The sequence below is a fragment of the Panthera leo genome, chromosome B1, assembly GCF_018350215.1.
Source record: "Panthera leo isolate Ple1 chromosome B1, P.leo_Ple1_pat1.1, whole genome shotgun sequence".
In the NCBI taxonomy this organism is placed as follows: Eukaryota; Metazoa; Chordata; class Mammalia; order Carnivora; family Felidae; genus Panthera; species Panthera leo.
Window position 1 is genome coordinate 199,972,099 of NC_056682.1, and position 60,948 is coordinate 200,033,046.

A 60,948-nucleotide genomic window follows, 5' to 3' on the forward strand; every position below is an offset into this window, starting at 1 on the left:
CCTTACACTCTCGTCAGCAGTCTCCCTGGTGGGACTCAGGTCCCTGCAAGAATAGGACTGAGGCTATGTGCCACCTGACAGGTAGAAAGAGGGTCCAGAAGCCGGAGGAAAGAGGCCATCTAAGGGACTGTCAGCTCCACACATTAGAAGAACCAGCCCAGCATATCAATGCTTTGAATTATTTTCAACTTAATAACATGATTATTTATTTCAAATTACCAGGTGCCTAAAGTAAATAACCAATGTGAATATTAATGACCTGACGGGTGTTCTTAGGGCAAACTTTAGCCATGCACACCGCCCACCCTGTCCCCCGGTTGTCCCTGGGTTACACCAGCCTGGGGTCAGCCTCTGTGGCTGGAGATGAGGCCAAGTCCCTGCGTTCAGGAGCACACAGTCAAGGGAGTCGGTGCCCCTGAAGGGACCACATACAATCTAGAGTGAGGGTTGCCTGGGACAAGGGTCTGGCCGACTCCAGGAGGTACCTAAGCGAGTGTGGTAGTGCCTGAGCCAGCCTGAGGGCATCAGAAAAAGATTCTCGAGGAGGTAAATAAATTCCCTGCGAGGGATCTTGTAGGATAAGTAAGATTTGGCCAGAGGAGGAAAAGTGAGGCGGGTGTTATCGACGGAGGGAAAACAGTACCCGATGGGGCAGCCTGGGGCTGGGTCTCACTTCTCTCTTTCTCACCAGTACCCAGCCCAGCACCCTGCACAGGGTAAAGCACTGATTCCGCATGAGTGATCATTGAACAGAAGTGTGGCTGGTAGTGCTACCCTCCTCTGCAGTCATCCGATCCCACGAGGCAGAGTAGTGAAAGCCTCAGGGAGGCAGGTTCCAGTTTATTGACAGAAAAACCTTCTGTAGTGTCAGCATCATTCAAACAGGGAATGAACTTGCTGGTAGGTAGTGAGGTCCCCGTCCCCAGGGGTGTGCAAGCAAAAGCTGGGTAGTAGCTTCTCGGGACCATCCTAGAGAACCCAAGGCAAGTTGGACAAGAGGACCGCCCCCACCCCACCCCCAACACACCCACCCAGATCAGGACAGTCCGAGAGCCACTGTGCTCTTTTCTCCAGAGGTATGTTTATGGGGCAGATGAGGACAAGCAGCGCTACATCCGGGAGCTTCAGGCCTCCCAGCGCTCCCAGGCTTCCCGAGCCTTCCCGGGGAGGCAAACGGCGCACGAGGCACAGGCCCTGTGTGGTGAGTGGGGCCCGGCCGGGGGGGGCTGGAACTCTCCCTGCGGGGCCTGAGACTCTGGGATGTTTAATGGCAGGAGGCGTGTTTGGAAAGCTGGTTGGTATGAGCCTCGGCCTCAGTCAATGTTCACACCAGTCACCTTCACCATAAAGGCCACCTCCTTGTATCGTTGGGATACTGACCCTGTATCCAGTAGATGGACTATGATGGCCGCTACTCAGCAAGACACCCTGTCCTGGCTTTCTTCCCCTACTTGACTCACCTCCCCACTCCCCCACCAATGTTTCCCGGCATCGCCACCCCCAAAAATCCATTCACACTGAAAGCCTTGCCTCGGGGTCCTCCCTGGGGGTCCCAGCCTGAGGAAGAGACGGGAGCTGCGTTTATTGAGTGTCTACTCACCACGCCTTGACCGTGGAGGGCGCTGTCCATTCATCACCTTTTCCTCCTCTTCAGAAGTCCTGTCACTGGCCACCGTGGCACCCGTGTCCTCCTCGGGGCACACGCCCACAGGGCGGTGCTGGGAGTCCTCACCGACAGGGGTCCGGGAGCCAGTCCGTGGCCCCACAGGTGACTGCTCGGGTCCAGGGAGGTGGGCTCCTTGTCAGTGGTTTTGGGGTCCACCCAGTGCCCGTGTCGAGGGCTGTTTCCTGCTCAGGGCTGTCCAGTGTCCCCAGGGCTTGCCAGCAGAGCTCACCAGTCCCCCCCACCCTGCTGCATCTCGCTCCCACCTGGGCCTGGGCTGAGAGCTCTCTGTACAGCGGTCAGGCTGTGAGCTCAGGAGTCCAAAGGCCTGGGTTCAAAACCCCGCTCCGCCCTGTGCTGGCTCTGTGACTTGGCACAAGTCACGCCAGCACTGTGTGCCTTGGTTTCCTCATATGAAAAGGGGGCTGTACTCGGGCCTTCCGTGCAGGGCGTGGTGCAGATCTGGCTGCACCAAATCGCCGGGAGCTTGGTGCTCGGTGCCTGGCACGTGGCAGGAGTTCGGCAAAGCATTCACACTTGCTACCTGTGTCCTTTCACGCCGGAGCTCGGGCAGCCACCCCAGGCTCGTCCAGAGTGGGGACTAGAAACTTCTGTAAAGGGCTAGACGTTCACGCCTGAGGCTTCGGGGCCACTCTGTGGTTGCAGCAGGACGACCGACAAAGGCCATGTGTAAGCAAGTGGGCGTGGCTGTGTGCCAATAAAACTTTATTTGCTAAAAACAAGCAGAGACACCACACGGGTCCACAGGCGTCTCCCCTCCGGCACATTATCCTTGCTAGGTTTCCACCTCACGTTTGCCTTTCACCGAGCACCTGCAGCTCAAAACCAATCAATCTGAAAACCGCCGGTCCCGCGTGCAGGGGACACAGCCACCCCAGGCGAGCAGAGTGGGGTCTCCGGTCCTCACTGCGAACGTCAGAGCTAAGAAAACTGTGCCCTGAGACCCCTGGCCGAGGGTCCACTGAGAGCAGCTGTCATCTTCTGCCCATGCTTTTCTTCCTAAACATGCCTTTTGTCAGACCTAGTGGAGAACACCTCATCCTGCTTAACCCTTCGGTCACGCAGTTGCCCTGTGACCCTTCTAATCGTGGTCCTTGGCGACGGTCATCGCACAGAAAGCTGGTGTGCCACAAAGCCCGCTCCAACAGAGCTTGGATTTGGGTTTGTTTTTTTTTTTAATAAATATTTATTTATTTTGAGAGTGTAGGTGGATGGGGGAGGGGCAGAGAGGGAGAGAATCCCATGCACTGTCAGCGCAGAGCCCGACGTGGGGCTCGAACCCACGAACCGTGAGATCATGACCCGAGCTGAAACCAAGAGTTGGATGCTCAACCGACCGAGCCACCCAGGCGCCCCACTGCCCATTTTTGAATGGGGTTGTTCTGTTTTTTTGTTGTTGGGGTTTTTTTGTGTTTGTTTGTTTGTTTTTGGTGCTGAGCTGTGTAAGTTCTTTACATATTTTGGATCTTAGCTGCTTATCAGATGCATCATTTACAAATATCTTCTCCCATTCAGCAGGTTGTCTCTTTGCTTTCCTGATGGTTTCCTTCCCTGTATGATTTGCCTCTTCACTAAGCTCAGGGCCTGGATTCCGCGTTCTCCCTGCCTGCAGCCCCTGTGGCCACGTCTCTGTGGGCTTGTGCCCTCCCTTCACCCCTTCACCCAGCTCTTGCTCAGATGGTAACTTCTGGAAGACGGGCCCCGGTCGCTCTGTCTACAGCTGCACACCTCCCGCTCCTCCCGGCCTCCCCTGCCTTGTGTCCGTCCATCATTCTGTCTTCTTCTCGAAGCCTCTTTCGTTTGCACGTCTGTGTTTTTTGCCGTCTCCCTCCAGCATAGAAGCCCCTCGTGTTAGGGGATGCTTACCTTTTATTCACTGCACACCTCCCGGGCCTAGAACCAGGCCGGGCATGCGTAATAGGCCCTGCATGTGTATTTGCTGGGGGAACGCAGGCATGCATAGATGAATTTGTTCAACCAATAACACTTGAGCTCCTACCCCTTCCCAGGCACTGAACCAGGTGCTAGGAACGCGGAAAGAATGACGCAGAGCTCTGGCCCAAGAAGACAGAAGTATATGGATCAATGCAACGGTGTTGCACTAAGCCTTGCATTCCAGTGAAATGAGACCCACAGAACAGAGAGGCCCTGGAATGATCTCAGCTATATGGCATTACATGTGTGCTCTGGGGCTGGAAAAGATCCTCTACGAATGAAACAGCTCGGTCAAGCTCTGTCGTGGGGGGTGACAGTTGTTTCTTGTTTTCCACGATTCTTTAATGTCGTTAAGGCAGAACTAGGTCTGACTTAAGCCCCTTCTCTGCTTGCTGAGCGGCCCGGGGCCAGTTGCTTAACCTCTCTGTGCTTCCACTGCCTCATCTGTAAAGGAAGGATGAAACTGCCCACCGCTCAGGGCTCTTCGGGGACCTACATCGGTGCCTTGGGCAGGCCTGGCACGGCCACGTTGCCCCCTCCTTCATGACGTCTGCCCTGATCCCTGACTTGGGTGGGGGCTTCCTTGGGGCTCCTGAGAATCCCATACATGATCATCGCTTTGCTTTGCGATTATCATCCCCTATCGCTGTCACCACCACCCGGCAAGACACATGGGCACACGTGCCTTGGTCTGCCCTCCCGGAGGGAAGGCGGGTGTCGGTCGGCAGGACGCATCTCTGGCCCCGAGTAGACGCTCCGTAAACACTGCATGAAGACACGCACGGATGTACAGCGGCCCCGTGTTAAGGCCGGGGTTTAAAGGCAATAAACTACATTCAGTCCTGTCTTGTTTAAGGTGAGTGATGGCAACGAAGATAAAAATGCATCCCGTTCCCTGCAGTCGAGCGTAACCTGTGCGCGCCGATGCCTGGAGTTGCACTGTGTAAATTACCCGCTGGAGAGGATTAAGGCTCGTTTCGAAACCCGTAACATCGCGTGCCAGGGGACCGTGAAGTCACAGATGCGTGTGGCTGTGACCCGGTGCGACTCTCTGAGGCCTTTGCAGTTTCCAGAAGGGAACCGACACGGGCACACCTTGTGCCTCTTTCCTCTAAACCGCCTGCAGACTTTATGTCAACCGTCGGGCTCGTGAGAGCTCTTCGTTTCTGCTCGTGTGGCTGCAGTTTTGCTGGGAAGCAGGGCTTCGGGCATCGCCGACCGAGGCTTGGTCCCGACTGTGGCGGGAGGGGTGGGGGTGGGGCCCCACTTATCTTCAGGGCCCAGGCCTCACCCGGCTCTTGTGGCTCCGGGGTCCCCCTAGGGGGAGTGAGCCCCCGGGATCGCCTGCCTCTGCCGTCTCCTCCCCGAAAGAACCTCAGCTCTCCTGTCCCCAGTCCCCGCTTCCACTCACAGGGGGCAAGGCCCCAGAGCTCTGTCTTCAGACAGCGTCGTGCAGGTGGAGTTCACACACCGTAAGGTCCACCCACTGAAAGCGGTTCTTCAAATATTCGGATACGTGTAACCATGACTGCAGTTAAGTTTAGCTCGTTTTCATCGCCTCAGAAAGAAGCCCCACGCCCGTTAGAACCACCCCCCACTCCCGAGCCAGCACAGAAGTGCCTTCTGTCCCCAGAGGTGGACCCAGCTTTTTCATACTTGATGTCAGCCTTCCGTGGAATGTCCCCCAGGCTTCTCCATCCCGACGGCTCCTTAGGTGGACAGAACTGTCGCTGTCACCGCCGAGGGCCTGAGCCTGAATCCCTGCTCCGCCCCTTACCTCCTTGAATGCCCTGGGCAAACCTCCACCATGGCCTGTGTTTCCTCCAATGCACTAGGGAACAGTGACCTCGGACCTTATGGGGCTGATGCAGATGCCAGCACACCCTGGATGCTTCTAGTGCCGTGGCGAGCTTGGCTGGAGTGGGTCAGCAGCACCCTGCCTCCCACTGCCCCCGGCACCCAGAGCCCCTGCCCTGCGACGCCTGTGTGTGTCCCCTGGAGCTCCCTTGTCCCAGAAGGTCCTTCCCCAGCCCATGGGCCGGCCTCGCTCCTGGGCACAAGCCCGTATTCGCTGCTGGTGGGAATGTGTAGCTGTGCGGCCACTTTGGAAAACGGCCTCACGGTTCCTTAAAAGTAAAGCTGCCGAGTCACCAAATGACCAAGCAGATTCGCTCCTGGGTGTGTTCACCCAAGGCCACTGAAAGATAACATCCACACGACACTGTGAGAGTATACAACGGCATTATTCACGACAGCCCTAAAGTGGGTACAACCCGAACATCCATCACCAGATGAGTGGGTGCCCGTGAAAGGGGTCCCAGGGCGGGGGCTGCAGGTGCCGTGGGCGGCGGGAGGCAGGGCGCTGCCCACACGCTCCAGCCGAGCTCACCGGTCGCCCTAGTGGCACCCGGGGTGGCTGAACCTTGACGACACGATAAATTGAAAACCCGGTCACAAAGGGCCACCTGTTGTATGGTTCCAGGAATACGAAATGTCCAGAATAGGGAAAACTATGGAGACAGAAAGCTGATCAGTGCTTGCCTGGGGCTGGGGGAGAGGAGAGCAGGTGGGGAGGGGCGTGGCTAAAGGCACCAGGTTTCTTTTCGCAGTGGTGAACGTGTTCTAAAATTGCCCCTGGTGATGGTGACACAACTCTGGGAATAGACCGAAAACCACAGCATTGAACACTTGAAATGGGCAAACTGTGTGGTGTGCAACTTAGACCTGAGCCAAGGACCGCTCCCCAGGAGACGCCCCTGCTGCTGCCCCATCTGGCCTCGGCCCCCGTGCAGCCTGTCTATTTGTCCATCCGCACGGAGACCCCGAGCAGGGACCCGCTTGCTCGCATCTGGACAGGGGGCCAGGCCCAGAGGTGCTGCTCAGGTCCGCTCGTGGGGCTGCCCTCTTTGTTTTCCAGGGAAATTAAAAAAAGATCCCACCCGGTACTTACAGCATCCAGAACCGCCGGAGAAAGAGGAAGGTCAGAATTTGAACAAAGGGGATTCAGAGGAGGAAGCCGAGTACCTTGATCCACTGCCACTCGGGGCCTGATTCCGGAGAAGCGTTGTGCTTCCCTTGACTTGTGTTTCTGGCAAGAGTTTGCCTTTAAACTTCTGAAAAGTAAGTAGTCAAGTTCAGCACTTCCCTGGTAACTTTGGTGGTCGAGGGCTTTGTAACCCTAGTCAGAGTAACCTGCGTAAGAGTGTATAATATTTTTTTAATATTTATTAATTTTGAGAGAGACAGAGTGCAAGCAGGGGAGGGGCAGAGAGAGAGGGAGACACAGAATTGGAAGCAGGCTTCAGGCTCTGAGCTGTCAGCACAGGGCCCGACGCCAGGCTTGAGCCCACGAACCTCGAGATCATGACCTGAGCCGAAGTCAGAGGCTCAACCGACCGAACCACCCAGGTGCCCCATGGTTTATAATAGTAAGTGGAACCAAAAAAAATGCCATCTAGGAGAATAAACAGTAAGTAAAAATAAAAATCGGATGGGAAATAACCCAGAACGTCCACTGAGCTGGGCACACGTCTAAGAACTTGAGGCAGATTACCTCTTTTAATTCTCATAAAAGTACTGAGCGGTTGGCAACAGTATCCCTCTCTTACAAACTAAGGAAAGTGCAGCACAGAGAGGTTAGGTGACTGGCCTGTGGTTGCACAGCTGGGAAATGGCTGAGCTGAAATTTAAACCCAGGCCGTTGGGTTCTAAGACCTGTCTTCTTCCAACTCTGTGAAATTACGCATGTGAAAATCCACGCCAGTGTTGATGGTGGTTATGGCTGACAGACAAGAAGAGGATATTCTGTTTTTCTTTATTCCTTTCTGTGTCTGCACGTTTTCCCCAATGGACAGACGTCCTTCATATTATTGGGGAAAGCAAGCACTCTATCAGAAAGGATTTTGAGGGTGACCTGAGCATACTAGGGTCTCAGCCGTAGCCTGGGTGGGGTACCGTTCAAAGAGAAGGGGAGGTTTTTGATGGAAAAGAACAGAAAGAGACGGTCTTCTCTGACCTTCCCTCCCCGTCAAAGAATTTGAGCTCAGAGAGCTGAGGAAGACTCTAGAAAGAGTCCGAGTGGAGCGGGAGGCCCTGCAGAGGGAGCTGGTAGAGTTTCCCGGTAAGGTGGTGCCCACGGGGGGCAGGGGGAGCACCCCCATCCCGGCTCCGTGGCCCACGGCTCAGCACACGGCCTCCGTGGTGTCGGGAAATAAGGGATGAAGACCGCATGGTCTACTTGAGACAACGCGTCACAAACGTCACAAACCCCAGTGTCTCTCCTCCACACCATCCATGCTGGGGCATCCTTGCTACGTGTCCTTAAAAAATGCAGCGTTCTATCTGTTACTGATGTACAGAAATTGTGCCAGGAGCCTTCCTGTGCCACCCGCTTACTCCACTCAACGTTCCGTGTTCAGCCACATTGCCATGTGGCGTTTGGCCCGTTACTCCTCACCGTGGCAGCTGTATCCATTTCCCTCGTGGTGGCCCCCAGGTTGTCCCCAGCCCCTCATGACTATGGCTTGGGGTGTGACGAGAGCCCCCCCATCTGTTAGGTGACCAGTGGTCTGGACCACACACCCCGAGAAGAGTCGCCTGATGGTAGCCGACAAATACTTTTCCGTCGGCAAGTATCTATACATTTCTGCATCGATGGGTGGCATCTATTTTAAAGACAGCAAGAGAAGAAAATGAGGCGAAACCATGCATAAAGTCACAAGTTTAAATGTGTTAATTTTTTCTGATTATAAAATTAACTTATATTCATGGAAGAAAATTTTGAAATTTCAGAAGCGTGCACGGCGAAGATTTAAATCCCCTCGTGAGGGAAGCATCCTTAGCATTTCAGCGTAGCAAATTCTAGTCTGTTTTCTAGGAGTATCTGAATCTGTTCGTGTAGATAAATCTATCTGTGTATTATCTGTTATCATGGATCTATATATCTAAATAAGAGGGAGGGAGGGAGATAGAAAGAGTGAAACAGACAGGCCAACAGAAAGAAAAGATTGGGGTGAAAAGCCACAGTTTTGACTCCTGTGGTTTCCATTTCATGACGTGGTAAGCATTTGCGTGTCTCCATTGTTGTTATGAATTGTGTCTCCCAACTGTGATGTTCCATCAGGCGGATGGACCGTAACCGAGTCCCCGTTTCCTGATTCTTGGGCACCTGGGTCACACACAGGTGTCATATCATACGTAACACGGCACCAAACATTGTGTCCAGTGTCCAGCTCTGTGCTCATCCTCAGCGGCTCCCTCCAGAAGGATGCCTACAAGCCATATGCTTCCTTTGCAAGCACGGACTTAGAGAGGCAAGTCTGCCGTGGCTCCAGAGCGCAGACTCTAGGGGATCAAATCGGGCTCTGCCCTGAGCAGCCGTGTGCCATGGCTTCCTCCCTGGTCATTGGTCTTTCATGAGTCAGCTGGCGGTGACAGTGGGTCTGCCCCGTGGGGTCGTCGTGAGCCATGAAATGCCCGAATCCACGTGGGGCTCCTAGCATGGTACCAGGAAGGGTGCCTGGCACCCAGCGATGTCACGATCACAGCATCACCCTCTGGGGACTGTCCCCTCCACTCCCTCCAGCCGGCTCTTCTCCCCTGACTTTCGTGCTCCCCAAAGTTCTGTTGCAACTCCTGGCTCCTTGAGTGTAGCATAGCAGTAGCTTGTTAATCCTGAAGAACAGTGAATGTCTAAAAAAAAAATAACAGGGTTGCCTGGCTGGCTCAGTTGGTAGAGCGTGCAACTCTTAATCTCAAGATCATGAGTTCAAGCCCCATGTTGGGCATGGAGCCTATTTAGAAACAATAACAACAACAACAACAACAGGAAAGAAGACAGCCAGCTATCCAACGCCACCACGCCATGACTCAGTTGATGTGGCTCCTTGGAAAACAGCCCAGTCGGGGCCCTCAGTCAGCAGCCTGGGTGGCAAGGAGGGCATGTGCCATGGAGTTGGGGCTTGCCCCTTGCTGGGCGTGACCTTGTGAACAAGGCGGCTCACTGAGATCCCAGTGCATCTTCAGAGGAAGACAGCCGTGCCCCCACGCCAGGGATGTTGGGACATCAGAGGTCCTGGCATACAGACACCCCATCTCCGTGCCCCCCTGCCCACCCCCTGCCCACACAGCCCTTGCCCTGAAGCTGCCGCACATCCTCCCTGACCCGGGCTTGACTTCTGTTGTGTGGCCGTGAGGCTGGGAGCCTGAAAACAGCGGCTTCAGAAGTCAGGCCGCGCTCTGCATCTGGGCCCCCCTCCCTGGCTGTGGGACCAGGCAGGCCCTGACCCCTGGGAACGGTGCTTCCCCAGCCTAGTAAATGAGATACAGAGAGGCGTGATGGGCCCGGGGGTGGGAGTAAAAGGATTTTCATAGGTGGGGGCTGTGTCTGTGGGCGACTGTCCTGCTTCCGGGAGTGGGGAGGAGGGTTCTGGGACATTCGAGGGTTGTGTGTGTGCCTTACAGGAGCAAGACCTCCCTTGGTTAATTGTTTATTCATTTACTTGTTTTGTACTGAAGTATTTTATTTCTTTAATTTATTTTGTTTATTTTGTTTATTTACCTATTTAATTTTTTTATTTATTTACCTATTTACTTTAATTTTTTTGAGAGAGAGAGAGTGCACGTGCAACTGGGGGAGAGCAGTGGGGGTGGGGGGAGAGAGAGGGAGTTGGGGGAGGGAGAGAATCTTAAGCAGACTCCACGCTCAGTGCGGATCCCAACTCGGAGCTCGATCCCACCACCGTGAGATCATGACCTGAGCCGCAATCAAGAGTCAGCGCTTCACCAACTGAACCCCCAGATGCTACAGCCTATTTGCTTGTAAATTTACTTATATGTGTACTTAATTATTCATTTACTGACTCGTTTTCTTATTTACTTTCTTACTTGTTTATACGCGTATTTATTTACTTATTCACTTTTTTGTCTATGTGCTCATGCATGCACTCGCTGGTTCAGGCGCTGGCATATCTCGCTCCCCCCTGAGGGTTAGCGGCCCTGAACCCCTAGGTACCCCTTTCAGAGCCAGCAGCAGAGGCCGGAGGTGGAGGTGGCAGGCATGAAGGCCTTCGGGGTCCTCCCGGAGAAGGAGATTGAGAACCTGAACGTGGTGCTGATGCGGTCCCCCTCCGGCCTACAGGTGACAGACACGGGTGAGCCTCCTACAGGTGACAGACACGAGTGAGCCTCCTGTCTCAGGCAGTCCCTCCCCCCTCCTCGTGCCACAGGCACCCCTCTGGGTCCTCACTGGTCAGTAAAACCAAGGCCGGAGGTGGGGGGGGGGGGCAGATTCTTGGCCACTTGCTTATGCACACCTGCATTCCCTCATTTCTTCATGCAGCGCAATTTCCCACCACGTGGCCAGGGCACCCTGGCTCTGCCGGGTGCTGGGGGTGTGGAAAATGGGCATGGCAGTGATTATCTCAAATCCAGGCCCTGAGCTGGGCACCTCGGGGAGGAAGAGACCAACAGCCCCTGGCCTCAAGTTGTAGTCAGGAAGGCGGACCCTCGGTTCCTCGCTTGTTGGGGTGCAGTGTCCCAGAGGGGGCTGCCCTCCATGGACAGAGGTCATGGGTACTCAGGTGGGTTGCCACTCCTTATCTATGGGGGGAGGGCTTCTCAAAGGGCCTGACGGAGGGAGGGGCCCTTCAGCTGGGCCATTGCAAGCCACTCAGGCAGAGAAAGGGTCATAGGCACACCAGGCAGGGAGGTTTGGAAACACAGGCGAGGGAGGGAACATAGCAAGTAAATGGTTGTGTCCCCATGTGGGAACTTACGCAGCACAGAACCTTTTTCTTCAAAGAAAAAATTCACGAAGACCATTTCACTGCACACAGTTAAACACGACCATTTGTGGGAATATAAGACACGAACACTCCCCTTCACTCTTTCCCCAGGAAGTCCCGCCCCCCCCACTGCCCGGAAGTTACCGGCAGCATCTTTGTGCACTTCCTTCCAGGTGTTTTTCTATACATCCGCAAACGGGGTGATGTTAAAAATTAACAACTGGAACTCTTGGGGACCCTGGCTGGCCGTGACCTTGGTGCAGGTCCCTGACCGCTCCCGGGTCTTGACAGTGGGGGACCCTTTGGAAAGTAGCTGTTTGCCAACCAGTCTGGCAGTTTTCAATATTTTCAGACCTGGTATGGCCTTACTGGTGCACTATGGGCCAGCCACCAACACCGTGCAAAGAGACAGACTCGTCCATCAGTGCCTCGTCTGTCTTCTACTAACGGGACGTGCGTATCACCATCAGGGTATTGTTCTGTATATGTCGTGGAAATCTCTCCTGTCTGTATGTGTAACTCCCTTGTTTTAGCCTCTGCAGGGTGCGGTGTGGCAGACCCCAGCCTGCTGGTCCCCTGCTCGTGCACACCGAGCTGAGGACACCCAGAACTTCACCATCACTATGAAGCCGTGAGTTCAGAACACATCCCTGCCCTCTTAAATAGCAAAGCTTTGGGGCACTTGGAGACCCTCCCCGCCTCCCCTCTGCCCCACCCCTCCCCTCCCCCCTCTTCCCCTTCCTTCCTTCTTAAATAACCCTCTTTTTTTTTTTTTTCAACGTTTTTTATTTTTATTTTTGGGACAGAGAGAGACAGAGCATGAACAGGGGAGGGGCAGAGAGAGAGGGAGACACAGAATCGGAAACAGGCTCCAGGCTCCGAGCCATCAGCCCAGAGCCTGACGCGGGGCTCGAACTCACGGACCGCGAGATCGTGACCTGGCTGAAGTCGGACGCTTAACCGACTGCGCCACCCAGGCGCCCCTTAAATAGCCCTCTTAAATAGCAACACTTTGGGGCACTTGGAGACCCTCCCCACCTCCCCTCTGCTCTACCCCTCCCCTCCCTTCCCCTCCCTTCCTTCCCTTCCCAACCCGTTATCTTGACTGAGACCATTTGCCCTGAGGTGACTTCCATGTGAATTTTCATACTTACACAGTGTAAATCAGATTAGGGAGAGGTGACCAGGCTTAAGGGCTCCTGAAGGGGAAGAAGTTCCCACAGACTTGGGTCTGCACCAGATGAGGGCAGCAGGTGGGAGGCACCTTCTTCAAGGGTCTTAAAGCCACTGGCCCCAGCGCCTTCCCTGCTCTGGCCACTCTCTGCTCCCAGAATCTCCCCCTCCAGACCACACCCTCAGTTCCTCTGCTTGTCCCTAAGCCGTTTTCTGAGGGCATAACACGTGCCAAGTGCTGGGCTCCATGCTGGGAATCCAGAAATTAGAGATGTTTTACGGCCTCACCGGGCTCCGAGGCTCAGAGGGGTGGCATCCAGGAAAGAAATCCATGCTGCGATGAGCCTGATTTGCAGGACCGTCTCCCAGGAATGGGGAGCACGGCCTCCTCCTTCGGGACCCCGTCTGTGTTCTCTGCCCCAGGCCCAGTGCGTGGTAGGCCACCAGGAGTGTTTGAGATGAGGTCGAGTGAATAAAGAGCAGGTGTGGTTTGTGTTTGCATCTGCAACAGCCCTTGGGCTCCATCACTTTTTCATGGCGGGGAAAACCGCTCTGAACTCCCTTCCCAATTCTGCAGCTTGAGGCGGTGCCCCACCCATCCGTGCACCTGCAGCCCAGACATCTCCCAGGAGCTGGGAGGTCGGTGGCTTCCACAGAGGCACCTCTCTCCATGCAGAAAGGACAGAAGATCCTGGGGCTTATGTATGGGACAGTCAGAATGGATCTGCTGACAGAGGAGAAAATAAATCGTGTGTGTATGTTCGTGCAACAGACTCCATCTGTCTTTTGTGTCCCCGGCTGGGCCGTGTCTGCCCTGTAAGTATTCCTCCCGCGGGCTGAGAGTTGAGCAGCTTTGATTTGGGAAGATTTTCTTTTTTAATGTTGATTCTTGAGAGACAGACAGAGCCTAAGCAGGAGAGGGGCAGAGAGAGAGGGAGACACAGAATCCGAAGCAGGCTCCAGGCTCCGAGCTGTCAGCACAGAGCCCGACGCGGGACTCGAACTCACAAACTGCGAGATCATGACCCGAGCCGAAGTCGGACGCTCAACCGACTGAGCCACCCAGGAGTGCCAGATTTGGGGGAAGATTTGGGTGAGAGCGCTTCTGTCTTCCCACACGTGACCTCCGTGGGGAACACAAGTGCCCGCACGGAGCACACACCCCTCCCTCGGGGCAGGCTTCCGTTTCCTCTGCCGAGTTATAAGGACAATAATCAATCACTGCCCATCACCCTTAAAGGATGGGGTAAAGATCGAGTAAGGCTATCGGCTTCTCTGACTTGGGTCCTCCAGAGGGCAGACCCTGAGATCAGGATTTGCATGCAAGTGGGTTATCTGGAAGTGAGTCCAGGTAGGGGAGTTGGGAAGGGGAGACAGCCGCGAAAGGATACACTATCCAACCAAGAAGCCAGCAACTACAGCGAACCCCTCGGGAAGCCCTGGGAGCCACTTCAGGACACCAACCTGACAGCATCCCACCTACTGGCCAGGGAGCTGGGGTGTTTAGCCACCAGTTCCCTTCAATCATTGCTGGAGGGTGGCTTCTGTAGGGTTAATCCCCTGTCCTTCCAGCCTGCTGTGCAGGGAGCATAGGAGGCCAGAGAGCCTTGGGCTGGAAAATAAATGCATGCTACGGGTGGGAGACTGGCCAGGATGCTGGGTGGCAAGAACAAGGGATGTGGGTAGGGCGCCAACAGGATCTGTTGTGGGACTGCTGTTAAGCTTTATAGCCTATTAATGGATATGCAGCCAGAAGGTGGGGTGGGAGATTAGTTATGGTGATTCTGCACACATAGGGTGTAGACATCCGGGACTGGATCCGGCTGCCTGCAGCAAAGACCCGACCACAGTGGCCTCAACACACAACAGAAAGCCCAGTGACGAGCAGCAGGGGCTGGGACAGCAGCGGCCAAGAGGGATGTGGTTCTTATGTGTACATCCGTTGCCCCCAAGGCGACTCCCCAGCCTCCAGCATTGTTTCCTCACTCCAGGCAGGATGGGGCCCAAGAAGGATAAGAGGCAGGTGACAGCTGGTCTGCCTCATTTTTAAAGAGCTTCCAGAAAGCCCTACTTTCTAGAAAGGGTTTCCAGAAAGCAACTTCTTCTTGTTTGCATCTCAGGGACCAATATGGCAGCATTTAACCAAGACAGCTGCAGGGGAGGCTGGGAAATGTAGTTTTAGCTGAAAACCGGCTGCCCAGAGCAAAGCTGGGTCGGGTTAGGACAAAGGGAGTGGAGCAGAACCGGGAGGGCCAAGGGCAACGTCTGCCCCCAGTGCGTACCATTTCTATAGGAGGAAACCAGCCTCTTCTGATCCTGTGAAGGCATGTGTGCCGTTTGGCCCGAGTCCTTGCAAAGGAGCCCAGAGTTATTCTCCGCTCAGCAGACACTGATGGGGTGTCTCCCAGCATGTTTTCTGCTAGACTTGGCATCGGGGTGATAACCATTCACCAGTTTAGTTGGCAGCCTGCTCTGTATTCAGCACTTAGCATTCGCTTCCTGCATACAACACCCTGCAAGGCAAGTCCCCTTGAGCCATTTCAGATGGCGGGAGAGAAGTCCAGGAATCTGCCTGAGATGCCCTCGGCAAGCAGACCAGGTTTGGTTTCTCTTGCAACCATATCCTGTGGGAATCCAGCTCTTTGCTTTGACCTTGGGGCCTGCAGGGCCCTCAGCCCCTTTGCAGAGGGACGTCTTTCTCTTTCCAAACCAGCTCAGCCTCTCCCTCCCTGCAGGTACCCCACCCCTGTCACCCTGGCCCCCCACTTACCAACAGCTCATGGTCGTCGGCCATTCTACGTCTTTCCCTCTGGTCAAGAGCTCCTCCAGACGGAGGCAGGCCCCTGGGGCACGCTCAGCAAAACTTGGTAAGAACCCCCAAATTATCCAAATTAGACCACGAAGAGGATGGGCAGATTTAGCAAATAAAAATACAGGACACGAGTTCAATTTGAATTCAGATAAGCAGCAGATAACTTGCGGTATGAGTATATCCCATGCAATACTTGGGACACACTTCTACTGAGAAGTGGCGATTTACATAAAATGCAAAAAACTGGACGTCCTGAATTATATCTGGCAGCTCTAGGACGCGTGCCTCACTGGCCAGGTGCCTCCCGAAGCCCAGCCCTTCATTCCATCACTGGGAAAACAGGTGGGCTCCTCCCAGGACACGGCGAATCGGTGGCGGTCCCCGCGTTCTCCCCAGCTGCCAGGGTCTGAGACCCCTACTTTCTCACAGAGCAACCAAGAGAAGCAGGGAGAGGCAGATCCCAAGTGAGGAAGGGCGGGCCCAGGGGCCCAGGAGGGGCGGGCAGACCTCTTCAGCCCGCAGGTGGAGGGATGTACCTGGGGATGCTGGGCAGGCTTGGTTCTGGCCTCAGTTCTTCCTCTGAAAGCCTGTGGGACCTGAAGGACATCCCCACCGACTGTGACGGAGCCAGACTAGCCGGCGTGCGGTACTTTGCGTCTCAGTGCCCAAAACACACCCAAACCCGACTCTTCTCTCCACATAGCAGCTGTGGGGCTCTGAGCAAGGCACTTGCTCCCTGAGCCTCAGTGTTCTGATCTGTGACACAGGGATAGCCACACCTCGCAGAGTTCCTACAAGAGTAGAAGGAACAGAACTAAAACCCAAGCCCTGCAAAACAACGGTTGCCCGACTTCAGGGGTGCACTCTGACAATCTGTCTTCTTTTCTCTTTCGTGTTTTCAAACTGCCAGGCACAGTCCACCAAATTGACTTCAGGGCTTCCCGACAGGTCACTGCCCGCAGTTTGGATGGGCTGGGGTGGGACACCACAACGCCCCTGGGAGTCAGAGGTCATGGCTAACACTCTTGCCGCAGAATGAGGACTCAACAGTGCAGCTCCTGCCGCTTGCTTCTGGGCGACTTTGGTCAGTTGCTTCGGCCCCGAGAGGGTCAGTCTCCCCATCCGTAAAGCGGCGATGACGGCGGGACCTCGTTGGGTTGTTGTGAGGATGTCATGGGTCCACAGGCCAGGGCCCGGCATTTGTGAGTTCAGCCAACGTTGGCCGTGATGGTAATCAGGGCTGGCTTCACAGGTTGCACCCTCTGGAGTCACGCAGAGCCCCGCTCTCGGAAGGACCTTGCACTTGGCTTCACGCTCTGCTGTTAACCTCTTGAAAATCGTAGTAATTTCATCTCTGAACGTGTGTTTGGTAAGTGGCAGCTGATGGGACAACGGAGCGTGCCCGTGAATAAAGGACAGGCTCCAGACGGCACAGTGGGCAGCGTGTGACCCAAGCGGTCAGCCTGGCCACTGGGCGACACACACCTGGGGGGCCCCCGGGGGTGGGGGTGATGGTGGCAGCGGTGGGTGAGCCTGGGGGAGGGAAGGGCTCCACGGGGCACCGGTGCCCGGACCACAGTGGGAGACCAGCTGGCCCTTCCCTCCCTAGAACCTGCCCTTGCAGCGCTGCATGAATAGTAACTCTCAGGCTTGAGCACCGGACGGGATCTGCCGGGCAGTAAACTTTGTCAGTAACTCATTCCAGAATAGAAGTGTTCCCGTGGACATTGCCATAAAGCGTGCCAGTTACTGGAATTCTTCAATGAGTTTGGAATCTCTGGTTCTAAAAAAACTATTACAGGGGCGCCTGGGTGGCGCAGTCGGTTAAGCGTCCGACTTCAGCCAGGTCACGATCTCGCGGTCCGTGAGTTCGAGCCCCGCGTCAGGCTCTGGGCTGATGGCTCGGAGCCTGGAGCCTGTTTCCGATTCTGTGTCTCCCTCTCTCTCTGCCCCTCCCCCGTTCATGCTCTGTCTCTCTCTGTCCCAAAAATAAATAAAAAATGTTGAAAAAAAAAAAATTAAAAAAAAAAAAATAAAAAATAAAAAAACTATTACAACGCTGCAGGGGCGCCTGGGTGGTTCAGTCAGTTAAGCGTCCAACTCTTGGTTTCTGCTCAGGTCACGATCTCACGGTTTGTGAGTTCAAGCCCCACATCAGGATCTGTGCTGACAGCACGGAACCTGCTTGGGGTGCTCTCTCTCTCTCCCTCTCTCTGCCCTTCCCCTGCTCGTTCATGCTCTGTCTCCCTCAAAAAAGAGAAAGTACAAAAAAAAAATTATTACAACACTGTAAAGCAAAACTCCAAAGGCTTAGAATTAGAAATAATGTAAAGATTGTTTACATTTGGTAGAAAAGTAGAAGAGAACATTATTTCCACATAAAGCATCGGTGAATCAATTATTAAAGAGGAAGACAATTTTTAAATTAAGTTTGGCCTTGTAATTCAATTCAGAGTGATAGAATGCATAGGTAAGAGACTGAACTACGTGCAAATCATGAAGCCACGGCGGGTTCCTGTAGAACCTCCCTGGGTTACAGGGGATGTCAGACATTAGACATGAAAACATTGACATTTAAAACTAACTTCAGACTTACGTGACACTGATTCACTGAAAAGAGTTAAATCTTTTTAGAAAACATGTGCTGCAAGAATCATCAGCTCTAATATACTCAAATTTGTAGTTCAAATCAATAATTGACCTGAAATGTATCCCAATGTTATCACAGCCTGGAAAATACTCAGCAGCCCCAATAACGGTTGCATTGGCTGAGAGATCCTTCTCAAAATGAAAAACTATCAAAAAATGATTTGCGATCTTGAATTCGCCAAGAGCAACAGATATCACGTTCTATTATACCGATCGAAAACGAGTCGCTGAAACTATACATTTTGATGTCCTTAATAAGTGGTTTTGCAGAAAATCCAATCAGGAAAATCTTATCATCAAGCTCTCCCATTAATAAGGTATTATTTGTTGTAGGATATACATTACGACACCAAAAATAGCGTTTTTACACTTTGTAAGTTTATGCCGTTACCCATGTGTCGCTATCCTTCCTACTGTATATAGCGTATAAATAATAAAATATTTTAAAGGGAAAAGCTTTGTATTGAATACCTTCAACTGCACCTTTCCCCTGCCTTTCAATTAAGTCAAAAGAGGCCCCACGTTTTCATTTTCCAGTGATCCGCACCAATTAGGTCGCCAAGGGATGGTAATGCAGGGGAGAAACTCTGTATAAACTGTTGTGTGCTGTCCACGGGGTCCCCTGACATGCCTCACGGCGCGGGATGCTGGCTTTCCAGGGTCCTCGGTGGAAATCCCATCCTCGCCAGCTGTGTGTCCCACGGGAGCCAGAACTGCGCCCTTCCTCTGACACCAGGATGCCTGGGTAGCAGGTGGAAGTGCCTTCACAGGCACCTGCTCAGAGCTGGGTGAACGGAGACGCTTCATCTCTCTCCTCCCGGCTCAAGTGTGCTGAGCACCGGCAGCATGGACACCACCAGCGAGCACGTCACAGATGCAGAATCTCGAACTCACCCCAGACCTGCGGAGGCAGACTCTGCATTTTCACAGTATTCCAGGACGATGGGTAGGCATGTGAGGGTCTAAGACACACTGCCCTAGGTGAACTGCTTGCGGGGACCTCGTCCAAGTTCCTTGTCCCTCGGAGTCTCCGATGTTGCTAGTAAAAGTCTTTCCACTAGAGGTCACCGGAGCCAAGTGATTGATTATTTGCTCCGCCCACCAGGCGTGGTCGGGGGAGGGGGAATGTCAGGAATGGGGCTTGGAGTTACACCATCTCCCCCAGGACCCCTTGAATTGCGCCAGCCTCCTCGGAGGCATATTTAATCAGAAACCTGCATTTGCAAAGCGCGCACTTCCGAGGCCAGATCGCTGGTTTTCCCGGTGGAAACCCCGCTTAGAGGCCAGCTTGGTGGATTGTGGGAGCCAAGGACCGGCGCTCGCTGGGGGTTTACGCTGCTCTTGCTGCCCCTGGGTGACCTCGAGCAAGTTGCCCCTCCTCCCTCTGTCTACATGCCTCCATCCATAAAGTCCCGGCGGTCGGACCATGAGATTTTCAGGGTCCCTCTGAAAGCCTAAGCCTGGACGTTGCCATCTCTTCCTCCTGTTGCTGCTTTCTGTCCCGTGCCCCCAACTTTGCCAAGGAAATAGAACCCAGCTTCAGGCTCCTGCCCTCCTCTTCCTGGCCTTCGGGGCCCTGGGAGACCAGGGGCTGCAGCTTGGAATTCTGAGTGTCCGGCAGTCTGGACTTTAAGGAACCCGGCATTCTGCAGGCAATGGCGCATTTGTCTCTGTGCCAAGTAGAGTGGGTTCTGAGCACGGGTGGAGAGGTGCAGGATGGCAGAGGAACAGAGCTAGACCGGCCCAGCCATTGCACGGAGGGGGAAACCCAAAGTCCGGGGAAGGATGCGACTGTATCCCAGGTCCCCACAGCCCAGCGTCCTTGGTCAAGCTGGAACTAGAGCCTAGGTATGCAGGGACCCAGAAGGCTCGCTCAAGATGCCTTCCAAGTGAGTTGCATGGATTCTCATCGCCTGGGGCTCTGGGGGCGAAATGGTACCCGCGGGCTGATGTTCTCAGGGGAACGGCTGCCCAGACGGGAGCGCAGAGCCTTGGCCAGCAGAGGCGGATGAGGCCTGTTAGGGGCGGCCCACGATCCCCGATCCCCGCGTCGTCAGGGTTTCTGCCAGCAGGGAGGGGGTCTCTGCTCACAGCTGGGGGTCATCCGGCTCTGCACTCGGCTCCAGAAACGTTAACTGGAGACTCTCTAGGCTGGTGGGCCACATGGTGGGCTGTGTCACCCCAGAGTGCGGCTCTGACCATGCCACCCTTCTGCTCAAAAGCCTCTTGTGGCTGCCTATTGCCTGAGCACCAGAGCAGATGATACCACACTCCTCAGCTTGGCGTCAATGTCCTGCAGAACTGGGATGGCCCCGCCTTGCTAATGCACACCCAGCCACCCTGCCAATCGGGCCCACTCGCTGGGCTTGTACATAGGCCCAAGTCAGCCTACCCACCTGCCTTCTCCCACTCCTATTACAGAGCCCCTACCAAGTGCCAGGCGTTGCTCTAGGCGCTGGAGAGGCAGCCCTAAGCAAACAGACAAGACCCTGTCCTGGCCAGGCTCATGTTCAACAGCAGACAGGCAGGCAAGAACTCAACCGTCAACTGTGGCATCGAGCAGGGAGGGAAGCAAGGACAGGGGGGTGGGGTGGGGTGGAGGGTGGTTGGCAGGACTTCAATGTTCCACGGGGTGCTCAAGGAAAGCTTCAGCCAGGAGGTGCCACACGTGCTGAGACGAGGAAGTGTGAAGCTGGGAACATCATCCGGGCAGAGGGAACAGAAGATTCAGAGGCCCCGAGTCAGGAGGGGGCTAGCGCGTTCTGGGACCAGCGAGGCCAGCACGAGGCCAGGGAACAAAAGGAAAGGAGTGGACGATGGGGCCAAAGGGTAACCTTGTGGGGCCATCAGAAGGACTTCAGCGTCTACTCTGAGACAGGCCGAGGCCCTGGAGGGTTTTGTGCAAGGAGTGATAAGACCCGATGACATCACCCTGGGGGCTTAGATGGGGGACGAGGGTGGGAGTAGGGAGACCATGGCGGCAACCACGCCTGTCCTGCATCCAGTCCTTTGTGAACGCTCCTCCTTCTGCAATCTGTGGTCAAAGAACACTCGATGTTCCTTGAACTAAGTTCAAATGGCATGTCCTCAAAAGGCCACACTAGCTCCTCCTCCCTCTACCCCCAGGCAGAAATAGCTTGTTGTGCCTCTGAACTTGCACAGCATTCTCTCTGTGGAGAGATCTTCCCTAAGGAAGATCTCACTTGTGAAATTCTCTCCTGCTCCTATACTGGGTGCTGGGCCCTTAGGAGAAAGGGCCTTGGCTGTCTGGGCCACTGTAGACTTGAGCATGTGACCTTATGAAGAGGCTGTGGCTCTCACCTGGGCTGCACATCACAGCCCCCGGGCATCCTCACCCAAACCAGCAACATCAAAATCTGTGTGTTGGCAGGGTAGTGGGGGGAGGGGGGGTGGGGGGGGGCGCGTGTTGTTGAGCATCTGTTTTTTAAAGTTCTCCAAGAGATTTTAGTGTGGCTAAGAGTGAGAGCCACTTAACTGGCAGGCACTGCCGGGGATTTGGGTTAATTTCCGTCTCCCAGAACAGTCAAATGTCCCACATTAGGGCACAGCCAAGTGTCCTCAATTCAAACCCTCCTGCAGCCATGCATTGGATGTTAGATGTGGTCACTTCACCTCTCTGAGCCTTAGGTTCCTCTTCTACACCCCCCAGCATCCCGCAGGCCCTCGGTGGTTTCCTCACAACTGGGATGCATTGTTCCAGGGGCCCATGAGCACCCACATGATAGCCTCATCCATCTGCCTCAGTCTGGACAAGTCCTTTTTTCTGTGGGTTCCGTGACATGACAAAGGTTGGAAAGCCCTGTTGAATTTGATGCTGTTCATTTTGCCTTCTGTTCATTGCTTAGTAACATTGCTTCATGCTTCTTTTTCTCCCCCCACTGAAGACAAAGTCTTCCTACCTGCCCCCCCCCTTTTTTTTTTTAGCTAAACGGACTCTTTAAAAAGCCCCCGGACGTTCAGTGGAGAAAATCGGAGCCCCGTTTCCAACCATTTGCCTCTTTAGATGAAACGGTTTCCTGTGCCGACCATGTGCCTTTGTGGACTGCGTGACAGACAAGGAGCCCGGGTGGGGCTCCCCTGGACCAAACCTGAGCTCTGACTTCGCACACCTCAGCTGTGACACCAGGCTGCTCCCTTAACGTCCTGGGGATCCCTTGCTGTGGAGACGGGCTGCACGTTCTGCATCACCCATTGTTCAAAGAGCAATAGCCAGTGAAACTCTTGTGGAGATAAATGCTAACTTCTGAGGCTGGACCGTAAGAGACCGTGGGCCTTCTGTTTTGCACTCCTCAGAACCACCCTGCACATAAGCCAGCCTCCAGGCAAGACGTCAGCCTGCACCAGGCCACCATGCTGGCAGGAAGCCCAAGCAGCCCCGCGGAGGACACCCGATGCCCACTTCCTGCGAGGGGAGCCTTCCTGGACCTTCCAGCCCTGCTCACCACCAGCGGAATGCATCCGAGCAAATGGCCCCCGCTGATGCCATGCGGAGAAAAAGAACCACCCAGCTGACTCCTGCCCAAATTCCCGACCCCGGAATTATGAGCAAGGAAAGTGGTTGTTTCAGGCTCCTCGGTCTAGAAGTGGTTTAGCACGCGGTAAGAGATTACTGATTCTCCTGAAATATGCCTTCACCCTCCTCGGGGACCAACTTTCAGACAAGCAGGTGTGGGGGACAAGGTGCTATTCTTTTCCCTAGCAGACCATTTCCGAACTCCCCCCATCTGGCCCTCTCTGGGCTGGCGGGCAGCTGTCCCCAGCCAGCTCTGGACTCCACAGGCCTTCACGCCCGAGCTTCATTCAGAAAAGAACGGCTTGCTGCCCTTGACTTGGCCTGGCCTGCCCCCCCCACCCCCGCCACCGCGTCTCTCCTGGTGGGTCTCTGCAAGAAGGTGTCAGGCCAGACCCTCCTGCCCTTTGTCCCTGAGGATGGCAGCTCAGGGTTCCCGCCTCAGGCAAGAACAAAAGCAAGCCGAATTGAGAACAGCCAGCGATACCGCGTTTTCTCCAGGAAAAATGTTCAGTGCAGCGAATTCATGCAACATTTCCCGCCCCACGCGGGAACAGTCCCAAAGCGAGCCCCAGGATCCTCCCCGGAAGCCGGGGTCCCTCTCTTTTCTTGTACCAGAAGTGCCTTGGCATGTTCAAAAGGAAGTTGCCCTCAGAGCCTGACAGCTTCCGTCGTGTTGAAATTTTAAGGAAAACAATTATCTGTGATCACAGTAAATCTTGTGGGTAATTTATATTTCTAACGATCTGCAAGTATCTCTTCTCGTTAAAGGTCCAAGTTGCTCCCACAAACATCAAAAGTGCTTTTTCCCCTCAGCTTTCTCTGTCAGTCCCCGCGGCAGCACGCATCTGTGTTATTCTGATCACCGTCTGGAAAGGTCTTGGGGAGGGTTCTGAAGTAGGTAATTTTCACCTCCCCTTGACATTTCCCGAGTGCTGAAATGCCTACGTTTTCTTCTATTGTTTCCTGGTGAAGTGAACAAGAAGTCCCCTCTCCCACCAGCTCTGGGTTTTGTCACGATGACAGCTGGGACTCAGGAGCCAAGGCACGTTTCACTTCAGAAGGGAGGGAGGAGCCCACACCCTGGCGGTGTTTGTTTCACGGAGACCCTCCGTGGCACCAGCTGTGTGTGCTTTACAGCCACATGAGCCGCGCCCCCTCCCCCTTGTGAGCTTGCTGGGTTTCAGACGTGGGGTCTGCAGGGGTCGTGGCATTCCAGCCGGGACTGGGGACAATCGGATCAAAGAGGTGTCTCAGCAAGCCCTTGGGCAGGTCCCTCAACTTCTCAGAGCCCCTGCTTCCCCTGTCTGTAACCTGGGGGTAACACCTGCCTCCCAGCACCACTGTGTGGACTTAATGAGCCACCAAGTATAGGAACCATTCAGTCAGGGGTGGCAATAGTTTCCGGCGTGCTATGGAAGGAACCAGAACCCACCGGTCCGCTGTGTGCTGACGCTGTGCTGGCCGTTTCCCCGTAAGTTAACTCATGACTCTCCTGACAACGTGCAGGGTACAGGGGTATGTGGGGTGACTCTCAGGGAGGGCGATGAGTCACCTAAGCCAGACTCACCTGATGACCCCCTCATGCTCAGTTCTCTGATGTAAAATCAGCACCTCTTGGGTGCTTCAGTAGGTGATGGACGAATACACTGTAGGACATCCACACCGTGGAAGGTCATTCACACTAAAATGAGGTGGGCTATCAAACCAGGAAGAGACAGAAAGGAAACTCGGAAACACATGACTCGGTGAAAGAGGTCAGTCTGAAAAGGCAACACGCTGTGCGATTCCATCTACGTGACGTTCTGGAAAAAGGCGGAACTGTGGAGGCCGTAGGGGGTCGGCGGTCGCCGGGGGGTCGGGAGGAAGATGGAGAGGCGGATCACGGAGGACTTTTAGGGCAGTGAAGCTATTCTGCATGAAACTATTATGGTGGGTACGTGTCATTACACGTGTGTCAGACCCCCGAGAACGTACAGTGCCTAGGGTGACCGTGACCCACGCTCAGGACTCCGGGTGACCGTGATGCGTGGATGCAGGTTCATCGATTGTAACAAATGTACCACCGTGGCGCGGGATGTCATGGATGGTGGAGAAGAATGTGCGTGTTGGGAGGCAGGAAGCACATGGGAATTCTCTCTGCTTTCCACTCAATTTTGCAAGGAACCTAACACTGTTCTAAGGCATAAAGTTTACTGAAAACAACCACCGGGGGCGCCTGGGTGGCTCAGTCGGTTGAGCGTCTGACTTCGGCTCAGGTCGTGATCTCACGGTCCGTGAGTTTGAGCCCCGCGTCCGGCTCTGGGCTGACAGCTCGGAGCCTGGAGCCCGCTTCGGATTCTGCGTTTCCCTCTCTCTAACCCTCCCCCATTCATGCTCTGTCTCTCTCTGTCTCAAAAAAATAAATAAAGGTTAAAAAAAAAAAAAGAGATTAGCGGCGCGTCCTGCCGGGGTGGGGGACAGTATCCCATCCGTTCAGGGACTCAAGAGAGCCAGCAGGTAGAAGAAGGGCAAGGGTGCTCTTTGCCTGAGCTGGGACATCCCTCCTCTCCTGCCCTCGGACACCTTCGGTGGTCCCGGTCCCCGGGCCTTCTGAAGTGGCCTGGAGCTGTACCCCCAGCTCTGGGGCCCCCAGCTCACAGATGGAGGGTCGTAGGACGTCTCAACCCCTGCAAGCGTGTGAGCCGATCCCCTGTGTGGATCCCGGGGGTTCCGTCTCTCTGGACAATGCCGACTGGTGACCAAGGAGAGTGTCGGTGGGGTGAAGGGACGGGGGAGAAAGCCCTTCTTCCCCTGCAGACACCCATCCTCCCTCTGCCTCGCAGTTACCTTCCCCCTCCTCAATGCTCTTTTTCCCCCCCGTATGAAACTTCGCAATGTGCTCGGTGACTCATTGCAAGGCCGTTAAGCGGCATTAACTCTCTGCCTTCAGAGATGACTAAATCACGACTCAGACTCGTGGGGGGACTCAGCTGCCTGGCCACAAGGCAATGTGTGGGTGTGCTGGGGGTCTGTGGAGGTGTAGACAGGCGGGAGGGGTGGGGTGGGGGAGCCTCTGATGTCCTGTCCTAAACGTGGCCAAGGGCGGGTGAGACCACCCCCAGCAAGGAGGCTGGGAAATGATCCTGCTCACAGTGGAAGCATGGCCTGAGCGCACTCTAGACCGCACTCAATTCTGAATGTGGCTCCTCTGCTTCCCGTCTCTCCAGGAATCCAGACTTCCGGTTTCGCTGGCCTGGGCGGGACAGGCTCTACAGGTGGTTCCTATACTTGTGCGGCCTGGGCTGGGAGCCTCCCACCTACAGCCAGCCTCCTCCAACTTGCATATGTATACGGATTCCGGGGGTGTCGCTTTGAAACGTAGGTTCTGACTCGGGAGGTGTGAGGGGCTCTGCACGTTGAACCCTGGTCCGGGTGAAGGATGCCAGTGCCAGCTGGCCCAGTGACAGATCACTCAGCTCTACGGTCATGGGTCTCGAACTTCCCGGCATGTCAGAGTCTCCCCAGGGAACCGTTGACATGTGGATTCCTGGGGGAGGGTAAGGCTGGCGTGGGCGGTCCTGTGGTCACCCCGTCCCAGCAGTCCCAGGTGGGGCCGCCATACTCCCACGCACGCTGCTCTTCTGTGACTGGTGCGGTGGCCACCCATTCAGAGTTTAAGTCACCAGGTGCTGCAGATGCCCTGAGGGCACAGAGTCTCTGGAACACTCAGCCTGGTCTGCGGAGGGCGGTTCTCAACTGTCAGTGGCACGTGTCTATCCTCCTGGGACCGACCCACAAAGGGTGACTGGGCCCCTTGATTCCTTGATTTTGATAATATCGATTTGAATATCGGTTCCTTGATTTTGATGACTATCTGAGCCAAGGGATTGGTTCAGTCCTCTGGTTACGTTTATCCCACGCCAGCCTGCCGAGAGTTGGGATTTCTGTGCCCCACCCCAGCTCATCTGACCCCCCCGGGTGGACAGCTGGTGATAGTGGGACCGTAGTTCGGACACACCACTGATTACATCCGTTCCCTGTGGCTGCTGTGACAAATTGCTGCAAACCCAGGGGCTTAAACAGCAGAAGTGTGTTTTGTCACAATTCTGGAGGCCGGAAGTCTGAAATCGGTATCACGGGGCCAAAATCCAGGAGAATCCGTTTCTTACCTCTCTTAGCATCTGGTGGCTACAGGCTCTCCTTGACTTGTGGCCGCATCCCTCCAACCTTCAAGGCCAACATCTTCGTATGTCTCCTGGTCATCTCCACGTCGCCTTCTCTGTGAGTATGGTGGCCCCCCACCCCCGCCTGCCCATGCCTCTCTCCTGAAAGATACCTGTGATCGCATCTAGGGCCCGCCTGGTAATCCAGGAGGACTGCCTCACCTCCTGTGAGCACAGCATATGTAATCCAATCACGTCTGCAACCACCTTTCCCCAATAAAGTAACATTCACGGGTCCCAGGAAGGAGGACCTGTATCCTGGGGGGTCATTTTCGGCCTGGTGCACTGATGGTCTGAGAAAGCCCGCAACCTAGCTATCCTCCAGAAGACAACCCACCAACCTCCTTCTTCACTTGACTTTGTAGGTTTGGCCTGCAGCCAATGCTTGGAACTGGCAGGAAGTCAATAAACATCTGTTGAGTACATTGAAGGGGCTTAAGCAGCAGTAGAGAAGGAAGTGTGGCAAAAGCAGCAATGCAGATTCGGAGAGCAGGTGGAAAAAAAAATCCAGAGGCAGCTGGTGGGACAATGGGACTGAAGTGTGGGAGGCATATTTAGATGTCGCACTGAAGAGTTTGGACACTGTCCTGAAGGCAAGAAAGAGCTCCTTACGAGGTCTTAGCACAAGGTGACTCATTCATTCATTCATCCAACACACACACATACACACACATTCCAAAGAGAGAGAGAGAAAGATTTGTTTCAGGCAATCGGTTCATGTGGATCGTGGGGGCCGTCAAATCCAGTCTGCAGGGCAAGATGGCAGGCTGGAGACCCAGGGAACAGCAGATGCTGCAGCTCATACCTGAAGGCCATCTGCTGGCAGAACTCCTTCTTCATCAGGGGACCTCAGTCTTTCTCTCTTAAGGACTTCAACTGATTAGATGTGGCCCACCCACACTGCAGACAGAAATCTGCTTTCCTCAAAGTTCACTGATTCACATGTCACTCTCCTCTAAAAAGATATCTTCAGAGCAACATCTAGACCAGCGTTTGATCAAAGCTGTTGCCCACGGCCTTGCCCATGCCACATATTAAAGTAGCACATCACAGGAGCGCCTGGGTGGCCCAGTCGGTTAAGCGTCTGACTTCAGCTGAGGTCATGATCTCACGGTTTGTGGATTCGGGCCCCGTGTCTGGCTCTGTGTGCTAACAGCTCAGAGCCTGGAGCCTGCTTCAGATTCTGTGTCTCCCTCTCTCTCTGCCCCCCCCCCCACCCCACTCGCCCTGTGTCTCTATCTCTCGAAAATAAAACGTTAAAAAAAAGTAAAGTAGCACATCACATAAAATATAACACATCACAGCTGCCGTCTTTCTGGTACATTCAGATTTATGACTTGAATCTTTGTGGACTGCACCTTGCACCATTACATAATAATCCCTCTTTGTTCTTGTGAAAGCTTTCTGCCTTGAATTCTTCCTTCCTTATATGATACTCATTTGCTGTGCTTATTTATTTTTTTAATTTCACTTTCAGTTGCTGTGCACTTTGGACCTCTATTTCTCATCCTTTGGGGGGGCATTCCTTGCAAATCGCACTTCATCACCGGATTTGTATTTTTACCCCAGTCTTACAGGCTTTGATGGGAAATTCAGCCCATTCGCATTTTTTTATGAAAGTCGACGTGCATGGTTTTATCCATTTCTTCTCGTTTTATGTTTACTTGGACTAAACTTTGTTGCTGTGGCTATTTTCTCCTCCCCTCCTTCCTTAATTTTGCTTCCCTGCTCATTCTCTCCACCCACAACCTCCCCCTATTGATGCAGAACGTCTCCTCTGCTCCTTTTCTCTTTCAGCTCCTGATAGTCATAATTAAACCGACACTCCCCCGGGAACGTGTGAAAAGTAAACGGAGACAGCACGCCCCCCACAAGATTGTTCCTTTCCCACTCCCTCCGCCCCCAGTGCGGGCACCAGAACGGCCCTCCCTCTCCCCCACAATCAGATGTGATCTCAGGATGTCCGACCTCTGCCCTCCACCCCTTCCTCCTTCAGGTCCGGGGGCCGCGGAGATTGAGTCTATTTTTACTCCCAGATGAATACCAGTGTCCCTTACACCATGTGGCATATGCTTCAAGAATCCTTACTTAGCAATTATCCCACAAAATCCCAGGCATGTTTAGATTCAATCGTGTATCTTGCAAAGGTCACTGCCAAACCACCATTTCCTGTTCCCGGCTTCTGCTCTATCCTGAGAGGCTCCTGTGTGGCTGATCCACCTGGGGGTAGTGGGGGGAGGGACTTCCAAGGGGAAAGGGGAGCCTCTCCACCTCTTGCGGTCCTGCCCCATGGGATACTTTATTTCTTATCCCCCAACAGAGGAATTCCAACACAGCAGTGGGGACTCCATCATGGACCGTGATCAGATCATCAGGGTCCCTGGACATCGTTCCAAACTCCCCTGGGAATGGGCACTAGCCAGATTCTCCTGCCTTCGATGCAACTGGTTCTTTCTGGAATTCTGCAAGACATTCTCCCTTTGGACTCGGAGCCTTCACAGCAGAGTTTCGGATGGAGACATGTTCCTCTGGCGTTTCTTTCACTCGTGTCTCCCCCGCCCCAGCTCCTTTTGGCGCTCCGAGCGGCGTGTGTGCTGTGCCTCCTGGAACTGCCCCACAGCCTCTCGGTTTTCTTCAAACAGCAGGGGTGGACGACAAGCCATTTACGTCCCTGTAGACAACAAAGAAGGAGCTGGCAAGGCCCTCCCATGTCGCTGAAGGAAGGCTGTCTGCTCTCAGCCTCCCAGGTGTGAGCAGGGCTGCTGGCTCCCAAAGGTGGGCTGCACAAGCCTTTCAGGCAGCCCCCCAATCCTGCGAGCTGAAGGAGAGGACAGGCAGTAAAGACAGTGGGCTGGAAAAAAAAAAAAAAAAAAAAAAAAAACTCATCTCCTGGGTTTTCAAAGAGCCGAAGGAGCCCAATAGATGAATAAGAGAGCAGATGCTTTTCAAAATGAAGAAACAAAGAAAGTCTAGCCTCACTAGTGACTGTGGAAATGTAGACTACAGAGGCAGTGAGACCCTTTATCATTTACTGTAGTAGGAAAGGAGTAAAAAATTCTCCATGCCAGTGTGCACCCCTCAGAGGCGAACTGGAGACAACATGGAGGCATTTGTTTGGGTAAAAATGTATCTCATAGACCTGAAAAAGCCTATCAGGATCAGTGCTTCTGTTTCTAGGACTTTGTCCTTATGAAACAGACATACGCAGACACGTGCGAGTGTGATCACAGGGCCTTTGGGAAGCCCCTTTTTCAATACGCACAGACCCCAAAACGTGAACAGTAATCGTCTTTGAATAATTTTTTCTTCTTCCTACGTTTTGGAATTCTCCAAATTTTCTGTAATAAGAGGCGAAATATTTCCACGTGGCGTTGGGCAAGTAACTACCTATGTCCAAATCTCAATTTTCTCATGGATAAAAACCTCATGGATAAAAACAAGCCCCATGCCACCTTCCTCAACCCCACCCTCATAAGGTGAAAAACCTCAATGTAGGCAAGCCCCCCCCAAACTGAACCTGGGTGCTGCTCTGTGCCCATTTCCTCCCCTCCCCTGCGAGCCTTAGATGAGATGGGATCACACACAGGGGGGCAGCTGGAGAATTAGATGAGGTGACTGATGTGAACCACACAGCTTTTGACGCAAGTCCCCAGGGCTGTGTGTTCACTATACAGAATCTACCTCCCAAACCATCTGGGATCTTTCCCGCCAACATGTTGGTAACACATCTCTGGCAGCCACACTGAGCGGATTTCTGTAATGATATGCTAGGACAGACACCCCAGGTTGGCTGTGAGGACCAGATACAGAGCAGACACGGCCAAGGGGGCCACCCGCCAGGGCCTTGTATTTCCGTATTTCCAAGGGCCTGACTTAAGGATAGACCTTTACCCTCATCTCCAAACGACACCTCTCAGACATAGGACAGGACAGAAAGAAGAGGGTTTCCAAACTGCCTGAGCCTCACACATCACCCCACCCAGGGCTGATACATTTTCTTAAACGAATCCTACAATTACTTTGTGAAAGGCGTGCTATGTTGCACTTAATTTCGTGCATTTAAAGCTGTACTTGGTTACTTGTACCAGATTTTCTATCCCTACTGCTAGATCTGGGGAGCCCTCTATCTCTCCCTCTGGCAGGGCTGGAATTAAGGCCTCTGGCTCATAGCAGACACTCCACTGTTAATTAGTATTGCAGTAACAGTGATAATGCATCTGGGGCCAGAGTAGTGGGTGAAGGGTGTCCCGAGTCTAGTCCAAGGGTCCAACCACCTGTTACAGCTAAAGGCAAGGGGCCTGCCTCTGCGACCAAACACCTTGCGGGCGGGGCCGGCCGAGGCCGTGGCGGGGAGGGGGCGGGGCCACGACGGGGTGGGACGGGGCCGAAGCCGACTCCGCTCGGAAACTTTCGCAGTGGGCGGGTCGGACCCGCCCCCCGGCTCCCTCCGACCGCGCGGCGCCAGGGGGCGGTCGGCGGCAGCCCCGGCGAGGCGCGCCGTGACTGGCGGAGGCGTGCGGTGATTGGCAGGCGTGCCGGCCGCATAGAGGACAGAGCAGGAGCCGCGTCTTCCGAGCCGCGCCGGGAGTGGAGCGCGGCCCGCGGCCCCGCCCTCGGCCCCGCCCTCGGCCCCGCCCCTCCCGCGGAGGGCGGCGCTCGCCGGCTCTCGCCGCCGCCGGAGTCGCTCCCTCCGGCCCGGCTGCTTCGCTCCGGCCCCTGGGCGTCCGCCTCCTCGCGAGCAACTTTTCGGTGGGCCCGGAGGCCCGAGGGCGTCGCGGCGCCGCGTGCAGCCCACTCGCGGCCGGGTGAGTACTTCGGGGCGGGGGGCGGCCCCGCGGGGGCCTGGAAAGAGAGCCAGGAGACGCCGCCCGCCTGGGGCCTCAGTTTCTCCGTCTGGGCGACTGCTCCCAGCGCCCCCCACAAGTTCCCCAGAAGGTAGAGGGCCGGGGTCCCGCCCGCTTCACGGCGACCGCTCCACGGCGACCACTCCCCGGGCTTGGGTTGGGTCTTCCTCGAGGGGTGCGCGCCCCCTCGGCCGCAGCCCGGCGCCCCGGGAATCGCGGGGCCCCGCGGGTGGCCGAAGGCACCCCTGCCCGCGCCCCGCAGCGCCGGTCCCGACGTGCCCCGTCATGGCCCTTCCCCCGCGGCCGGCGGCCGGGCTCGGCGGGTCCCAGGGCGGCCCTCGCTGCCCGCGGGGACGCGGGTGGGGCTGCGGGGGCGCGGGGGGTCCAGCCCGCACTGGGGAGCGGGCCCGCCGGAGGGGGCAGCCCCTGGGTCAGGCCGAACCCCCCCCCCCCCCACAGCCCACTTGGAATCTGTGTCGCGCTTCCTCTTCCCCTGGGGCTCCTCCTCAGTAAGCGGGGGAGGGGAGTGGCAGCCCTGGGTCCTGGCTGGTGCGAACCCCGCGGGGGGCCCCACCTCGGCAACATTACTTTCTGTTTTGACAGATGGCAGCTTTCTGCGGAATCTCGCCCTGCCCTTTTGGATGTGATGGAGCCGTGCCCTCCCACCCCATTTTTTTGTAGTTGATGTTAAGAAATTCCAAGGAGCTAACATTTGTACAATATTTACACTACCCTCCCCCTTAGTCCTACGGGACTAGGAATGATGGCCCCATTGGACACATGGCGGAGCTGGGGCTCACTGGGGATTGGTGACCTGCCCAGGGCAGGACCACGAAGCGCGCAGGGGAAGACTTCCGCCCCAGGCTGCGCTGAAAGCAATCCCAGTTCTGCCTCTCCTCACCTTGGACAGTGACCCCTGGCATTTGGCCTGTTTATAAAGGGCTTTCCCTTCCGCTGGGATCTAGCCCTGCTTGCAGAGTGCCCTGGGTACCCTCTGTGCTGGACGCCCGTTCTCACTGCAGCCCTAGTGAGGGAGCCCCGAGGCCACACTTACCACCATCCAGGCCCGGCCCCCATGTCTCCAAGAGGCTGTGATTCTCGCGGGAGCCCCAAAGTGTCTGACCAGGAGTTTAGAGGAAGTCTCCCCTGTATAACCTCTCCTTTGCTGTGACCCCCCCAGCCCCCAAGCACATGGAGCTTCGAGCACAGGCAAGGTTGCTGGGAGACCACACCGCACCTTTCCCAGGATGAAGTGTGTGGAGGGCTCCCGGTTAATACCTCACCAGCCCCTCCCAAGCCAGGGCTGGACAGGCCTTGGGGGCTGGTCACAGAGGGGCCCCCAGCTCAAGAGGTGCCTGAGCACTGGGACAGAGACCAAACGCTGGCGCACGATGGTGGTGCTAAGAAGAATCGCAACAGGGAAGGAGCCTTACGCTCCTTTATACGGCTCCTGCCCTCTCGCACATCCCCACCCCAGAAAGTGGCACCACTGCTGTGGCCCCCGGCCACAGACCAGGCCACTCTCTGCGCCCCCGCCCCTCCCATTGTGTTGGTGACACTCCCGCCTCTCCTGGGTCCAGAACCACTCTCAGATAACCTGCTCTGGACCAGGCCTTCTTACCTTGCCCTGGAGAGTTGCCCAGCCCCTTCCCTGGTCTCCCCATCCTGTCCCCACACAGCCCTGGTGGTTCTGTAACTGTCACTTTCCTGCTCGTCACTGTCTTGTACTCCTTCTGGCCCTGGACGCAGCTCTGGCTCCAAAGCCTGGCGCTCATTCAGGCCCTGGGAACCTGCCCTAGCCGCCCACACAGCTTCTTCTCATTCCTGCACCCCATCCCCAAGCAGTCACTTCCCAGCCGCCTGCACCTTCCTGGCGACATTGCTGGTCACTCTCACCCCACCCCATCCCCACCGCCTTTCCTCCTGGGCAGTCCCCTGTTGGAATGCCCACGCGCCTTCCTTCCACCCTCACCTGGCTCACACCTGCCTGCTTTGAAGGCTGAGTCGATCCCTCCCCTGCCTTCCAAAGCAGAGTGAGACCCCCACCTTGGGTGCTCGTAGCCCCCAATGCTGCTCTGTCTTTGTGGTTGTTGAGGTGACCTCCTTCCCACTGGGCGTGAGCTGCTGGAAGGCCAGCCCTACGGGGGTCCTCTCTGGGGCGGGGAGGCCAGCTAGTGCCTGGCAGGGGATCCGCCCACCGTCCGTGTCTGCTGTCCCCCTGGGGCCTGGTGTGCAGTGGGGGCTCGGCCACCGGGGAGACATTCATAACTGTCCTTGATCAAGGACTAGGGTATTCCCAGCTTGACTCCCACTTTGTTCCTGTGCGTTTGGCACGTTGAGTGGAGCCGGAATGTTCCTTGGTTTGGCCCTTAATACTCTGGGGCAAAAATAGGTATCTGGGAGCCTCCAAGGGCTTTGTGCCCTTGTCTTGAGGAGTAGCCCAGTGCCAGGGGCTGGGCTCCCAGACCTTGGGAACCCCTGGGTCCTTTTGCTTGGGGCTCAGTCGCAGGTGGGCTTTAAAATCTATTTTGTCTTAATTTCAAGAACCTTATTATTATAGGAAATTAGAGAAATACATTGAGAAAAAAGTCTAAAATAAAACCAGTCATAATCCTTCCCCCCCAGACAGAGTCAGTGTTGACAGTTCGGGGGCCATTTTCTTCCACGTCTTTCTGCAGGTAGGTTTTGATGGCATTCTAAAGAGACAGGCTGATTCTCATGCTGTTTTAAATCCTGCTTAACAGTGTTATACCAACACTTTTCTTGCCTTTAAACATTTATTTGTACACAGGGTCGTGGGTAACGTCTGTATAGGACAGCACCGCGCTGACGGGTTGTAATTTTCAAAACTGGTCTCTCTGGATGGTTCCTGATGTCTGCCTGTGTGTGAAACCTGTGGGCATCCCTGCTTACTCTCCTGGGCTGGGGCTCTAGTGTGGAGGCTTGAGCAACTTGAAGGCTTCCCGTGGGGGCTTGTTCCAGAGGTGGGGCCTTCCCCCCGGGAGAGCAGAGGGGGGGCCTGCCTGCACAAGGACTAGAGTGTTTGGGGCAGAAGACCACACGTGGTCATCCTGCTCTGTGCCTCAATAGATGCATGGTCCGTGCAGTTCCCTCTGGGGGTGGGAGCTCCTCAGCCCAGCTCCTCAGTGCTGGAATTCGTGTTTTGATGGGATAAAAATATGCCTCGGTGCTCACGTGGAAAGAATGCCAGCCACTCTGCTTTTTTGGAGCTGACACAATGACAGGTTCCAAGCTCCCGCTCTGGCCATCAGGTGGCAGTTGGGCTTGACTGGTCCCACCAGCAGGCAGGTTGGAGGAGTCTTGGGGCCGGGGCCCAGCTGGAGGATGATGTGCCCGTTTTGCAGTCAGGACGCTGGTGTCTGGGGGGAGGGAATTGCTTAGAATCACAGGGCAAAAGGTCCTGAAAGCTTGCCCGGCCAGCGCACCTTCCCTGAGGCCAGGCTGCCTCAGTGTCCCTTGCGCCCTAGGCCCCTAACATGTGTCAGGCAAGGCAGCAGCTAGTCTGAGTGGATGAGGTCCAGCTCCTGCCTTCCGGGCTCCTGGCATCACGGGAAAGAAAACTTGTCAAAGAAAGAAGGACCAGGGGCACCTGGGGGGCTCGGTCGGTTGATCATCTGACTTCAGCTTGGGTCATGATCTCGTGGTTCGTGGGTTCGGGCCCTGCGTCGGGCTCTGTGCCGACAGCTTGGAGCCTGGAGCCTGCTTCGGATTCTGTGTTTCCCTCAGAGTCTCTCTGCCCCTCCCCCGCTCACACTCTGTGTGTGTCTCTGTCTCTCTCTCTCGCTCTCAAAAATAAATAAACATTAAAAAATTTTTTAAAAAAAGGAAAGACCAGACACTTGTGGGGGGTCCTTCCACCAGGAGATGGTCTGTGATCCTTCCTGTGACCCAGCCATGGCAATGAATTGTCTCCTGTGCTTTAAAATAACAAGACTTCTGATCCCAAAAGGGCTTGACCAACTCTCAGAGACCCTGAAAATTAATTTTCTTTTATTCATTCATTCTTACTAACCGTTTTACTTGAAACAGTCATTTTGACTGCTGTATGAGATGCATAATACTTAGCCCGCAGGCCAGCCAGAACCTGTGTTTCCCTGGAACCCCTTTCATAATGTGTTTTCAACTGAATATGCCTTTGTTCAGCACCTGAGAGAACTAGCTTGTTTATTTGTTGTTTTTTAATGCTTTATAGTTTGCAGATTACTTTCTCCTCCTTCACACCCTTAGTCCCCATAGCACCTCTACGTGGAAAGTGTTATTCTTATTCTACAGATGAGGAAAAACTGAGAACAGTGAGGTTAAGTAGCTACAGGTAAAGGGAAGAACTGGGATTCACTCCTCATGTTGCTTGGTAGTCAAGTCGTGTCCTATTGGCTGGGGACAGAGCTGTCCCTCCAGACCTGGGGCGTCCTGGTAGGAGGGGGAGTGTTACCCGAGACAGGACTCAGCAGAGGCATCGGGGAAACTCCCAGAACGGAGGCACGCTGGGGCCTTGGCTTGGATGTCCAGTGCTGGGGGAAGGGGCTCTGCCAGAGCACAGGCACGGGGTCGGGGGGAGGCGGAGGACGGCTTTGGGAGCAGGGGAGAGGGAAGAGAAGGCGTGGCAGGGGTCGGATTTTGAAAAGAGGCCGCATTTTCAGAGACGGGCTTTGTGGATTTGAATTCTGACTCCCACACGGTGAGCTGTGTGGCCTCTAGCAAGGTATCTCGTTTCTCGATTCGCGTTTCCTCACCTGCGAAATGGGGTGAGGGTTGAAGGATGAGCCACTTCTCCATCTGTCACACCTGGGTAGCAGCGGTGCCCGCTTCACAGGGCTGTGCGAGGAACCCCGAGAAAATGCACGGGAAGCGTTGAGAACAGGGTGTGTTCCAGACACATGTGCGTTCCTGTTAACGACCCGGGTGCCCCGGCACGAGGTGGCCGTCTTAAGATGAGCTGCACTCTGCCATTCCAAGAAGGTGGCACTTGATTCTGGGGGCAGCCGGCCAGGCGAGGTGGCTCGGTAGGACGTGGCCCGGTGTGGCCTAAAGAACAGACTTGTTTGCTGTCTCGGCAGGACTCTGTTCTGTGTCCCAAGTCACCCGCCGGTCTCCTCGCCCGCCACTGGCTACGTGCTCCCTCGGGTCCGTGCGCGCTGAACAGCGAGTTTCCCGGAACTTGCCTCTTTGGTTTCCCTGAAACCCGGGAGTTTGGAAGCCACACCAAGCGCATCGATGTCCAGGCAGAGTCACGTGGCTTGGCCAGGCTTTTGTTTTGCCCCCGGGGGATGTTTTTAAATAAGGACTCTATCCCTCTGAGGCAGGAATGTCCAGATTGAAATCGGTGGGGTTGTTTGGCGGACACAGATCCCATCTCCCGGACCCATTTGTGGCTGGGGACAGGGCAAGCAGGGCAGCGTAGACCCTGGGAACAGGCCACCTCCACCCTTCTTGGGCCAACGGTCTCCAGAAACATCCGGTGAGCATCTACCCTGCAGGTGCTTGGAGCTGGGTATTTGGGGACACCTGGCCCCCTTGTGCAGCCTGTAGTCTCTAGCCTCATCTCGTCCTCACGGCACCCCCTCACGTGGGGCGATTGTCCCATTCATAGTGGAGGAAACTGAGGTGCGGGGAGGGGTGTGGCCCGCTCAGGACCGCAGAGCCGGGGGGGCGGGGCCGGCGTTCCATTAGCAGAAGGGGGTGGATGTGGCCTTGAGTCCCGGGGAGGGTCATGACATCTTTTTGGAGTCTGAGGAGAAGCCTCACTGGGTCCCCCTGCTCAGCGCACACATAGACCCCGTCAGGGGCCTGTGTCCCCCTCAAGTCTATCCAGGGCACCGTGTCGGGGACCCTGGGGCACCTCCCAGAGCTTCCGGCTCCCTGCCCCGTGACTTCCCGTTGCCCTCGGTTGTGGCTGTGCCGGTTTCTGCCTTGCTGCTCAACAGCACGTGAGGTCCCTTTCCTGGACTGATGGAGCCCCGCCCCCTGCCACGAGGTGGCTGTAGGTCTGTGCTCTCCCGTCTGGGCCGGTTCGCCCCCTGTCCCTAGGTGCTCCCCTCTGCTTTGTAGGGTGTGTTCGTGTCTGGTGGCACCCAGGCTCCGCTCGGGCTCCGCGGTTGTCCTGTGGTTCGGGCCAGCACGGATGGCTCTGCGGTTGGGCAGGTCTGACTGAGTCCCAGCTCCAAGGGCCGTTTCCCTCCCCTACAGAACGTGAGGCGGCCCCTACCCCACTTCCCTTTTCTGTCCCTTCTCTGCCCAACACTCGAGGCCCGAGCAGGCTGGGCCTGGCCCGCCTGGCGTGTCTTACCCTCCGCTTTTCTCCTCCGCAGGATGGACCCCGGCGCCCCCTCTGCGAGCCCCTCTGGCTCACAGCCTCCACCACCGCTGCAGCCCCAGGCCCGTTCGCGGCTCAATGCCACTGCCTCGGTGGAGCAGGACGAGAGCGGGGTGCCCCGAGCCCCTGGACCCCAAGCGGGACGCGGACCGGATGTAGGAGACACAGCTGCCCCAGCCGTGGCCCGGACCCCGAGCCCTCGGAGCCAAGAACGAGCGGACAGAACAGGTAAGGGGCGGGGCCTGGAAGGCAGCAGCCCTCCGCACACGTGGCTCAGGCGCCCTGCGCGGTTCTCCCTGTGGAGCAGGGCCCTCGGGCTCCCACCCGCACGGCGGGCTTTGCTCTTGGTGCGCAGACGTCACGCTTCCCACCTGATGGCTCACCCTCGGGGCTGGCGCCGGTCCCTCAGCAGGTCCTGTGGGTGAGAGGTCCTGCTCTCGTCCCGCACGGCGCTCAGGGAAGCCCATGTGGTCCCCCCTGCCCCCCGGCCCAGTCCCCAGTGAGGGTGTGCCCAGGCTGGACAGCTAAGGGCCGCCCCCCTCCCCACTCTTGGGCCCCCCTGAGGTTTTCATTCCCCGAGGCCTTCCCGGAGGCACCTCCCCGGGGCAGAGGTGAGCCGGTGTGCGGGCCTCGGTGAGACCGGATGGTTGGCTGTGGTGCTGGCTGTCTCGCTGACCTTGGGGGAGGGGCACTAGCCCTTGGGCCGTCCTCTATCCAGCTCCCGCTCCCCGAGTACGGCACTGAGTGGCCATGGGTGGCACACATGGGTCAGGTCTGCCCCTGACTCCCATGAGCTCACAGTCTGGTGGAGAGCAGAGGGAAGCATGAGGCCTGGGGAGCACCGAGGTGGCCCTGGGCCCAGGGCCGCGGCGGTGGGAAGAGAAGGTGCCCGAACAAGAGGTAGGTGGGAGGAGAGGGCATGGCGGCCGAGAGAGTCTGGACCTCCGGTGACGGTGGTAAGGTTGGGAAGGGAGGGATGCGGGGATAACGCTCATCTGGCCTGTGATGGAGATACACTGGGAGGGAGCTGGGGGGCAGGACTGGTCACTGGGCCAGAGCACAAGCCTCGTCTGAGACGTTTCTTCACGCTCTGGAGGCTGCTGTGGGTAGGGACGGCTGTGTGCCACCATGAGCTTCGTGGACACTCAGAGGCAGGAATCCCAAGCCTCTGGCTCCGATGTTTGTGGCGAGTGTAGCTGCTGTCAGCTCCATTCTTTCTGGTACTTTACCCCGTACTTTGCAGCGCGTGTCTCACTCCCAAAGGAACCAACCCCTCCACCTAGACCGTGCGCTTGAGCACAGGTGGGGTCATGGTCATGCTGTCCTGCTCAGAGCGCCAGGTCCCGTTCCTTGTCTTCCTGGGGTACCGGCCCCTCCTCCCTGCACACCCAGACTGTTCTCTGTCCCCCAGGCCGGCCTCCAGGCCTCCCCATCTCCCTGTGCATGTGGGAAGCTCCGCCCAAAATGTGCCCTCACTGTCTCCACCTGCTGGAGTCCTACCCGGCTCTTAGGGCGCGGCTGCCTCCTATACTTTCTGACCTTGACCCACAGCAGGCAGTACACGAGCCACCCTTACCTGACCTGCGTGCCTGCACACACACACACACACACACACGCACACACACACACCCCCGATGGCAACAGAAATTTCCAAAACACCACTTTTCTCGCTGCGCGTGCTGCAGTCAGATCGTGTCCTTTCTCTTCCTTTGATGTAAAAGCAAACGCCGCTCGTGGGCAGTTAAATGGATTTTGGGATTTAGTGTGTCGAGACAGGCCTGCATTTTATAAAACGCTTTCTGCAGTTTGGCTCCGCTGCCGGTTCTCTGTGCACATTTCCAGGCCGGGACTCCCCGGGGCACGTGTCTGCACACGAACCGTCACTTGTTGTCGGGGCCCTGAGGCGCCCCGGGCAGGGTCGGGACCTGACTCTCACGGTGGCGCACCCCCCAGCCACGTGCCCTTGACGGAGTCGGGAGGCCACGGCGAGCCTGTTCCTGCGTCTGAGGAGTGGGCGCAACCTCGCCAGCACGTGGAGTCCTGCCGGGACCTTGTACGCCGGGCAGACCGCCGTCAGGCCCCAGCGCGTGCAGAAGCGTGCTGGCGGGTTGGTGAAGGGCCGAGTCCGGGCCCGTGGTCCCCCCGGGCACCCCGTGCCGGTGCACAGCGACCGTCTGTACCTTGAGCTGCAGCACAGTCACCAGACAGCCCGGTGCCCCGGCTCCCTCACCCAGATCCTGTGCAGACCTCCTCCTGGGGGGCATCTGCTATTTTATGATCCCCCATTGAACCCCTCTTTGGACTGGTCTTCACGTTGGCTCGGGCCGTGTGTGTGCACCAGACTTTTTCTCTCCCCCAAGGGAAGCTTGTTGTGCCACTAACTGGGTGTGTGCGTGTGCGTGTGTGTGTGTGTGTGGTAGGGGGTGGGGGCTCTCTTTACCTTCTCTGTCACCGCTGGTGGGTGGGATGCTACGACCTCGCTCCTTATTCCCAGGCTGCTGAGGTGAGGCTTCGTCCCCCAGGTGGTCTGTACGAGCTAAGGAAGTCCAGCTGTCGCGGCCCCCTGGCCACACCTCACCTCCCCTTTCTCATCTCACCCAGGCTTTGTCATTTTTCTCTTCCTCTGGACAGCTCGCCGCTTAAGTAGGCCACCCCAGCTCAGCCATGCCGCCCGTGCGGAACCCCCAAACCCGCCGTGAGCACCTGCTGTGTCTATCTGTGTGTGCCACGTGGCCAGCCCTGTCCGCAGGGCTTTCCGTGGGGCACGTCTGACCCCTCACAGCAGCCTTTGAGGGAAGTTCTGTTATCACCCCACCTAGAGGAGAGGAAACTGAGGCACAGACTTGCCCAGGTGACCCACTGCTGTGTGACGGGTGCACAGGTGACCCGAGTCTCCTGGGTTAACACCAGCCCCGCCCAGCAGAGTTCAAGCTCTGGTTGAAGCAGGCTTGAGGCTCCCTGTACAGTTCATGCTGGGCCAGTGCCTGCTTTATTCCAGAAACTCACCCGGTCCTTGGGCACTTCTGATCTTTGCATCTCCTTGAAAGATCACCCGGTTCTCCGCTTTGTCTCCGAGGCCTCTGGGCAGGCAAGGGGGCTTGACCCTGAGATCTCAGCCACAGATGCCTCACGGCTGCAGGGCACGGAAACCAGCTCTAGAAACACACTTGGTTTTAATCTGAGTGTGCAAAACAGCCCCAGGAGGGCGGGGTCGAGACTGCAAATTTCAGGTAGGAGCCAGGAGATGGCTGTGGCCTCTGGTTGCTGTCCACCCCCAAGGGGGGGAGGGAAGCGGGTCCTGGGCAGTCTCGCGGCCTTGGGGTCCCAGCCCCCACGTGCTGCTCTGAGGCGGATGCAGCGGGCCCTGCCCTGCTGGCCCTGCGCAGCCCAGACGGCGCCTGCCCCTGGAAGGGCTTTGTGGGCACGTTTCGGTGGATTCCCTGACCTGTGCGTCTGCAAACGTGTGATGCGCGTTAGTTAGGCAACACCGAGAGTAAGAGTGAAAGTGACATGTCCCGTGCTGGGTACGCGTGAGGTTTTCTGCCTTATTAGCTCACTCGCTTCTCCAACATTTTCGCGAGAAAACCTAGGGGAAGAGCGGCAGTAGATACCCCGAGGCCCCCAGCTGGTGAGGGGGAGGTTCAAACATACTCTGTGACTCTGCCTACCCGGGGGTGGCAGGCGGGGCCCTGCCGCGTGCCCCGTGCCTTCAGGCCGTCTCTTCAGGGTGCCCAGGGCAGGAGCAAAGCAGAGACCTCTGGGCTGAGGCCTGGGTGGTCTCTGGTGAGGACAGAGGGGTCCGCCCCCCAGGAGCCCTTGGGCCACGGTGAGACAGAAGCAAACAGTAACGGCCCTGGCGGGCAGACACCATGCTGGGCAGAGCTGACGTCATGGGGGCCCAAGGAGCACGAGACACCCTTTCTGCTGACCTCGGTTTGCGGCAGGTCTCCATTGGGACCGCCAGCCCTGTACAGCCTCCCAGCTGCGGGGCCACGGACGGGGGTGCTGGAGCCCTTGGGCACCCCAGTGTTGACGGAGGACCTGCCCAGTGTGGGCAAGACAGGAGGGGCTCTGCCCTCCAGGGGGGGTCCTGGGTGGGTAAATGAAGAAGGGTCAGCACAGTACGGGGCGTGCTGGATGCTAGGCCCGGGGCAGGGATCAGAGTGCAGGGGCAGGGGGTCAGCCAGGTGAGCCCTTGGGGGTCGTGATAAGGAGAAGGGTGTTTTAGAGGGCATTGGAGGGTTTAAGACCTGCACGAAGCCAGGCTGGCCCCCAGGTCTCTGGCTGGGTGGTGGGGTCCAGAGCTGATGGTCTGGTCTGAACCGATACCGATGTGGGACCATGAGCAGAAGCAGAGTGTCGAGGCCCTGCCATCCCAGGGACAAGTCACAGCAGTGGACCACATGGGTTCTGAGGCTCTGCTCTAGGAGCCAGCTACTGATAACTGAGGAAGTTTTCTGCACACACCGTCTCGTTCTGATCCTGATTCACGCCCCGGTCTCTCTGGACGCCCCACCTGTGCTGTGACCCCCTCACTGTAGGATGTCCTGTCCCAGGACGGCAGGGGCAGTGAGTCTGTCTTGGGCGCGGTGGTTTCCTGAGACCTTTGGAAACTTGGCAGTGTGCCCTTAATCGGTCACCTTTAACCACCCACTTATGTCCCAATCCTCAGGTGTCACCTCCTCCAGGAAGCAACCTCCCACTGCGCCCCCCCCCCCCCCCCCGCCACCATCAGGCGACACCTCCACAGCCTTGACCTTCCGGCCTGGACCCCTGCCTCAGCTCAGCCAGCCCCAGGCAGAGATGGGGTGGCAAGGATTTTTCACCGTTTGTTTATAAGAATCAGAGTCAGCATCACAAAGGCTGATGAGACACCCTCTTAGTGCAAGACAACCCCCACTCCCTGGGTATGGGACACCCCCTTGGCGTAGGGCAACCCAGCCACCCCAGGTGTGGGAGCTGCGTGACCTTGGACAAGTCTCCCTCTTGCTTCCAGGGGACCCAGCCATCCTGAGTATGGGCACCTGTTGGGGCGGGGCGGCCACAGCAATGATGCGGACACACGAGGACACACGGTGTCCTTGACTGCAGGGCCCCCGTGAAAGGCGTCCTGAGAGGACCAGGGCATCCAGGAGGCCTAGACTCGTCGCGGCGGGACTGGGGAGGTGGGATGGCAGCAGCCGCCCAAGACAAGAGCTTTGGTCATTATCATTCCTGCAGGCGTCAGGTGGCTCCTCTCCTAAGAGCTCTGGGTGTGCATTCCGCAATTCAAAATTACTTCCACCACAGACCTTGCTAGCAGCCTTCGTGAGCGAGGCTGCCGGCCGTGGGAGCGCTTCGTGCACAGGCCTCCCAGCTCGCAGCCGGGGTCCTGACGCTGTCCAGAGTGGACGCCAGACTTGCTCACCACCCTCTTTCCTTTCTGCAGAGCACCTGCTCCAGCCGTGGGGGTGCGGGGTGAGCTCAGTGCCGTCACTGTGCCAAGCACGGGCTGTGTCCCTGTGCTGGCATGTGCGGGGACAGGAAGGCCGCAGACCCTTCTCGCGATCCTTCCCTCGGCAGCCCCCACCCCCTCGTCCCTCCATCCTGCGCCGTGTATCCAGTCGCGCTGTCCCACGCTGGCCGGAATCTGGGGATGGGTCAGACCCACTGGACGGATCGTCCCCACGAAGGCTGGTGGGAGCTTGGAGACACCGTGTGGACACTGCATCCCGGGTTGCGGAGGGAAAATAGCAGTGGGCCCTGCTGGGAAGAGGGGACGGCATCCTGGGGAATCTGCTCACCTCACCAGCTCCGGAGAAGATGAAGGGTCACGTACCAGGTCAGCAGGGCACGGGGTCTGTGGGCACAAACAACAAAAAGACGGGGGTCGGTGTATACGTGGGTCTCCGTGGGCTCCGGCAGAGGTGTGCGGACCTGCCCAAGGCCACGCAGCTCTTGCTGCTTCGTGATAGGAAGCTCTTCAATAGTGAGTTCGAGCCAGGACCCCTTCGGTCGTAAGTGACACAGAAACACAGCGTAAATGGACGTAAGCGAGAAATCAGGAGTTGAGAGGAATTTCTCAGTCCCGTGGATCTGCAGAGTGTAGGCTGTGCTGGCTCTACACGTGGCTGGATGCAGGGGCTCAGAGGACGTGATCAGGAGCCCCAGCTCCACCCTCCCTCCCTCTGGTGGGCTGTCCTCACCGGGCGGCCTTCCGGGGCTCCCGGGGGGCATCCATCAGCCGAGTCCTAGCGGAAGGAAGCCTGCTCCCCGGTAGTTCAGCACAGACCCCGCTGGCCTGGCTTGGGTCTGTGTCCATCTCTGAACCAGGCACTGTGGTCAGGGAGACAGAGGCTTCTGATGGGCCAGGAGGGCGTGCTATACCCACCCTGCATTGAGGGACAATGCCACCGGGCCTCGAGGACCGAGATGGGGAAGGGTGGGTACCCAAGAGGGGCATCAAAGTGCTACTATCAGAGAAAGACAGGAACGCGGGCCGGACATGCACAGAATAGTGTGTTTCGTGGTCTGTGGTCCATGCTGACTCAGCCAGATTCTGGGGGCGTCCTTTACGGGGCTGAACAGTAAGCCTGTGACCTGTGGGAAGGCTCCTACTTACACGGAAAAAGCCAGAGCCCTCTGCTGGGTCTGCAGCGTGGGCCCAACACGAGTGGTAGAGAAGTATTTATGTCAGTGCCAAATGGGAGCTGGAATAATAAAGGTGTGGCATGTATTTCAACGAGATTTCTCGAAATGTCAGGCTGTGAGTAACTTCTGTGAAAAATTAATCATGGACAGAATCTTTGTAGCCAACAGATGTATGCTTGAGTCTTCTATATCCTGATTAAGACACAAAAAGAACGTGGGCTTGTGAATTTGGTTAAGAAAAGTTTCGAACTTGTGGGAGGCGCCCCATGGGCGCTATGGTGGGAAGTGCACCGAGGAGCAAAGGCCCTGGGGTCAGCTGAGAGGTGGGGAGCATGGACGGAAAAGAAACCTACGTTTTGGGAATGCTGGCTCTGGCCCAGCCACTTCATACGAAGTATCTCGTTCTTTATGACCGTCCTGTTGGATGGATATTAACGATTAGGTTGAAAATAACTGGCTAGGTCACACAGCACTTTGACGTTGAAGGCACAGTCACACGCAGGTTAGATTTCTCTCCACGCCACACTCCTTCCCTGGGAGCCTGCAGGCTTTGTGTTCTCCTGTTCTAGGCCAGAGAGCGCATCCAGGGGCTGGAGGGGCTGGGACAACAGCCAGAAGGGAGAAGTGACCTTGCTGGCTGGCTCGGGAGGCGCCAGGGTCCTGGCCGCGAGGGCAGGCAGGGTGGGCGTGCTGAGGCCATTGCTGGCAGGGTCCCCGGGGACCTCAGGGAGGAAGTCCAGTCCGAACTCCTCAGGGAGGGTATTTTCCAACCGCCCACCAGGAGGGCGATGGTGTGTGTCCCTTAGCGTGAGGTCTTGAGAAGAAGCTTCCCCTCTTGGAGCTGTGTCCTCAGTCCCCTGTGCCTCTCTGCCTTTGAACCTGCGGGCCGTGTTGGCTCAGACCCCCGTCGCATCCCCCCGGAGTCCTGTGGCCCGTGGACTCGGGTGCCCGGCGTGCAGCAGCCTGTGGCCTTGGCCGACACAGGCAGAGCCGGGAAAGGCCTGGATGAACCAATCAGGAAGGCTGGTCATCGGATGTTGTTACTGGGGACCGTTTTTGTTTCCCTTCATTCTGCCTCCCGTTTCCAGAAACATCTAGAGAGTGAGGAGGCTGTCGTGTCTAATAAGCACCTGCTGTGAAGTCAGCAGTGCTGCGGCCGCATCCCGCGAGCTACTGCGAGGTGTCTTATACCTGCCAAGGTGGGATGCGGGGTGAACGGAGGCGGGAAAGGAGCCGGACGTGGGCCGCCAAATATCGGTTGCGGAAATCAAAGACAGGCACTGGTAAAAAAGGATTTGTTTTTAAACTTCTTATTGTCATGCTGTCTACTGCTGGTAAGGTTGCGGTGACATTGGTGTAGTTCCGTGACGCTGTGTAACTTGGGGTAACTTTTTGGAGACTAGGCTGCAGCATGAGCCGTAGCTGTTTGGGCCTTGGGCCTAGGATTCAACTGAAAGGCCTGTGCCAGGAGAGTAACCCCCAAAGGAAACACATACACGGGGTGGTTTGTGGCACCGTTTCATAAAATTAGGGAGTATTGGGAATAACGTAAGGGCCCAGTGGAGTGGAGGGGCCCGGCACCCTGGGCATGTTCCTCCGACCGGATCTCTGAACTGTGGCAATGCTGGATTTCACCACAGGGTAACGTGGGAGATCGGTTACGATTCACTGTTGTCAACGTGTATGTGTCAAAATGTGCGTGCACAGATTGTGACCCCCAAAAGTCGTGTGTATGTAGACGACAGTCTTGGAAAACATGGATTTGGAGTGTTTATTGGGGCACAGGTGTTTATCTGGGTCAGGGGCTTTCCCGCTGGAGCCCTGGGATCTTTCTGGAGCCCCAGTTCAAGCAGGCCTGCCCTCAGGCGTGGCGGTGGGACTGGGGTCGGGGCCCCCGTGTCCTTCCCGCCGCTCTGAGCCGCTGCTGAAGACCCCCGTCCGTGGCAGGTTTGCTGTCCGTGCTCTGGGGCTGTCTGCATCCTGGATGGCAGCTTTCTGGAGTGTTCTCTCCACGTCTGACCTGGATTTCCACAGAGCTACCCCGGGTCTGAGCACATTCTCGCAGTCCCCTCCACTCCCAACGAGCGACAAGGACCGGCCTCGTGACGTTCTGTCTGCTTCTCTTCTGTGCTAAAGGGCCCGTGAAGGGCGATGTGGAAATGCCCTTTGAGGAAGTCCTGGACAAGGCCAAGGCGGGGGACCCCAAGGCACAGACAGAGGTGAGGACGGCGTGTGGGTGGGAGGCTCAGGCCTCGGCCCCACCACGTGGTGGCCCTGCGAGGGGCGGGTGCCCCGTGAACAGGGAGCAGGGGAGCCGGCTGACTACGCGCTGTGTGCAAGGCCCCCTCTCTTCCATGGTCTCCGCGTCGTTCTGCCTCCCGCCACTCCTCTGGGGACCCTGTGTTCTCTCCCGTGTCCGGCTCACGCCTCATCTTGGGCCCCTCCTCCTCTGGGACACCTTTCCCACCTCCTGCCTGCCCTCAGCACCTCCACCCTCCTCTCACGTCCTCTGTGGAGGGGGCACCATACCCTCCCCGGGGGCTGCCGAGAGGGTCTCACAGGCCCAACCTGGTGCAGGTCTGAAGCTCCCAGAAGGTGGGGTGGGGAGGCGGGCTGGCCTGGGTGAGGGGGGTCGGGGAGGCGGGCTGGCCTGGGTGACGGGGTCGGGGAGGCGGGCTGGCCTGGGTGACGGGGTCGGGGAGGCAGGCTGGCCTGGGTGACGGGGTCAGGGAGGCGGGCTGGCCTGGGACACTGGGGCAGGACAGGGTCTGGAAGCCGGAGCTTGCGCGGCCATGGGGAGCAGGTCGGGGCCAGCACACAGAGCCGGAGCCCGGGCGCATGCGTGTGGGGACTGCCGTGGAGCGTGGCCTGACCGGGTTCTCGCCCGCAGGTGGGGAAACACTACCTGCAGCTCGCCAGCGACGCGGACGAGGAGCTGAACAACTGCACTGCCGTGAGCTGGCTCATCCTGGCCGCGAAGCAGGGCCGGCGTGAGGCGGTGAAGCTTCTCCGCCGGTGCCTGGCGGACAGGAAAGGTGGGCCCGCAGGAGGCTGCGGTGGCTGCCGGGGACACACTGCTTCTTGCTATATCAGCACGTAACGGCAGGGGGAATATACGAAGCTGGTGGCACTCTTTTTGTTTTATGGGGTTTTTTTTAACGTTCATTTATTTTTGAGACAGAGAGAGTCAGAGCATGAGTGGGGGAGGAACAGAGAGAGAAGGAGACACAGAATCGGAAGCAGGCTCCAGGCTCCGAGCTGTCCGCACAGAGCCTGACGGGGGCTCGAACTCACGGACCGCGAGATCAAGACCTGAGCCGAAGTCGGAAGCTCAGCCGACTGAGCCACCTGGGCGCCCCTATGGGTTTTTTTTTAATGTGTGTTTTTGAGTGAGAGAGGGAGACAGTAAGAGTGGGAGGGGCAGAGAGAGAGGAGACACAGAATCCGAAGCTGGCTCCAGGCTCTGAGCTGTCAGCACCACCCAGGCGCCCCTGAAGCTGGTGACGCTCTCGAGAAATAAGTGTAAACTCTGTTTCGCCAGTGCTTTTGTCATTTGGACGTTGTTTCCAGAGCATAACACGGGATGTTTAGCCAACAAAGCCACTCATCCTATCTTTAGTGTGTGTAGGTGTCTGTGAGTAGATCCCTTCTGAGTTCGAACCCAGATTGAGGAGTGGATCATAGAGCCATTGGAGAGTCAGCTTCCCTGTGATGCAGCAGGACAATGTGACAGTGGCCGGAGGTCAGGATGGAACTCCCTGGACTGACTTTGCATCCGGTCTGGGCCGAACGGCTGGGAGACTGTGGGCCAGTGAAGATCTGCTCAGATGCATTCATGCCTGGAAGGGAACGGATGTGGAGGGCGGTGGGGGGGGGACAGCGAGGCAGAGCCCGGCCACGTGTGGTCGCATATTCCATTATCCTGCCCAAGGGAAATGGCTTGTCCCTGGTGCCGTGGAGCAGTGTGCTTCTGGGGGCTTCCCATCTCAGAGACAAAGGAACGGGTATGTCATAACGGGTTTTTTTTAAACAAAGTTTCTCCAGATTGTAGAAGTGTTTGATGCTTATCATATAAAACGTGGAATACATAGAAAACAGAAAGATACAAATTACTCATAACTTGGAAACCCAGAAAGAAAACGCTCTGTAGTCTGGTGTATTTTCTTCTGGTTTTGTATTGTACCGTTTTTAGAATTACATTTTTTATATAGAATCTGCCTTCTTTGGAAATGGGGCTAGTGCCTCTGAAAACCTGGAATGGTGGCGCTCTGTTAGCCGGGATTTCTCGCCAGCCCACCTTCCCGTTCTGGAGCAGGAGGGAGGGCTGGGCCCACGGCCCACGTGGCCCGGAAGAGGGGCTCGAGTCAGGACCCTGGGACCCAGGGCGGGTGCTAGACGGGGCCGGGAGCGGCCTCACGGGCTCCGCACCCCCACTTTCTCACGTTGGGTGCTTCCTGATCTTGAGAGAAACGTGTGCTCAGGTGGAAAATTTGGAAGATGTGTAAAGGGAGAAAAAATCCCGTCTCTCTCTGCGGCGAGTCTCTGTCTCCCTCGGAAAGGCAGCTGTGCGGGGACACAGCTTTTCCAGCCGTCTTAGGAGGGGCAGTGCCCGGGAAGTGCCATGGACACGGGGGAGTCCCGCTCTTGCACCCAGGCCGGTGACCCTGGTTACGTGTCTCTGACGCCCATGGTTACCTGCCACTCTGTTTGTCTCTGACTCCCTGGCCGCCTGCCCCCCGGGGTCGCCTTCTGCAGGGCCAGGCCGTGCTCTGAGCTGGAAAGTCCGGCACTTGGCCAGATGGCATTTTTGGTCAAATGTCTGTTTCTGCCCTGGTGACCGCAGGTGCCTGCAAAACCTGTCGCCCGAGTCCCCTCCCAAGCCCCCGCAGCAGAGCTGGTCTGGGCCCAGGGCATCGCTAAGGACACCCAGGCGGGCGGGATGAGGCCTTTAATGCATCTTGTCTCCTAGGCATCACTTTCGAGAACGAGCAGGAGGTGAGGCAGCTCTCCTCCGAGACTGACCTGGAGCGGGCCGTGCGCAAGGCGGCCCTGGTCATGTACTGGAAGCTCAACCCCAAGAAGAAGAAGCAGGTGGCTGTGTCAGAGCTGCTGGAGAACGTCGGGCAGGTCAACGAGCACGGTACGCGAGCCTCGTGGGGACCAGCCCTTCCCGTGGGCACCTCACGGGCTTCTCTGGAATTCTGGGGGCTTCCCTATGGGGACTCTGGGAGCCTGACAGGGGGCTCCCAGGGACCTTGTCTCGGAGACCTCATGGGTCTCCTCTAAGTAAGGCTCAGGGAGGGTCCCTCCTGGGGTGCCATCCTGTTCTTGGGGTCCCCTTCCTAAGCCGTGTCCTGAGCTCTGGAACAGTCGATGGGCTGGATGCCCACAGGCAGAGCTGTAGATCATGTCATCCTTAGGGTGTCCTGCTCCTCCTGAGGGGACAGAAGCTGGGGGAGAGTAGCAGATGCCGGCAGGGACTCGCGGTTCCGGGGGTGTGGGGCCGGCTGTGGCTCTGATGGCCTCCCTGAGGCAGGCCTCGTCTCCGGCCCCCAGTTTCCTGACCCGGCAGCCAGCCAGAAGGACAGATCGGGCAGAAGAACGGGCATCCCTGGCTGGGTGCGGCCCCTTTGTTTCCCAGGACCCGACCTGGCTTTTTCTTCTCCATCAGCTCGAGGAGCACCTGCCTCCCTCTGTTCAGAAAGTTGATTCCTGCCCTTGGGTACACAAGACAGGGCCTGGGGCCACCTGCCAGCAGCAGAGAAGGCTGCCCGGTGGACACCTTTGCCCCTTCTCCTGGGGTCTCTGGGCAGGACCCCTGTCTGACTAGACCTCTGGCGACCAGCCCGCTCTCTTGGCTCTCAGCTCTCTCGGTGCTGGGGCCGAGCCGAGGCGTCCGTGAGGCCTGGGGCTTGGGCGGCAGCACCCGGACAGACATGCTTGCTGTGACGGACTCGGGGCCGCCCCCTGGAGCCCCAGGGGCCCTGCAGTGCCATAGGTCAGCCCCCACCCGCTGCCCCTCCCCCCCCCCGCCCCAAGGCAGTCCCAGCGTGTCTGGGCCCCTGTGGCCCCCGGTCACTCTCGGTCACAGTGCTTCTCACCTCGTGTTGTCACTGCCTGACCTGACCCTGCGAAGGCACGCCTTGGCGCCTGGCAGGCAGACTGGAATGCTTGCCAGATTGGGGGCGCGGCAGGTGGTGGATGTTGACAAAGGGGCAGAATTCTTCAGTCCCGGCTCAGCGCTCAGCCATTGAGCAGACTCTTGTGGGGCCCCTTCCAGCACCAGGGCTGGGGAGACCGGGAGAGGCGTGACCCGTGGCCCCAGGCGCTCCGTCTGTTCGGAGAATCAGGGGAAAATCATGCCAAGGGACGGTGCCAGCAAAGGTTATGCCGACCAGAAACTGCGATGTGTCCTCTGCCCTGGCTGCATCCGCAGAGGAGGTGGCTGTGCTCCCTGGTGCCAAGTCAGCCTCGTGGGCGGAGGCTCAGAGGTGGCCCTCACTGTGCCCACCAAGGGCTGCAAGGAGGCCCCAGGCCCTGCAGCCCCCAGAGCTCAGGGGCCGGTTTCCGGAGGGCCGCAGGGCATGTGGCAACGGTTAGTCCTGTTCTCTGATTCTCTGTCTGCTCTGTCACTTACAGACGGAGGGGCACAGCCAGGCCCAGTCCCCAAGTCCCTACAGAAGCAGAGGCGGGTGCTGGAGCGCTTGGTTAGCAGCGAATGTGAGTATGGCCTCCAGTCCTGCACCTGTGACAGCTTTGGCCCAGCCGTTAGGCCCCCCAGCCGGGCACCACCTCCACTCCTTGGGCACCACAGCACATGCCCCAAGGCCTTGGAGGCGGGACGGACTTCTCATCCCAGCCCATCTGGGGCTGTCGGTGTTCTGGGCAGCGGGATCTGGACTCTGCCCAGCAGGAGCACATGGCTTGGAGCGAAGAGGGACAGGACACAGAGAGGGCAGTGTGACAGTCCCTGCAGGGCAGAGGGATGGGGGGAAGGTGAGTGCATCTGGGGTTCCTGAGTACGTCTGCAAGGATGAGGAGGCAGTTAGCCCCTGAAGGGTAAAGGGGAGGGAACCGCACACAATGGCCTGGCGGGGCAGTTGTGGGGGGGGGGGCTCCCAGCAGGGGATGTGGGGGGCCCCCCCCCCAGCACGGGCTGCGGGAAGGTCGGGAATCGGGAATTTGGGGCATCCAGTTAGGAGAGGTCCTCAGATGCTCTGTGTGCAGCTGCCCGGCCGGGTGGTGGTGGTCAGAGTTCCCCGGGGCCCGAGTTCCAGGGGAGACAGACACGAGGGGCCCAGGGGCTGCTCACCACTGACAGGAGGCCTGGGTCCTCCCCCAACTTGGCCACACACTCTCCTCCTGACCTCAGGCAGGCCTGGCTTTCCTCCCTGGGGCTCAGTTTCCCCTTTCTGCACAGTGGTGGTCAGATTAGAGGGCCGAGGGCCCCACCAGCCCTGAGAGCTTCTGTACGGGGGCGGGGGGCGGGGCGCGCTTCCCCCTTCTCACCGTCTGTCTCTGACGTGTCATTGGAACTCTGGGGGCATAGCGCATCCTGGGCCTGGCTTCCCCAAGGCCCCGGGCATGTAGGACCCTGAAGCGGAGAGGAAAGTGTATGGCTGATAGGAACCAGAAGGATGGGAGGTTTTAAGGGGGTTTTTCGCACAGAGATGCTGGGAGCCCGTCTGGGGTGAGGTGCGCCTCTGGGCAGAGGTTCGTGAGGGTCGGTTCCTCCCGAAATAGGACTGCGGTGTGGCAATCTCTGAAGGTCCCTGCTCAGCTCTGCCTTCTCCACCCTGGGGATTTTATGATTAACGGCTCAGAGCTTTCCTGCGGACCTTGTAACTGCCAGAAGGTCCCGGGGTCCCGGGGGAGACCACGTGCTCTGGGCTGGGAGGGATGGGTCTGAGGCCCACCCGCGCTGAGAGCTGGGCAGAGACGTGGCCTCTCCAGGCGGGTGTGGACAGTGCCGTCCACGGGTCCCAGCCCTGCCATCAGGCGGCCAGGCCGGCCTCCCCTCTGGCTTGGGCTGCCGGCCCCCCCTCCCCACTGGGACATTCCCAGCAGCTTATGAACATGTGCCTATTCCTCCCACCTCAGAAAATGAAGATGAGACCCTCTCTGGACCCCTCGTGCCCATAGCAGCCACCTGCCCTGTTTCTCTGCTCCCCTTTCTGAGGAAGGTGGAAAGGTGCACATGGGTCCGTTTCTTGGCTCTTCTCCCCACTTCTCCCAGGGCCTTCCGCGCGTCATCCCACCAGAATGGCTCTGTCCAAGTCCTTGGTGACTCATCCTTACACCCCACTGTGTCCACACGCCACGCCTTGGTGGCCAGTTTCGTGGCATCAGAGGCCACCCGTGACCCCAGTCACACAGCCTGGGCCAGGCCACTGGGCCCCATTTTCTCCCCTGCTTGTTCCATGTCGGCTCCAGCCTTACCTGTCCCTGTGTGGGCCCCGCCAAGGCTGCCCCGTCTTGACCCTGACCGCTACCCCGGCTCGTGTTAAGGAACAGCCCCTTGTCTGCGCCCCACCCTCTCCGTGGTGCTCACTGCGTTCCGGACACTGTTTCCTTTGCTCTTGCTGCTGTCTGTCGCTCTTTTCTGCGATGGGCTTCTGTCCCCAGTGTCCAGAACGCAGTCCCCGCGTGGGAGGCCTCACGGCCTGGCGAACGGCAGCCCTGGGGCTGGCGGCCCATTCACGATCGTGATCTCTGTGCCGAGTCACTCACTGCACCTCCCCGGGCTCCCCTGTCTCCCTCTGCCTGGAGGACGGTCCCGGGGAGCAGCCGGTCGCGTCTGGCAGCCATCTGTCTTTAGCACGACCCCACCAGACTTGTGCACACGCTGGGTCCGTGCGCACATACCAGGCCTTCCCAGTGCTTAGCACGGTGCCTGGCACGTAGTAGGTCCTCAGTGGACGCACACTGAGTGGAGGGGGGGGCAGGTGGCTGGGCCGTGGGCTGCAGGTGGCCATCACCAGAGCTGGGAGCAGCCAGGGCTGAAGGAGAGGAGGTGGCTGCAGGGCTGGTGGGGGCAGACCCTAGTCTTGAGAGCTGGGCAGCAGGAGGTTCAAAGGAGGGACTGCTGTCCCCAAGGCGAGGAGGCAGGGTGCCCGCTCTCCACCCGGTTGGCCCGTCTGTGCCCGCCTGTCTGTCCAGGACAGAGAGGTTTGTGCCTGGCGTGCTCGGCCTCCCTCCGCCGGGGCCCAGCCACCGTCCCCTGCCTTGCCCATCCGTGCGGGGTGACCGTGTGCTCGCGGTGTGGGCGGACCCTGTGCCGTTCTCTCTTGTGCCCCAGCCAAGAGCTACATAGCGCTGGATGACTTCGTGGAGATCACCAAGAAGTATGCCAAGGGCATCATCCCCGCCAACCTGTTCCTGCAGGACGATGATGACGATGAGCTGGTGGGCAAGAGCCCCGAGGACCTGCCCCTGCGTCTGAAGGTGAGTGGGGCCAGGGGCCCAGCCAAAGGGCGCTCACCGTGCAGCCTGGTGCCATGCAGGAAGGAACGGGCAGGAGGCCGCTGCGACACGGGAGCCTCCGGGACTGCCGCTTGTCTGGGGAGGCGTGTCCGCAGGGATGGTCCCCATAACTGCATGAGGGTGTGTTCTCGAGAGAGGGGCCTTTCACATGCACTCAGGCTCCAAACCCAAGACGCAGGTGGGGCGGTCATGCGCGGGTGTGACGGACGAGCACGGGTACCCCCCCGGGCCGTTCTCCGCGGAACACCACAGGCAGCAGAGTGGCAGGCTCTGGAGTCCGACTCTCACCGAGACCTTGTCATTTTGAAAAATGATCCGTTTACGGCACGGAATGGAGGTCGGTTTTGCAAAGATGCCTTTCCCCAGACGCAGAGTGCTGGTACTGAGAGACCGTGAGGGTCCTGCCGGTCCCTGTTTACCCAGATCCGCGGGGGCTCGGGGGAAAGCCAAGTGCAGTGTGCATAGTAGCAGAGAGGCCACTGTGGGCTGGCTGGACGGAAGGGAGACACTCTGGCCCCCACTGTCGGCCCGCGAGCAGCCAGGCCCGTGAGGAGCAAGCACGGGGCCTACAAATACGTGCAGAAGGCGGTGATGGCGGGCCATGCCCCTCTGTGACAGCTTTCACTTCCCTGGTCACGCCATTGAGACCACGGTGCAGGCGGTTCCCCAGGTCAGCTCTCTGGCTTGCAGAGTCTACCGTGATTCCGCAAGCCTGGCTGCCTGACCCAGCACGAGCGGCTCTGAGCAGACGAATCATCGAGAAGCTCGTGGCGTTAGTCGTCCGAGCGTCCGTGTGGTGCGAGCTGAGTGGGAACCGGGGTGAATCACCATCAGTGGGGCGGAGGGGCAGGCGACGGCTGGGCCTCCAGCAGGTAGGAGCTGGGGGGACAAGGAAGCGTGGGGAGTCCCCGTGCCGGAGACAGCTTGGTGTAGCACCTGCCAGGAGCCCAGATGCGGAGGCTCAGACCAGGGCGGCCGGCGCGATGGCCACGCTCGGGACCGACCAGCGAGCTGCGTGAGTCCCCCGAGATCAGGTGCTGTGGCGAGCCGCAGGCCAGGATGGCCAAGGAGCTTGACCACGGGAGGTCACGACTTGATTGAAGGTCCACTCTGACAGGCTGGGGCTGTGTGTTCGCAGATAGTTGCCTTTAGTTTCCTTAGAACTGGAGAGAAGGGGGGTGGGGCCCTGGCCGTTGTTCTTGGCCAAGCTGAGGTGCTTCCGAAATGCCAGTGAAGGTCAGAGGTGAAAGGGTGAGTCTGGAGGGCCTGCGGGCAGGCCTGCGCTGTCCCCCCTAATGATGCCTGTTTGCAAAGCAGCCTGGCTGGGACAGTAAATTCTGTCACTCTCAGTGTTGGGAGACGTCTGAGAGTCCTTTCTGGGAAAGAGACTTAAAGTACTCTGACAAGAAGTACATGGGGCTCTGAGTTTCCTTCAGGTTTTGAAACCATCAGAGCACTTGGATGCCTCTATAATTTGTCTCATTAAAAGTCTTTTGCAAAAGAGCTGGTGAATCCTAGCAGGTGTCCCTAAAACTGGAGGCTGTTGCAGCTTTTAATAGCCTTTTGGAGGCAGAGGAAGAGCAGTGTGCTCTGTCTTCTGGCCCCAGCGAGGTGCCTGGTGCCTCCGTGAGCGCATGTGGCCCCCACAGGCAGGCTCCAGACTCCAGGCCCCGGGCTGCACGGGCCTCTTTTGTGGCAGATGAAACCGTCGTAAGAGTAAATGCAGTAAAATCCACACGGTTTTCACGTCAGTCATCGCGAGGTCCAACGTGTGAAAACTCACCGGGGTCTGAGCCTTGCCGTGACCTGCCGGGTCCCAGATGGGCCCCTTGGTTAGCGGCCTGTCGTCACACCCCTGGCCTCTTGGGTCAGCAGAGCGGCCGACGACCTCCGACCTGGCCAGAGCGAGCTGTACCTTCCTGTCGTAGAATTGACTCCCTGCTCTGTTTTTTTAAAAATCTGTTTCCTGCTCAAAGAACAGCTTGTTTTAATTTGTTGGACTTTGTCTACAGAAAGGTTTTCTGTTTCCCAATTCAGTGGGTCCCCAAGAGCAGGGTCTGGATGGAAGTGACTGGGGACAGAGTTGGGACCCTAAAAGGGAAGGGCTCCCTGGTCCTCGTGGCCTTATGCCTCAGCCGACAGAGGCCGGACACCCTGGACAAGCTGGGCATTAGATTGGAGAAGCTTCATTGTCCTTGAAAGTTCCCTTCAACCACTTTGTGTGGCCTCAAGGGCAAAAAACAAAAGGTGTGAGTGGCTCGGAGCCTGGGGGGAGAACTTGAGACCCATCTCAATGTCCCAGCCGCAGGGCACGGAGAATGACCACTGACCACAGCGGCCGGGAGACGCCTCTAGTCCGTCTGCCACTAGCTAGCGAGGCCCCCGTCCCCAGGGATCGGCTGCACCAGCCTCGCTGACACACCTGTCCGCTCGTTCTGAGGCGGTTGACCTCCTGCCAAGCATCACAAGTACCCGCCGAGACTAACGTTACAGGGCCCAGCACTCGCTGGTAGCCGTCCCCAGTCACGTGTGAGTGTGATGTCTGCTTTCTGGGAAGGTCACTAGCCCCAGGGAGCTGGGGGAGTAGTTAGCTGGGGTACCGATCTGTTCATTTCCTAGCTGGGCTGTCACAGACACGTGAGAAGGAATGTAACCCTTCACACGGGTGTGTGTGTGTGTGTGTGTATAGACAGGTGTGGGCATACACACATTCTTTGAGCCATGGACTCCCGTAGGAGCCCGGGTTCCCCTTCTCTGTGGAACGTGCCCCATGCCGTTGCTTCCAGGGTATTTGGTCACCTGTAGCTGCCAGCCACATCCTGCTGTGATCCCTTGGTTACACTCACTCAGGCTCCCCCTCCGTGGCCAGTCTTCTCCTCTACACCCCGGCAGGGCAGGCAGAGAGAGCCTGTCCCGAGGGCATGGGCGGAGGCCGTGGTGCCCACCTCACCGGGGCAGTGGTGGGCATCCCTCACGTAGCCCCTGAGGTGGGCTCTGGGTGGCAGCCGGGCTTCCGTGCCCCCACACGTGGGTGATCTTGTGTGGTCTGGGGTCCACGCCTCTGCCCCTCCAGACACACCCAGACCCCTGCCCTCCACACCACACCTCCTGAGCCCTGGCAGGGCCGGGAGCCTCTGGGAGTCCTGCAGAGAAAACCGGGCAGGAGTGGGGTCCAGCCCACCTCCGCCGTGGTCTCCCCTGCCCTCTCCACTGGGTGCAGATTGCAGAAGTGGCCGTCGGTTACGTGTCTGCTCTGAGCGGCGTGGGTGTGTGGAGGTGGGCGGTGGCAGGCAGCTGGTTCTCAGGGTCCCTGCCACTGGCGAGCACCTCTCCTCTGGCCCCTTTCATGTGAGCCCCATCGTTCCGTTTGCAGGGAGCTCTTTCTGGAGCCCCTACAGCCACCGCGGCTCCTGGGAGTGTTCAGAGCCCTGTGTGGGCTTGAAAGTATCAGTTCCTCTGTCCTCAGCAGGCTGGGGGGCCGAGGCCCAGCAGGGCAGCCCTTGCTGGCAGGTGGGGGTGGGATCAGGTCACAAGCCCTGGTGCTTTCCCCCAGGGACTCGGGGTCCCACGGGGGACACTGGCTCACAAGAGTCTGGAATCCCTGACAAAGATTGGGACGAGAGGGGAGCCAGGGGACACACAGGGTGTCAGAACACCCCTGACACGAGGGGGGTGCAGAGGACAGGGGCCAGGACGTGCAGGCCTGGGTGCAATTGAGGGAGGGTCTGTATAGACCGCAGGGCATGGGGAGGACGTCACCACGTGGAGAGGGTATTCCTGGGGAAGGACCCGCTGGGACGAGGGGCCCAGGGGTGAGCCGTTAGCTTCGCGCAGAGCTCGGGAGGCTGGCCGGCCGGGTCACGGGGACGGCAGCGGGGGCCCCGTCCCCGCCCGCCTCCGACGCCCCGTCTTTGTCTCCGCCCCCCAGGTGGTCAAGTACCCCTTGCACGCCATCATGGAAATCAAGGAGTACCTGATTGACATGGCATCCCGGGCGGGCATGCACTGGCTGTCCACCATCGTGCCCACCCACCACATCAACGCCCTCATCTTCTTCTTCATCATCAGCAACCTGACCATCGACTTCTTCGCCCTCTTCGTCCCCCTGGTCGTCTTCTACCTGTCCTTCGTCTCCATGGTGATCTGCACCCTCAAGGTTTTCCAGGACAGCAGGGCCTGGGAGAGCTTCCGCAGCCTCACGGGCCTGCTCCTGCGCTTCGAGCCCAACCTGGACGTGGAGCAGGCCGAGGTGAACTTCGGCTGGAACCACCTGGAGCCCTACGTCCACTTCCTGCTGTCCGTCTTCTTCGTCATCTTCTCCTTCCCCGTCGCCAGCAAGGACTTCATCCCCTGCTCCGAGCTGGCCGTGGTGGCCGTCTTCTTCACGGCCACCAGCTACATGAGCCTGAGCACCTCGGCCGAGCCCTATACCCGGAGGGCCCTGGTGACGGAGGTGGCCGCTGGCCTGCTCTCCCTCCTGCCCTCCCTGCCCTTCGACTGGCACCACCTGAAGCTCCTGGGCCAGACCTTCGTCACCGTGCCCCTCGGCCACTTGGTCGTCCTGAACGTCAGCGTCCCCTGCCTGCTCTACGTCTACCTGCTCTATCTCTTCTTCCGCATGGCGCAGCTGAGGAACTTCAAGGGCACCTACTGCTACCTGGTGCCCTACCTGGTCTGCTTCATGTGGTGCGAACTCGCTGTGGTCATCCTGCTGGAGTCCACCGGCCTGGGGCTGATCCGCGCGAGCATGGGCTACTTCCTCTTCCTGTTCGCCCTCCCGATCCTGGTGGCCGGCCTGGCGCTCATGGGCGTGGTGCAGCTAGCCCGCTGGTTCCTGTCCCTGGAGCTCACCAAGGTCGCCGTCACCGTGGTGATGTGCAGCATCCCCCTGCTGTTCCGCTGGTGGACCAAGGCCAACTTCTCGGTGGTGGGCGTGGTGAAGTCCCTGACGCGGAGTTCCATCGTCAAGCTCATCCTGGTGTGGATCACGGCCATCGTGCTGTTCTGCTGGTTCTACGTGTACCGGTCGGAGGGCATGAAGGTCTACAACTCCACGCTGACCTGGCAGCAGTACGGCTTCCTGTGCGGGCCGCGGGCCTGGAAGGAGACCAACATGGCCCGCACCCAGATCCTGTGCAGCCACCTGGAGGGCCACAGGGTCACGTGGACGGGCCGCTTCAAGTACGTGCGCGTGACGGACATCGACAACAGCGCCGAGTCGGCCGTCAACGTGCTGCCGGTCTTCATCGGCGACTGGATGCGCTGCCTGTACGGCGAGGCCTACCCGTCCTGCAGCCCCGGCACGGCGCCCACGGCCGAGGAGGAGCTGTGCCGCCTCAAGCTGCTGGCCAAGCACCCCTGCCACATCAAGAAGTTCGACCGCTACAAGTTCGAGATCACGGTGGGCATGCCGTACAGCGGCGCCAACGGCTCGCGCAGCCCGGAGGAGGACGACGTCACCAAGGACCTCGTGCTGCGGGCCAGCGGCGAGTTCAAGGACGTGCTGCTCAGCCTGCGCCAGGGCAGCCTCATCGAGTTCAGCACCGTCCTGGAGGGCCGCCTGGGCAGCAAGTGGCCCGTCTTCGAGCTCAAGGCCATCCGCTGCCTCAACTGCATGGCCCAGCTCACACCCGCCCGGCGCCACGTGAAGATCGAGCGCGACTGGCGCAGCACCGTGCACGGCGCCGTCAAGTTCGCCTTCGACTTCTTCTTCTTCCCGTTCCTGTCGGCGGTGTGAGGGCGCGTCCCCGGCCAGGGGAGTCCGCGCGTGTCCCCGCCAGGACCTCCAGCCCGCGTGTGGCCACCCAGCCAGAGGGCACAGCACTAACGCTGAGAGTGTGTGTGTGTGTGTGTGTGCGTGTGTGCGTGCACGCACGTGTGTGGATGTGGCGCTTGTCACGTGCAGCCTGCTCACACCTCCGTGAGCTTCGGCTCTGCCCGCCTGGAATGCGATGACGATGGAAATTGCATGCCGTCTCGACCCACAGCCCCGACCTTGCGGAGCGAAGCCGATGGGCCCTCCAGCCTGGCAGTTCTGGGCCCTGGAAAGCACGTTACAGAGGAAGTCCTTCCCCCTTCCCTCCACTTCCAAGCACCGCCCCCCCCCCGTTTACTCTCGTGTCGGATTTGTTTTTTTAAAGAACCAAACGCGCTGCTGTGAAATTCGGTGATAGGATGTCTTATTTATTTGGTCACTGCTAAGCCTCGACAGCTGCTTGCCGATCTGGGGCTTACTCGGGTACCGCCTGAGCTCTGTCGCGCGGTCAGGGCCCCGCCCGATTCCCAAGGTCAGAGGCTGGGGGAGGCGGCAGCCCCGGGCCCCACGGGCTTGCCCTGCGGCTCTCCTGTCTAGTGGGCAGTGGGTGAGCTTGTGAGATGCATCCACGGCATCAGGAAATGGGAGGAACCTGGGGTGTCCCTTCCTGGTGCTCAGAGAAGCTTTGCCTTGTTCACCAGGAAACAGAGTCAGGGTCCCAAAGCAGCCAAAATAAAAGCATTTCATGAAACCTACTCTTTTCTTTATTTGAAAGAGCTGTTTTCTTGTACATTCGTGAGAACAGGTGTCTACACTTGCACTGAACTAAGTACAGGTGAGTTCCAAAGAGCAGAACGGACGTTCTCAGTAGCCGACGACTCGCCTGCCAGGGCACAAACCCTGGCACCGCCTCTAGGCCGGGGGCCGCCCAGCTGTGCACTCGCACCTTACAGGGTGAGACGTGTGCGTGGCCAGAATCGCCCGTGAAACTCCCATCAGTGATCGCATGGCATACACGTGACTCACAGTTTGGGAAGAGCCATCCCGTCGGCAGTAAGTTTGTGACACCGGGTCCCGTATTCAGTGACGCACAATGATAATTCCATAGTCACGTAATCAGGGCTTCGGC

The 60,948-nt window shown here is 57.7% G+C and overlaps 1 protein-coding gene and 1 non-coding gene across 2 annotated transcripts; both read left to right on the forward strand.

Annotated features, from left to right (window-relative positions):
• The first annotated feature begins 9,332 nt into the window (after nt 1–9,332).
• Nucleotides 9,333–9,405, forward strand: TRNAK-CUU. The gene has a single exon. It is a non-coding gene; the product is annotated as a tRNA-Lys (tRNA).
• A 22,029-nt stretch (nt 9,406–31,434) lies between these two features.
• Nucleotides 31,435–60,574, forward strand: WFS1 (wolframin ER transmembrane glycoprotein). The gene is made up of 8 exons (XM_042936939.1): nt 31,435–31,578; nt 37,947–38,179; nt 46,718–46,800; nt 47,472–47,616; nt 49,551–49,721; nt 51,221–51,301; nt 53,880–54,025; nt 57,993–60,574. The coding sequence occupies exons 2-8, from the start codon at nt 37,948–37,950 to the stop codon at nt 59,799–59,801; spliced, it is 2,667 nt and encodes an 888-aa protein (XP_042792873.1). The 5' UTR covers nt 31,435–31,578; nt 37,947; the 3' UTR covers nt 59,802–60,574.
• Nucleotides 60,575–60,948: the final 374 nt, after the last annotated feature.

What these genes read in the sequence shown, in the direction of transcription:
- WFS1 (XM_042936939.1), top strand. Translation starts at nt 37,948, where the DNA reads ATGGACCCCGGCGCCCCCTCTGCGAGCCCCTCTGGCTCACAGCCTCCA. An exon ending in CGGGCAGGTCAACGAGCACG is followed by an intron (nt 49,722 to 51,220) that starts GTACGCGAGCCT and finishes TGTCACTTACAG; the next exon opens with ACGGAGGGGCACAGCCAGGC. An exon ending in ACCTGCCCCTGCGTCTGAAG is followed by an intron (nt 54,026 to 57,992) that starts GTGAGTGGGGCC and finishes TCCGCCCCCCAG; the next exon opens with GTGGTCAAGTACCCCTTGCA.